Genomic DNA, 62106 nt, shown 5'->3' with positions numbered 1-62106 from the left:
AGGGCAAGGAGAACGATGGGGCAGGGTCCAGGATGCTCAGATTACTGCCACCAGACCTCCCCTTTCATGAGGTAACTGTGATATATGAGTGATGTAGTTTGGGGGGGGTGTAACATGGGGATTAACAGCTGATAAAAGTTTGGGGACTCTTTTGTTGGGGCTTCCATCTTGTTCCACCTTGTGGCAGGTGGGAGTTCTGTCGCGACAGTCTTCAATAAAGACCAAGCCTACTGGCTGCTGTTTTGCTCTGGTATTCCTGGTTTTTTTTTTTTTGTCCAAAGGAGCCCTCAGATTTCTCCGTTAACAAGAGCTGTGTTGAATATCTGTCAGGCAGGCAGGAACCCTACCAGGGCATAAAAACAAAGCAACACACCGAAAATGGCACAGGGGTTGCTTTTCCAGATTGTGAGAGGGCTTCTGTACCCATCCACCCCCAGAGGAGGGAAAATTCTACCAGATGCAACTTTTCTCATATGAAGGTTTGGAAACAATCCTTTTTCAATGCAAGTTGTTGTTGTTGAAACCTGTGTATGTGGTTGTATATGTATGCACAGGGCCAGTCCCACTATTAGGCAAGCAAGGCAGCTGCCTCATGTGTGCCACATTGCCTGCCCCATGCCCACTAAGTGAATGTTGCTGCCTGCCAGTGTAATAGGTGGCACTGCCGGTGCAGAAGCAAAATTCAACTGTAGGCCCATTTGGCTTCCATAGGTGGAATTGTGTGTGCTCCGTTCTGTTCTCCACAGGCAGCAAAATGTCTTTGGCCGTTCCCTTCTGCCTATGTATATTTCACACACCCAGATGGGTGAGCCAGTTTGTTGCAGTGGTTAGACAAGGATCCCAGGAGACCAGATTTAAAATCTTCGCTCGGTCACAAAGCCTTGGGCCAACTCTCAACAGTCTCTCAGCCAAACCTACCTCAGAGCATTGTTGTGTATGTTGTGGGGAAGTGTGAGTGGGTGTTGAGGGGAGCCACCTTGAACTCTCTGGAGGAAAGGTGGGGTACAAAGTAAATTAGCACAGCATCCGTGTACGCACCATACATTTAAAGCACACCACCCTCAAGGAATCACAGAACTGTAAGGTTGGAAGGGACAGCACATCATCTAGTCCAACCCCCTGCAATGCAGGAATCTTTTTGCCCAACGTGGGATTCGAACCCACATCCCGGAGATCAAGTCTCAAGCTCTACAGACTGAGCTATCCTGGAAGCTGCAGGTTGGTTTTTTTTTAAGGTGATGGGAATTGTAGCTTCTGTAGAGGGGGTAAACCATGGTTTTCATTACCGTATTTTTTTCTAGGGGCAGGATGTGTTTTAAATGGGCTTGAAATGTATGACTTGTATGCAGCCACACGCACACAACAGATAGCTCTGTTGGAGGGTATGAGAACAGAATTGCATCACAAACCATTCATCTGTCAGAGGAATGCAAATATATTTGCAAGGATTCCATTTTTAAAAGACGACCTTTTTTTAAAAGAGAACATCTCTTTCCTTTCTTCTAATTTAGATTGGTTAGTCCATGGGTAGGCAAACTAAGGCCCGGGAGCCAGATCCAGCCCAATCACCTTCTAAATCTGGCCCGCAGACGGTCTGGGAATCAGCGTTTTTACATGAGTAGAATGTGTCCTTTTATTTAAAATGCATCTCTGGGTTATTTGTGGGGCCTGCCTGGTGTTTTAACATGAGTAGACTGTGTGCTTTTATTTAAAATGCCTCTGAGTTATTTGTGGGGCATAGGAATTCGTTCTTTCCCCCCCCCAAAAAATTGAGTCCGGTCCCCCACAAGGTCTGAGGGACAGTGGACCGGCCCCCTCCTGTAAATGTTTGCTGGCCCCTGAAAATAGTCTCTTCCCCACCCCAAGTGGTGGAGCTTCAGATTCTACCTGTGTGACTCATTCTGTGTTACCCACCCAAAACTCTCCCCGCCTGGGGATAGGTTTCTCCAGGATCAACATTACCCTTGCTGCTTAAGCAAACCTGGACCTCCAGCTGCTTTTCGTACTCTGACTGTGAACACCACGGAGTGTTTAATGGAGAGAGAAGGGGTAACTAACTTGCAGTCCAATGCTATACATATGCCCACTGAGCAATAGGCCCAAGTTCAATAAGACTTCTTCTTAGCCGAGTATAGAATTGCAGCCTTAGGAAAGTAGTTTATTTAAGGAAGTTACTTACTAATTATAAGTGGGTAAAATATCTGAGCTTAAAATAACTGTTCTTATTCAGTTTGTGCATTTCTAAATGCTAACAAGTCATAGGCCCTAAACAACACACAGGCATTTATTATATGGCAATAGAGTGAAAGAAATTGCTGGTCGTTATGATGAAATCACAGGTTTTCCATCTCCTGGGAGCCTTCTTCCTGGTAAGTGAGGAAGATTGGCTTCTCCCACGTCCACAGTCCTGGATTCAAATTGTCAGCCCACATTATTCTCCAACCTGCTGCTGCTTATAAACTGCAACTATTTCCCCTGCAACTTGTATCATGCAAACTGGAGTTCTGAAACCACCTCTGGTATTGCGTTCTGCTAACTACCTAAAGCCAAGGGAAGGCTCCTTCCATCCGCTGGCTAGCACCTAGCCTTAGCTTTGCTGATGGCCTTCTTAATGGTCATCCCCCTTCCCTTTGCCCTCTTATAATGGCCCATCCCTTCAGTTTATTGAACACCGAAAAACTGGTTTGGCCTGTATTTTGATGCTGCTAAATTCTGCCTTCTGGCACCCAGGAATTACAATGAAAGGAAATCTCCCTGTCACACATAAACCTGCCATCTCCATTAGCAGAAGCAGGAAGTGGCTGTTAACTTTTGAAACAAAGGAGCTAATGAGAAATACCAATCTTTTGAGTGGCGTGAATTACAAGTTATTCCCTGTGGAAAGATGGAGTATGAAGAATAACTATACAAAGCCCTAGCCCCTTTTCCTTTGCCTTCCTTTTATCCTGAACATGTTTATTACAGTCAGTGGCCTCGTCCACATTTCCTATAAAGCCTGGGTCTGAGTGGTTTTCTGCTTGCCCCATGCTTTCTAGGCATGAGTCCATGTGCTTTTGTCCTCGCCCCACCATGTTCTCCTGGAAAACCCATGGTTTAGCGCTAAATCAGAACCAATGGCAATATGCAGAAAACCCAACTGCTGCTTGTTCCGATTCAGAGCTAAACTGTGGGTTTTCCCTAGGGGCAGAGGAAGTGTGGCTGTACCCTGTGTTAAGTAAACCAAGACCTTCAGCAGCTGATGGGTTAAAAATAACCACACAAAACACTCCTGCAAAATTCTCCGAACTTTTAATATGCCTTGAATGAAGCCATGGAGATTACAGGGTGAGATGTTAGTGAGAGATTTGTGGGTGAAGAAATATAAACGACTGTTGATAATAAGGGAAAGCTACAGATAGAAAGGAAGAGCACCTAAAAACGGCTAAAATTCCTGTTAATTGAAGTGTTTTGACTATCTAACAACATCCAGACAATTAGAAATGAAACAAAAACGGGTGTTCTCCTTAGTGCTGTCGCTCTGCTTGCCCCAATCCAGGGACAGAGGCACCAACATGCTGACTCCCAAAGAATGAAGGGAGATGATCTGGGCTTTCCAGATCTAGGCCAGAGATCGTGTGCAAACTGAAGAGGAGCTCTGCTAGATCCACCCAAAATCCCATCATAGTCCAGCATCCTGATCTCAGTGCCCAGCCAGATACCTATGAGAAACCGAGTGCAACAGACTTGAGATTTTCTGCAAGTGGTGCTCAGAGGCATAATACCTCCAACAGCGTCCCTTTAAAAGCTAAGGAGTGTTGGATCAAACCAAAGACCGATCTAGTCAGGAGTCCTCTTTCAAGCAGCGCTGGCCAGATGCTTCAGGAAAGGCCACATGCAGGGCTCAAAGGCAAGAGCATCTCCCCGCTGTCATCTCCCAAAGGCTGGGACTCATGAAGCACGCATGCTGTTTTGGAACATGGATGTTCAAGGCATCCACTGATAGGCTGTTCCTCCATGTATTTGTCCAGTCCCCCTTGAGAGCCCGTGGCAACTGGCATCATGCAACAATGAATTCTGTACGTTAAATGTGAAAGTTATTATTTAAGTCCTGTGTTTCTTCTGCTTTGCATCTTCTACCAATCAGTTTCACCGGATGACCTCAGGTCCTAATGCTGCCAAAAGAGAAATAAAAACCTATCTGCCCACTTTATTTACACCATGCATAATCTTGTAAATATCCACCAGGCCCGCTCTCTTAGTCTCCTGTAGCATCTTTCCTGTTCTGAAATCTCCCCCGTATGAGAGCAGCAACTTGCAAGTGATCTCAGAGCCCTCAAACTTCCTATTTCCTTCAGGACGTCCTTGGTGAATCACTGAGATCTCCTGGGGTTACTGGGCAAATTTCCTTCTCTCTTCCCTCCTCCTTCAATACTTCATCCTCCAAATAGCCTACTTTCCTGGCTCACCACCAAATTGTGATCCAGAGTTTCCTCGCTGTTCCTGCTGAACCTCCCACATGGAAGTGATACAGTGGTACCTCGGGTTAAGTACTTAATTCGTTCCGGAGGTCCATTCTTAACCTGAAACTGTTCTTAACCTGAAGCACCACTTTAGCTAATGGGGCCTCCCACTGCTGCTACGCCGCCGCTGCACGATTTCTGTTCTCATCCTGAAGCAAAGTTCTTAACCCGAAGTACTATTTCTGGGTTAGCGGAGTCTGTAACCTGAAGCGCATGTAACCCGAGGTACCACTGTACTTCCTTTTCTATCTACCTCTGGTCCTTCCACATTGATGCTGCTCCTGTGGCTGCTCCCCCAACCTTTGACCCTAGATGTTGCTGAACTGCATCTCCCATCAGCCCTAGCAACAATGACCAATAGCCAGGGATGATGGGAATTGTAGTATGGAGGGCTGAACGTTCCCTGCACCTACTTTATATAGTATGCCAAGGAGGAACAGCACATCCCACACAGCTGTGAGGCTCCGTGGAGACAAGGTTCAGTTGCAGCCAGCCTTCGACAGTCATCTTTCTTTCCTGTCAGAGCTACATGTGCGATTCCATTCTGTGTATCTGCTGAGGGCTCTCTCTGTCACTGTTCTCTCCCACTTTCTGCTGGAGTAAAAACAGCATTGCAGTTGCTGCATTGGCTGCAGAAGTTGAAAGAGACTCTGGCAAAGGGACCAAAGGAGTGATGGGATGGGAGGTGATAGTTCCGGCAGTGGTGCAGTCCGGTCATTTTAGCCTTTGGGCTTAATGGTCTCTTGGGAACTCCTCTCTTTAGATAGTATAAGGGTAACCAGATGTTCTTCAGATGTCCCTGGACTCCAACTCCCATCAGCCTCAGCCAGTACAGTCAATGGCCGGGGATGATGGGAGTTGCTGTCCAACATCTGGAGGCCACCACATGGGCTGCCCCTGGTGTATAACTTCATTGAGTCAAAACTGTGGGAGGAACATCAGAAGTGCCATGCTGGGTCAGACCAAAGGCCTTAATCCCCCACTGTTTTTTCACATAGGAAGCCCATAAGCAAGAAATGAGCACAGCAGCACTCTCCTCATTTGAGATTCCCAACAGCTGGTATGCAGAGGCAGACTGCAATCCTGGAGGTAGCACACAGCCATCATGGTCAAGAAACCACTGATTGCCCTCTCCTCCATTAATTTGTTTAATTCCCTTTTAAACCACCAAGCTGGCAGCCACCTATACATCTTCTAGCAAGCCAGCTCTTCTGCTCCATCTACTGAGTAAGGCCAAGGACTTCTACCTCCAAATCCTGCCACTAGCTTTAGGACTTTTAAAAGGACAGAGCAGGGCTCTGAACACAATGTATATTTAAAGCACCTGACTTAACCCCCAAAATTGTGGGAACTGTAGTTTAAAGGGTGCTGGGAATTGTAGTTCTGTGAGGGCTAAAGTACAGTTTCCAGGATTCTTTGGCGGAAGCCCTGTGCTTCAAACATATTATGTGTACACAGCCTGGATCTCTACGTTGCAACCAGGCAGCCTTGCTGTGCTGGGATATTTTGTTCTTATTCTCATTTCTGTCTTTTTAAAACACACAAACACACACAGGAAATGTGTGCTCTGGTTCTAGCTCTGGACCACAGGGAAGACACAACTTTCATCAGCATCCCATTTGTAACTGATTATGCTCTATGCCGCTCCCCAGCCAAAGCCCCCCAAGAAAGCTCACAATTGTACAACATATAAAACCACCACCAATCACTGTATATAAACCATTGAAAACAACAAGCTAGAAAGGAGCAACTAAGCAAAAGAAAACGTTTACAAAAATGGCAGAGCGTTGCTGTGGAGAAGAGAAGTCTACCCAACTCCCTTAACCTCCTCCTTTCCTTTTAAATTGTTACTGGAACATTTTCACACTTGAGGACCGCCTGGGGGGGGGGGGGGGACGACTGATCTAAGTTGGCATTGGCGATGTCACGGGAAATATCCGGTTAGTGTCTGTGACAGTTGCCACAAATTGCATTTCAGACAGCCCTCCAAACTGCTAGCTTGGGAAAGAAAGCCACGTTCCCCGTACGTAACACTGTGTTGTGGTTTGAAAGAAATATCACCCAAAGCGGAAGTGCTTTTTGGAAGGAACATGTTGGGATCTCATGAATGGCCCTAACTCGACTGTGGTGGGAGGGTGGCACCCCTGAAGTACCTTTCGCATTAACAGTGCCCCCCAGCCCCCCACAAGTCTCCAACGAAGCTCATAAAATGCGGGGTGCCAGCCAACTCTCCCCTCCTTCTATCTGTCTGCAGCCACAGTCTCTTCACTGAGCAAAGCGTCGGGCAAGAAAAGCTGGTGGTTTGCGACCCAAAGTTTGGTTCCCACTTCAAGGCGGGCACTTGTAAGGTCTCACAAGGACCACGTGGGTTTTCTGGTGTGTGCTGAGGCCAGACCTTTGCCGGAAACTCTTCCCACATTCCGTGCAGTGATAGGGCTTCTCCCCTGTGTGGATTCTCTGGTGGATGGTGAGGTGGGAGCTGACGCTGAAGGTCTTCCCGCACTCGTCGCATTTGTAAGGCCTCTCCCCGGTGTGGATCCGCTGGTGAAGGATGAGGGTGGAGCTCTGGCTGAACCTTTTCCCACACGCTTGGCATTCGTACGGCTTTTCCCCCGTGTGGACCCTCTGGTGCTTGGTCAGGTGAGAGCTCACTGAGAAGCACTTCCCGCAATCCACGCATTTGTAAGGCTTCTCTCCGGTGTGGATGCGGCGGTGGAGAACGAGGGTGGAGCTCTGGCTGAACCTCTTCCCGCATTCATTGCACTCGTAAGGCTTCTCACCCGTGTGGATCCTCCGGTGGATGGTGAGGTGGGAGCTCACGCCAAAGCTTTTCCCGCAATCGGAGCATGGGTAGAACTTATCGGCAGGATGGGGGGCTCTCTGGGGCTGGGCGACACTGTGCCGAGCTTGGGCAAGGCTCTCCCCACACTGGACACACAGGCTTGGGCCAGGCCCCATATAGACCCGGGGCGGGAGACTGGGGTTGCCTTTTGGCAATGGAGGAGGAAGAGGCGGCTTGGCCCATCCTTTCCCCGGATCCTCGCTTTGCTGCCCAGCCTGGTTCTGGCCTGGGTAAAGGGATCCTTCAGGGCGTCCTGGAACCTGCTTCTGTGTCGGCACAGCCTCTGCACCTCCAGGCTGGGGATTTGGGTTCATGGTTCCTCCATCTATCAAAGGAAAGAGAGTGAAGCAAGCATGGGAATATTTCCACCCCCTTTTTGCTTTGTTTCAACGTTTTATATCTGAATGGTTACCTTACCTTGTTGGTTTGATCATTTGCTGTTTTAAGTGGTGTTACCAACCTGAGATATTTGGATGGATGGATGGGGGGCAAGGGGCGGGTCAGGAGTCAAAATAACTAAATAAAACCCATTTGCTGGTGCCGCGGCTTAAAAGCATCGTTCCATACAATAGGTGAACTAGACCAACCCAGACCCAAGAGGTAGTGCTGGCTGACACTAATATTAGCTTCTAATTCCTGACATTCCATAGCTAACCAGCAGAATTCTATGGGAATTCCACCAGAGTTATTGGGTTTGGCCTCCACAACTATCAAACGCTCCAAATATTTCTGTGATGTAGGACTGCTGACTATACAGGGACAGGAAATTTTCTCATAACTTTCTATCTTCTCTCCATCTACCACAAGATGGAGTAATTCTAATCTTCTGAGGCTTTTCTGTGAGCTTACTAAAGAAGTGTCCTGACATATTTTCATTGGAGAGAGTTTTGCTGGCTTAGCAACGCGCAGCCTTCTAGATTTCAAAGAAACTCTCCTGGCCTGATCAAGAGTTCCCTGTAATTCAAAAGGCTGCATATTCTTAAACCAGCAGAAGTCAATGTCAATGTTGCCATACGTTTTGGGACCTCTGGGATCTCAGGTTTGCAATAGCCATCTTTACTACTTAAAGCTGATTTTATATGATTTTTTTTTAAATATAAAAAAGAAGTAAAAAAGAAATAAATAAAAAGAAAAGTCCTTACCTAGTGAGAGTAGAGTCCCATAATTGTCCTGCACAATGTCCCTGTAGACAGGTCTCTGGCATGGGTCCAGAAGGGCCCACTGAATCTCAGCAAAATACATCAGTCACTTCTGCAGAAGGCTGTGGCCTCTGAAAAAATAAGTTTCCCCTGCTCAGAATCCATCACCAACCCTGCGGCTTCGGGCCTGTAACGTGGCCTTTGCTGGACAGCATTAGCCCCCCTGATCTCAAAGCTACAGGATTCCTGCGGCCCTCCTCTCTCTCCCCTGCAATATCAATCCTGCTGCGCCTCCCGTCTCCCTGGCAAGGCTGGTGCACTTTTGACAACTTTGGGCGACGTGCAGAAATTCAACAGGTGAAGAAGACTTTCCTGGGCCGATTTCTGCACGGCGTGCACAGTTCTTAAGAGGCACACGAGTCCTGCCAGGAAGGCGACGGCGGCGGGTGGAGGAGGACGACGAGGAGGCAAGCTTTCCTACTTCCTCTACTAACCCAGCCCAAGGTCTACGTCATTCTCACGTCTTGAAAGCTCTCTTCTTGTTTATATACACGTAGGGAAGATCCGGGTGTGTGCCCCCCCACCTTGTTTGCGGGGGGGGGAGCGGTTCGTTCGGAGAGCAGAGGCGCTGATGGAACGGCGGTGCGTTGGCTCCCCGCTGTTTGTGATAGGCTCCCCCTCCCCTCCCCGCCCCCCCCCTTTTTAATGAGGAAGTTGCCTGGCTACGTTGCTGGACTTTTGGCTGGCTGCCCAAACCCCAGTCGGCGGGAGTTACCTGGAAGTCTCTGGCTTCAGGATCGGGTCTCTGAGAAGCTGCAGAGTTCGCGATCTCTCCTTTAAATGATAATATTAAAAAGGGTGGGAGGGGAGGAGAGAGAAAAGAAAGAAGTGGGGGCGGGGGAGAGAAAAGCAACCGAGGCTGATAAAGGTCTCTCTCTCCCTTGAGGATGCGGCTGGAGAACGAGGAGATTTCTTAAAACTGGAGGCTCCCGCAGCCCCGTCGGGGTGGCGCCGGGTCTGGGGTTGCTGCTGCCGCTGCTACGCAAGCAGGAGGAGGAGGAGAAGCAGCAACAACAAGGCTCTCCGGCGCTGACCTGGGAAGTTCAGCCCCCAAAATCGTCAGCGGGAGCAGCAGCAGCAGCGAGAGAGAAAATGAGAACAGTCGCCTCTTTCTCTGCCTCTCCTTTTTTTGACAATGGCCAGAGCCCTCTAGCGGCATCGCTTCTGTTTTGCAACGCGGAGCAGCCGCCCCAAACATGAGGCCGGCGCGGAGCCCCCCTTGCCAAGCGCCGCGGCGGGGGCCTATAGGACCGAAGCGGAGCCCGGCCGACGCGCAGCGCGGACCGGGGCGCTGGGCGAAGCCGAGGCGGCTTTCCAAGGGCTGAGGGGGATGCAGTGGGAAGGGAGGGCCGATTCCAGCGGGACCTTCCAGGTTCACGGAGGGGACATGTCACTGAGTACCAAATACCTGTGCCTGGACAACGACGAGCGAGCTTCCTGGCCCTCCGGATGCGCGTGCCTCTGGGGAGCAGGATGCTGCACTAGTTAGACGGGCCTCTGGTCTAACTGGCAGTGCATACATTTAATAAATAACATAAGTAATAAATAATCCAGCCTAAAACATCATTAGGCCAGAGGGGCATTGTGCACCCAAGACTGGCATGGCATCAGAAGAGAATCCCACTAGCATCTTCTTAAGGGCAGTACCCCCCTGACAGTAATAAAAATAAGGCATTCCATATTTAACTTCACTCCCTATATATCCCTGCCCTGCAGTTGCGCTACTCAGACAGGCACCCTGCAGGTGCATTTAATACTTTAAAATATATATATATAAAATTTATATACCACCCTTTATCCGAAGATCACAGAGCGATTCGGTTTTTTATTTTTTTAAAAAATGAGAACACAAAATATAGCAACAAACCAGAACCTCCGTCTAGTTTAAAAGACAAGGTGTTTTTAATTAGCCAAAGGCCTGGGGAAAGGGGGATGTTTTTGCCTAGTGCCTAAAGATATGTAATGAAGGCGCCAGGCAAGCCTCATGTTGCCGCCCTCCAGACCTTTCGTGGAGGAGGCCCACAAAGAAGGGCCTCAGAGGATGATCTCAGGGTCCGGGTAGGTTCATATGGAGAGAGGCAGTCCTTGGGGTATTGTGATCCTGGGCTGTTTAAGGCTTTATACGTAGGTCAAAACCAACACTTTGAACCTGGCCTGGAAATTGATTGGCAGTCAGTGCAGTTGGGCCAGGATTGGCGTCATATGCTCAAAGCATCTTGTCCCAGAGAACAACCTGGCCTCTAAACTCTGCACTAGCTCAAGTTTCTGAACCATCTTCAGAGGTAGCCCTGTGTATAAAGGCATTGCAGTAATCTTAACACTGAGGTCCAGGACACACTGCCACACCTGCAGGTGTAAAGGAGCAGAACATATTGAAGGCTCCACGGAGCCCAAGAGCACATGCCAAGTATCACCATCTGGAAATGATCATCCAAGTAGGACCTGAACCACCTAAAAGCAGTGCCTCTCATCCCTAACTTGGACATCTGCTCCACAAAGATATGATGCTTGATATCAGAAACTGTTGAGAGGTTGAGAAGAATTAAAAGGGACACATTTCCCCTGTCCCTCTGCCAAGAGAGGTCATCAATACAGGGTGACCAAGACAGTTTCTGTGTCCAAATCAAGCCTAAACTAGATTCAAATGGATCTAGAAAATCAGTTTCTTCAAAGAGTGGGTAGATCTGGTCTAGCACTTAATTTCAAAGTGTTGGTTTTGTCCTAGAAATGTGGCTCAGGGCCCATGTTTGCAGAACGCTCTCACCAAGGAACTTTGCCTGGCGCCCTCATTATATATTTTCACGTGCCAGGCCAAAACCTTCCTTTTTAATCAGGCCTCTGGCTTTTAACTAGGTGGGATGTTTTAATGGATACCCCCCTCACTTTAATGTATGCATGTATGTATTGTTTTTTGTAAGTCATTTTGAGCTTTGAACTGCCATGGCAACTAATAAATGTATTTTGTTATGTTATGCGTTTTCATTTTGTATTTTTATGCTGTAAACTGCCCTGTGGCCTATGAATGAAAGATGGTATATAAATTTAATAATAATAATAATAATAATAATAATAATAATAATAATAATAGACTAGGCTTTCAGTGATGCAGCTCCAGCCTTTGGGATGTTACCAGCTGAAATTAGACAAGTGTCTACTACCTTAGTATCTTGATGTTTAGGCAGCTTTTTGTTAAGTGAAATTAACTATGCAATTAAAATTATAAAATTAACTATACACTTGTAGACCTGGTTTGGTTGCTCTTAGTTTCTAGATTCTGTATTTTGTCTCATTCTACATCATTTCTGTAGCTTTGGTTGCAAAATGGTTTACACTGACAGCAGACAGACACCCAACGCTGTGTTCTTTCTGGCATCTGCTTAAAACATTTTTGTTTAGGCAAGTCTATCCAGACATGTAGATGTTGATGTGTTTTAATGGGTTTTTCTTTCTTTCTTTTTGCTGACCACTAGTTTTAATGCTTTCTAATCACTTGTTTAAAACTGTTCTTATTGATAATTTTAATATTTCTTGTAAGCTGCCTAGAGATTTTGTTACAATCAAGCCATATATAAAATTTGCTGAATCAATCAATCCGCAAGTAAACACAACAAATTGTTGCCCTTTCCTGACACCCCTGAGGGTCAATGACACACTGTGTTTAATGTGGTTCTTGAGTAGAGTCCGAAGACACAGGGGGGCACCACCTTGATGAAACTAAGCAGGTCTGTGCCTGATCAGTTGGGAGGAGTAGACTACCTGAGAACCACATATACACAGCCTTGGGTTCCATGGTAGAAGGCAGACAGGATTTCTTTATTTCTCTTTACTATTACATTTATAGTCCACCCTTCCTCCAAGGAGCTCCAACCAGTGTACACCATTCTCCCTCTTCCTATTTTATCCTGACAACAACACTGCGAGGTAGGTTAGGCTAAGAGTTGGTGACTGGCCCAAGGTTGCCCAGTGAGCTTCATGGCCAAGTGGGGATTAAACTCTGGTCTCCTGGGGTTCTAGACCAGACCTGTGGCCACTACGAAACCCTGACTCTTGTGTGGGAAGAATGCCAAGCACAAGTTGTTCTGTATGCTCCAAAGCTAAGCACTTAGGAACAGTGAAGGCAAAACGGCTGGGACTCATCTTCTGCAAACCACCCAAAGATCTACCAGCACATCCCAACCTACCGTCTGCCTACCCCCTGCTCTAGCATAGGAGTGTATTTTTGCACGTCGACACAGCAATAGACAGCTCGCTGCGTTTTGCACCCACTCAAATGCCCAGGTAAGTCTCCTAGCCGTGTCAGGTTATTATACCCGAAAATACTGTCCTAGCTACTTAGGACGTCAACAAGGCATCTTGGAATCAGGAAAAGTGTTTATTTCATACAGTGAAGAGACAGACACTGTTAGTACGACAGGGAAATAGATTAAGATACCATGGGCAATACCAGGGAAAGTGGGAAGTTGGTGGTGGGCATTTCATAGGGGCGGGAAACCCAGGCCTAAGTTTGGCTACGATACTGCTGCGATGGCATTTACAATTGTTTTGTTAAGGCATACCCATTGGCAGTAATAAAAATCATAGAAAGTACAGACCAAATAATCCAAAACATCCCTGCCCACAAACAATTCTAAAGCAAAGGAAACCTAAACCCCCCACCCCCAGTCCTCAAAAAGACTAAAACGCAGAGCTCACAAACACTGAACTGAGCCAGAGTAAAACAAATACCCCAGAACTGGCTCCATAGGTGGCACTAGAGTGGGAAGATGGGGAGAAAGCTATGCCCCCTCCCGCAAACTAATAGCTTGCTCTTTGCTGGAGCCTCCTGTGAAATGGAAAAGGCTTTCTGTTATTCACTAGTAAGGAGAAAAAAAACACCACATACACTTTTGCCAGACAACACCTAAACAATATAACTAAATCATAAACTAGGAATTAAAAGAAGGCCACAATTCTAATGCATGCTTACTTGAAAGTTAACTCTATCAAAACTAATAGGATTGCAATCGCGTGAGGGGGGCATGGGGCATTTACTCCAGGGAAAAACAGGACGGAAGCAGGAAAGTGAAATACGCCATTGTTTCTCTTTCACAAATCTTAACATGTGGAACCGTGTTCCCACCACCCAAAATGCACTTTGCCCCTTCTGTCACCCCACAGAAGTGGTGCTGATGCTCATAAACGTGTTCAGAAGACTCAGCTGCTCTCAGGAACACCCTTAAGAATGGAAGAACCTAAGAAGAGCCTTCTGGATCAGGCCAATGGCCCATCTAGTCCTGCTCTATTGTCACAGCGGCCAACAAGATGCCTGTGGGAAACCTGTAGGCAGGATTAAAGCATGAGAGCACTCTCCCCGGCTTTGGTGTCTGGCAACTGGTTTTCAGAATTATTGCTGCCTCCAACTGTGGAGACAAAGCACAGCCGTCATGGCTAGTAGTCATTGATTGCCCCCTCCTCCTGAATGAATTTGTCTAGTCCTCTTTTGAAGCAATCTAGGTTGGTGCCCATCACTGCCTCGTGGGGGTGAGTTCCATAGTTTAATGATGCACTGCGTGGAGAAGTACTTTCTTTTATCTCTCCCAAATCTTCCAACATTCAGCTTCACTAGATGTCCACAAGCGGGTGGACATCTGCTCTCTTGTGGGTAGGAGTTTTAACAAATGTGAAGCACACCAATCCAAGCCCAATGACTGAACCGGCCTTCGACAACCTGGTGCCTTTTAGATGTGTTGGACTATATAGCTCTCATCAGCTCAAGCCAGCAGAGCCGTAGTTGGAAACATCTGGAGGACAACAGGTTGGCAGAGGCTGTGAGCCAAGGAGTTCAAATGTACACTTTTAGTGGCCCCAGATCCTGGCATTTAGACACCGTTCTTGAAGCACCACAGGATCATTTTCAAAACGTCTGGTTGGAAAAGCCTGACGCAAAGAATGAGACTGGGGGGCGGGCAGCGGAAGGTTCCTGGACCACTGCTATTTTGCACATGGAACTCAATCACATGCTAGCAAGTTCAGGTTGAGCAATTAATAGTGGCTTTAGAGCTCTTGTTCAAGACACTTAAAAAAGGAGAGCCACTTTTTAGCAGTAAGGAAAGTGATGGGAAAATGCACTGGAAGGTGTGCAATAATAACTGCTTGATGTTACATCCAAAAAGAAAAAGAATTAAAATAAATAAAGAAGAAACACTTTCCAGGTTGGGAATGGGAGAGAGAATGGTAATCCATAACATCACATCTATGGCAGCAGAGCTGGTCTGGCCACTATGAGCCAATTTCTGCTTTTCTCCAAGTACTGCTACTACAGAAATGACTGATTTCACCAAAGTCCACAATTGTACGGGGGGGGGGGGGGTTTAAAAGTGTACCACCAGCAATGATAGTTCTACAATACTGCTGCACAACTTGAAAAATTATCTATATACAAGCTGTTGGGAGGTTTTTGTTTTTTTTTAAAGAAACTGCCATTAGCAAAGTCATAGGCCAGGCATAACACAACAACATGATGGGTGCAGCAGTGAACTTCAGGCTCTGAAGTCGTACTGAAATCAACAGGCCTTTGGCATCCTTCTATCTGGAGTGCACCCCTCACATGGGAAATGAGACCCTTTCCTGCTCCCCCAGAATCTACCAGTCATAGTTGTACATGAGTCCACAGCAGACATAGGGTATATGCATGCAAAATGTCTAATGAAAGTGACCAATCAAGTGCAAGATCAAAAATACTTTTTTCTCCAACATAAACCCAGCAGAATCAGCATATTCCTTCCTTCCAAGATCAGGCAGCTGAGGTCTGCAACAAGAAACACAAGCCAGTTCCCTACTACCTGACTCATGAGGAGTCCTCTTTCTTGGATGGCAGGATTAGAATCAGGCCCTGAGCAGATGGCTCTTCTTTAGAGACCTCTTTATGCCCTACAGGTCTTTCACTCTCCAAATAATGGCTGAATTCTGCCTTCAGAATTTTCCATGCATTTGCACTTATGATAGCAAACAGCACCAAAATTATTTCCCCTCTGTACTCCCTTATACAATGGATTGGCAACAAAATGACTTGTTCACTTTAGTGTTTGTGCGCTGACTTTACCGCTTAATCAAATTCCTGCTGTTTACGAGGATAGGTGCAAACACCCATAGGTTTGTGGGGTTTTATTGGCAGTGGAGAGTTGACCTCTCTGGCTGACAGCGGTTTAGCAGAATAATCAGTGGGCTGCATCCAGCTTAAATAACTTTACACTTTTAGTTTTGCTGGAATCGGTGGGACTTTAAATACAGTCATGACCAACTTGTCTTACTGATTTCAATGAGCCTACAGCATGACCAAGAGTCCTATCGAATGCTATTCCTCTGTGTTCAATGGGACTTTCTGCAAGATAAGAATATGGCAGATTGCAGCCCAAGAGTCTGGAGTCAACCAATATTATTCTTTTCTTTAACAGTTTGTTGTGTGGCAGAACCTCCACACTTGGGAATAGAGGCTGGCCCATTACGGTGAACAGGGCACTGCCCAACCCATCTCAAGTCTGCCCTCAGCCAGTCCTCCCCGCCTTCTTTCTATGGTGCTGGGGGGGAGGGGTACACCGTCTATGAGCAATCCTTAGTCTCTGTGTTGGCCTTGCCCAAGTCAGCAGGGAGAAAGATGGGAACTGGAATTACTTGGCTCTGCCTGTCACTGGCTGTGGCTCCACATTTTATTGATCTTACAGCCCCATGGGCAACAGCTATAACTACACACATCTAGAATGGGTGTGGGTGGGTCCAGATTTTTAAGCCATGGGTCAGAGGTGACATATTCTTAGAAAACTGTCTTCCCCCACTCCACACACCTGAAAGCTTATTGATAGTCAGGAGGAGGACGTGTTTAAGCCTAGGTGAGGGAAGCAAGCAGTTTCACTTCCAGGAAAAGCTGCCTTCTGGTTGTGATGTATGAGGGAGCAGACCTGAAAACTCTACTCTGGCCCAAAGCGAATTGACTTAGCTTGTGCTTCTCCCTTGAAGAATTAAGGCTCAAATCAGACTCGGGAGCCTTGACCCTAGTGGAAGGAAAGCCACACAAACTGACCACCCAAGAGGAAGGGAAAGCTATACCAGTCTCAAGTGTGTTGTTGGCAATTACCAGGGATATCCCCATTCAGAAAGGCAAAAGCCTGACTTTGGGGAGATAAACCCCTAAGGCAATTAAAAGGTTGCAACCATCATTTAGGACACGGCAGAACATTCCAAGTATTTTTCTAGCAATTGCAGGGTCTTGGGAATCCCAAACGGAAAAAGTCAACCATCACGTCTGTACTATGCAGAATACTGAACAAATATAGGTTCACCATTTCAGTATTTCCACTGTTTGAGCACTCAGAGAGAAACCAATGTCAGGCTTAGTGCAGTTTCAAATTCATAGGAAGCAGAATAAAATAAGAGTTGAAATAGAAGTATGAAACAGCTGCAGTTTTGACCCATCAACCTTAGTATTCTTTCCAATGACTCTTGTGGTTTTTGTTGCGCTACATCATGTTGGCCATTGAGATTCTGATGTACAGATGCTGTTTCTCCCATTTTATATTTAGAAAGAGTTCAGAAAAAGCAGAGGGAAAACAAAAGAGTCTGTGCCTGCATCTTGCTGGCAGTTCCCTTTGTTACGACCAACACGGGCTTCAAAGATTTAGACCTGTCATTAGGCAAACTAGTAAAGGTGTTATAAAGTATTTCTGCTCTTAGCCGAACAAATGGAGAGTTGGCAGGTTGCTGTCGCTCCTTGGCTCCTATTTCTTCCCTCCGCTGAGTTTCAATTTACTTCTTTTGTGTGTGTTCATAAACTCAAACCTTTCTCATGAGATGTTTTGCTCCGTACTTGCTGTACTTCTGCACTGCTTCATCACCCTGGATTCCAAAGAGGCCACATCAAAAATGACACATGCAGAGGCCAAAGGCCACATAACTCAAGGCTGTCACATGGGGGAATCCATGTCTTAGGGGGGCCCTGATACAAGACCATGGCTGTGCCCTTGTGCTATGCCTCTGAAGAGCCCGAGTGCCCAGGACCTTCAAAAAACCACACATCAGATTAGTTAAGAGCCACAGACAGCAAACTGGGAGACAAGCAAGACAGTATTTCCTAGGAGCGCAGGCTTAAGCAGAGAAAGTTTTGGGGACTCCAGCTAAGACGTTTGCTGCCTCCGCATCTCTTTCCATATGTTTCAGAGCAGCAAGATATCCGACTTCCTCAAGAATCACCAAATGTCCCCTTAAATGTCTTCTATAGAGGAAAATTAGCTAACTATATTGTGTGGAGACAGCTGACAGTATCATTTATAACTTCCTCCTCCATTTAAAAAAGCACAAGTAGCTACATTAAAAAACCCAACTAATTTAAGGTTAGTTTTTTACCCTATCTCTCAACTACAACAGAGTTACGCTGTGAAATGTATCAGCAGAACTATAGTCTTGTCCAAGGAGAAGAAAACCGTTCCAGATAGGAGATTCAGCCTTGCCAGGAGATGCCAAAGATTGGACCTGGGACACTATGCATACAAGACAGATGCTCTACCACTGAGCTACAGCCCTTCTGAAGGGCGGAGGAGAAACCAACCCAAACCAACCCCAATGAGAACAGAGCATGCTCAGTGGCCACAGAACACCGAGTATCTGTCAGGTGGGGCAATGGGACAGAAAACTGGGAGGTGGGGAACAGGATGGAGTACTCTGAAAAGAGGCGTGGCTGGCAGGCAAAAGCACTGTAACATTTTGTTGCAGATCCTGCTTGCAAGATAAAAATACTGCAAAACTAGATACACACACTGCCAAGTGCCATGGAAGAGAAATAGACAAGTTCTGAGAATTGGTTCAGAAGCAAACCAATAGCCTTTCCCCCCAGCTGAAGGATACTGAAATGCTCAAAGGTCAGGCCCAGTGTTCCTGGTGTCATTTCCTGGGTACTGTGGGCAGATGAGAGTATGATATAAACTGCTTTTTCTTGGCCACGATGGCTGAAATGAAAAGCTGAGGGAAAGGAGGGTGGAAGAGTTACTCTAACTTCATTCCAAGTGAATCACCAGAATGATGCTTTTTCTACTCCACAGATTGGCATAATGTTTACATGCTCCCACATCCGTTGAGATGCTGGAGGTGTGCAAGGGGGAGGTGTGCAAACACCTCAAGTCTAAGCTTTTGTTCAGAGTTTCTTACTTTTGACGCACAGCATATATCTTGATAGCCAAGTGGAAATTTTAAAAGGGTGGCTTTCATTTGCCATACTGAAGAGAAGGAAAAACACCCACCCCCACATACAGAGGGCGTCGGGAAGATTTGACACTGTCCTTCCCGCTCTGAAAGAAGTAGCAGAACAACTTGCAGTTCCAGCATTTAAAATTATCGTCATTAGGTCTGCAAATGAACTGAGTGTGAAGTCCACATTGCTTCGGTCTTTGTGCAGACCAGGGACCAACCACTGCTGAATTTGTTATGCTCAATTCTCTCTCAAATCACAGCAGCTAAACACTCAGGTTATTTTATAGAGTGGAGAAAAGACATGGGGAGGGGGGGGAGAGCCATCCTGACATAAAGACAAACATATGTCCAATACTGGCCATTTCTCACCCCCCGTTTGGATGGATATAGGACCAACCCAGCTGACTAAACTTTATGGGTTCTCTGGTGCCTTACAAGGTGGGAAGCCGCCCCAAACCCTTTCCCGCAGCTGGCACACTTGAAAGGTTTCTCCCCCGAATGTGTGGCACGGTGGCGCTCCAGGTGGGCGTTGCGGGTGAAGCCCTTCCCGCAGTCGCCGCAGGAGAAGGGCTTGTCCCCGCTGTGGATGCCTTGGTGGCGCTGGAGATGTGCGCTGCGAGTGAAGCGCTTGCCGCAGCGTGTACAGCGGAAAGGCCTCTCCCCGGTGTGCGTGCCCTGGTGTCGGGTGACGTGGGCGCTGCGTGTGAAAGCTTTGCCGCAAACGCCACACTCGTACGGGCGCTCCCCGGTGTGCGTGCTGTGGTGCCGGGTGAGGTGGGAGTTGCGCCCAAAGGCCTTCCCGCAGTAGGTGCACTTGTAGGGCCTCTCCCCCGAATGGGTCTCCTGGTGCCGAGCCAGGTGGGCGCTCTTGGCAAAGCTTTTCCCACAGTAGCTGCAGCTGAATGGCCGGTCCTCTTCCTGCACCTGCTGCCCGAGGCGCTTCCCGCCCAAGGGGCGCTGGAGCCCGGAATGGGTGGCCATGTGTCGGGTCAGGTGCGAATTGCGCCGGAAGCCTTTCCCACAGTAGGGGCACGTGTGAGATTTCTCCCCCATGCCAGCGGCTGGTGGTGGTGGTGGTGGTGGTAGTGGCGGTGGTCCGGGGAAGGTACCTCCGTAGGAAAAGGAAGCTCCTGCCTCAGCACACCTCACCTCGGCCTGGCCTGGCCAGCAGTGGTTGAACAGACCTCCTGCCAGCCCAGAGCAATAGGCCTGGCCTATCTCGGGGCTTCTCCCGCAGTAAGCCGTTTTGATAGTTAGGCTTTCTTCTTTCTTTATAAGCCTTCTTTCAACCACTTCTCACCTTCTCAGCCTTCTCTTGACTAATAGGTTTTGGACCTTTGCCCACACCACCTGCTCGAGAAACAGAGAAAAAGAAAAGAGGAGAGAGAGAGAGAGAGAGAGAGAGAGAGAAGGAACATATGAGAGTTGTGGCCAAAGCTGAGCAATAGGATGGGAAAGAGAGACAACGTGATGTAGGTCAACAAAGTTTATGAATACTTTTCACCTGCTGCACTCACCAACTTCACCCCCACATACATTTTTTTTAGTGGCTCATGTACTTTTGGGGAAATGTAGTAGATAAAAAGTAGCATTTTACATGTTTTATTACTGCACTATTGATGTGCATTGCGCACAGTGTACCTTTAGATCCAGGGCATTTTAGGCTTGTTGTTAATAACACACTTCCAAAGAAATTGGTTTTTTTTAAAAAAATGTCAATTATACTTTTCAGGTAAGATCGGCCCCAATCAGCTTACAAGGAGAATCTACCGATGTAGAATCAGAATTCCATCTTAAAACCATGGCCAGCTGAGACACAGTGGCTTTGACACCAGTCCACAGCCACCTTTTCCTTCCCCACTCATTGTTTCGCTTACCATCAGGCCTGGTGAAGAGTCCCGGAAAACTTGCACACTATGTTGTGATGTTTAATAGTGAATGTGTATTTAGCTCCCTGCCCCACGTAACTTACGCTCTACGTTAAATCTTAAATGCTACTCAGAAAAACAAAACAATGGTTCTTGAACCTGTGTGGGTGTGTATGTGCAGGGCTTTTTTAAACCTGAGCTCACAGGACCTCAGCTCTGGCACCTCTCAGGTGGGCGCCATTGCCATTCTAAGAGAATAAGGGAGAAGCTCATGCACCTTTCCCCCCCTAGAAAAATAGCACTGTGTATGTGTGTGAATATATATGTATGTATGTATGTATGTATGGGGTCCCTTTACCTTTATGTATTTATATACAAAGAGAACAAGCCAAGCATTCCTATAACACCTCAGATACATCATTAGAAAGCCGCACCCACACAGCCTTTTTCTTTTTTTCCATTACAAGCTAAATCGCACAAATCCGATGGGTCTCAATGGGGCTTCCCCCCTCCCCCCGGTAAGTAGTTACAGGATGACCGCCTTCAATCTGCAGGAAAATAAAATAAAATAAGAATAACCCACAACGAAAATCCCACCCGAGGTTGGGCCGCGCTTAGTCGCGGAAATGGGGCGAGTGGGAGAAAGACAATTAAAGGTAGAAAGCGAGGCGGGAGGAGAGAAGCTCCCTGCTGCAAAAAAGGGGGGAATAAGGAAAGAGAGAAAAACGGGGGGAATGTGGGGCACGGAACTGGGAGGCGGGAAGCGCCCTCCGGCGCTGGGGGCGCGCGCCGCCCTCCCCGGCTCCGCATCGTGGGCTCCGCCCTCCTCTCCGTCCAAGGCGCTCTCACCGATGCAGCCCCGCGCAGGGATCCCGGAGGGGGTGGTTCTGGCGCCCTTCAGCAGGCGCGTCCGGAGCTCGGGCCCTGGGAGGGAACCAGCCACCCTCGCAGCGTGTGTGGGTGGGTGGGCAGCGGCGGGTCCGGGCACAGGAAAGGACCCCTCGCTGCATCCTGTCCCCCACCCTTCGCTTCGCGCGGCGGCGGCGGCGGCAGCTCCGGCTCGATGGTTTTAACCCTGCTCCAGCCGACGAGGGAGGGAGTTCGCCCGGCTGGGTTGGGAAACAGCAGCAAGCGCAAAGGGAGCGGAGGCACTAAGGATGCGTCAGCATCATTATTAAGAAAAGGCACGACGGCAAGCTCTCGCCGCTCGTTTCCACAGACCCGAGAGGCAGATTTATTTCTTTCCGTTAAAAAAAAGAAAACCCGTTCCGAATGCAGAGGTCGCATTCAGCACCGATTTGCAAGATTTGCTGCCGTGCGAGGCAGCAAGGGCCTCCCTTGAAGGGCTGTGGTGTTGGTGGTGCGCGCACACACCGTATATTTAAAGTTCATTGCCCTCCCTCCCCCGCAAATAATCCTGGGAAAACGTAGGTCGTTCAGGGTGCTGGAAGTTATAGCTCTGTGCGGGATAAACTGCGGTTCCCGGGACTCGTGCGTGTGCTTTAAATGCACGGCGTGGTCGCAGCAGCCTTATGCTTTATTCTTATCCTTATGCACTTTGAGCGCAGTAAGGTGCATAGTCTTATTAAATCGTTTGATGCGCACAGTTCGGCTTTAGCAACAGTTCTAAATATTGGCTCGGCTCCGATTTGGAAAACGGGACAGGCGCTTGATAGCTTCCAATTTTACATTATAATACATTTACGAAAGCCTAAGCTTATCCTTTTGGTAGCCTCCTTTGTGCCTCTTCTGCCTCCAGGCAAAACACTGCTCCTTTCCTTGATCCACCCTGCAGACTGCTCCCCCACCAAGAGATTTATGCTTGTCCTTCTCCTCCAATACTCCCTTTGTTCTAGTTTATGCCAGGGTTGATAAGACTGTGAGAAGGGAGGACGAGTCCACTGACCAATGCACTTCAGGAGTGATCTAAAACTGCTTTGAAGCTTCACTCCTAAAGCTCAGGGAGTGAGCAGCAGGGCCCCAGAGATATTATCTGTAACATTGATTTAGTGCCCTTTCAGCTTCAGCAACAAACCAGACTGGAGTAAGGGCATGGTTGGCTGCCTTTCTGGAATTTCAGAGTTATAAGTATTTATGGCCTATAAATTAAAATTTCTCCTCTGTCAGAAACCCACACAGATGGAATTTGTCCTGTCCCTGAAATTGTCCTATATGTCCAGTTTTCCATTTCTCATATGACCTATGCAACTCCCTCCCCCTTCAGCTAGGAGCCAGGCCATTGTCTGCTTATGTTTTTTTTTTTTAATCTGTTATTTCTAGTCATTTTGTGTACGATTACTTTTCAGATAACTCTGTATCTCATGGTCTGAAGGTACATGATGCAGTTTGAAACTTAAATATGGGAGAAGGGCAGACAACAGTGAGGTGCTTTTGAAGACTCACGGTGAGGCTCCTAACTAGCTCTCACATTCCCTCCTAGTTCTCCTCACAAATAAACATATATTACTAATAGGAAGTGTACACAAAACCTTTAGTGGTTGCACTATACTTTCATAGCATATTTTCAATATATTTTCATAGCACTCAAATGAGAAAACTACTGCACCAGCATTTTATGAAGATTCAGCCCTCCTCCCCACCTTTGGAGACTATGTACAGTGGTGCCTCGCAAGACGAAATTAATTCGTTCCGCAAGTTTTTTCTTCTTGCGAGTTTTTCGTCTTGCGATGCACGGTTTCCCATAGGAATGCATTGAAAATCAATTAATGCGTTCCTATGGAAACCGCCTTCAGACCAGGTCCGGGGACAGTCTGTCCCCCGACCTCTTCTGAAGGCTGGGGGGGGGGGGACAAGGGCTTTTCTTCCCACCCCCAGCATTTTAAAAAACCCCGGGACAGCGGAGGACTTCTCCGCTATCCGGGGCGATGTAAAAGCCCCTGGGAAGGCAGACAGGGGGGACAAAGACTTTTGCCCCCCGCCCGCCTTCAGAAGAGGTCCGGGGACAGCGGGGAAGAAGCGCTGCGCTTCCCACTGTCCCCGACCTCTTTTGAAGCAAGGGGCGGCGGGGAGAAGCGATCTCCCCGCAGCCCCTTGCTTCAAAAGAGGTCTGGGGGCAGCGGGAAGTGCTTCCCGCTGTCCCCGGACCTGGGGCTGCGGGGAGAAGATCGCTTCTCCCCGCTGCCCCTTGCTTCAAAAGAGGTCCGGGGACAGCGGGGAAGACCCGCTGTCCCCGGAGCTTGCGGGGCAAGCTTCGTTTTGCGAAGCAAGCCCATAGGGAAATTCGTCTTGCGAGGCAACTCGAAAACGAAAAAACCTTTCGTTTTGCGAGTTTTTCGTCTCGCGAGGCGTTCGTCTTGCGGGGTACCACTGTATTCCCTTGTCTCCTATGCTGGAGTATATACCAGTGCATATGTAAAAGAAAATAGCCAAACGACACACATTCCCAATCTAGCAATAAAATTCTCTCACTTGCTCTCTTATTGAATACTAGATGGAAGAGCCCAGCATTGCTTGGGAATTCTAACAAGCTAATAAATACTGGGATTTATAAATGAATACTATATTTTCTTAGTTTCTAGGGCTATGCATGTCCACCCTCCCCCAACTAGGGAACACCTGACCAGCCCCAAATCAATTTGGGGGCAGGCCTCATGTTTAATTAGGATTTTAAAAACATGATATGATGAGGAGGGGGGCAAAGGAAGGGGATGCCGCACCTCCTCCCCACCCTCCCGCCTCCCCACCACTCTGCAGAGAGCAGAAGGGTTCAATCTGCTGGGTGTTGTTCTGTTAACATGTTCCTTGTAGTGAGCACTATGTCAAAGCAGACTCCTGCAGCCAAAAGGACTGCAGCATTGGTGGGAGGCTCCTGTACTGCTGATGCACATGCTCATACCTGCTTGCTTTCCCCTCTGTGCCCTCCTGCCCTCCACATTGTTGCCCATGTGTCCTGACTTGTGGTTCAGGCCTCAGGCACACCCACTCCGATCACTACCACTGCCAGCATCACCTTCTCCAACTCCCAGGCCACTGCTTATCTGGCTGCCATCATCGCTGCTGCTACCACCACATTGTGGGAAGCATCCGTCTGACCTGGACCCAGCTCATTTTCCCTCCCCATCTTCTGACTTGTGCATTAGTCATTGCCACGCTAACTGACCTGCAGTGGTGGTCCAGTGACTAGGTGGTTCAGTCCTGTTCAGTTTGACTGTGTGTGTGTTCCTTTGATGGGAATAGACACACACAGCCAAACTGCTGTGTGGGGCTGTTTGAAAGCCCTCTTGAAAACAGCCCCATGCTATTATTGGTAGAAGCTCCCTGTCTCACCACCTTTCCCATGACAGACCTGGCTTATTCCAGGCAACCTGACTCAGGGTGATTTGTAGCTGTCTCAACCCAACTTGGTTGAAGCTCAGATCCAAATCTGGTGCACAGCCATTTTAGTCAACTGTCAAATTTGATTAAAATCACTGCAATTTTGAAAGGTTCAGCCCACCATCTTTATTCAAAATAGCATCCCATGATATCCAAATATAGACCAAAATGGTACCCTCTATCTCAGGAACCATTATGCCAACTTGGGGGTGATATCTTCAGAGGTGCAGTTTGGAATAGTTTTGTCTGCCATCTTGATTCAAAAGGGGCATGGCAATTTCCAAACACAGACCAAAACCCATCTCCATCTCCATCTCCATCTCCATCTCCATCTCCATCTCCATCCTGGGAACCATCACAACAAATTGAGCAATGATATCTTCAAAAGTGTCCAAATCAATGGTGCTTGTAACTGTTTGGTCTTTCATAAACCAAATCCCACTCCTCAATCTTGGGAACTGTCACAGCAAATTGGGTGACAGTATCTTCAGAAGTGCCCAAATTGATGCAGTTTGGAATGATTTGGTCCATTATTCTGGTTCAGAATGGCACCTAGTTTCTAAAAGTAGGCAGAAACTAACTCCTCCATCTTGAGAACCATTGTGCCAAGTTGGGTGGGTGATATATCAATAGGTGTATGAATGCATAGAGAACAGACAGACAGACGAACTAATTTGGCAAAATACTTGGTAGAGGGGAAAGAAGGAAGAAAAGGAGATAAAAAGCCCTGCTGAATTAGACCAAAGCTCTATCAAAGCCAGCATCCTGTTCTCACAGCTGGTATTCAGAGACATACTGCCTTCAACAGTGGACATGGTACACAGCCATCCTGACTAATAGCAATTGATAGCATTATATGAATTTTAAAGCCATTAAAGTTCTCTACCATTACTACCTCTTGCAGGAGCAAATTCTACAGCTTAACTATGTACTGTGCAAAGAATTACTTCCTTTTACCTGTCCTGAATCATCAAACATTCATTGTATGACACAGGTTCTAATCTAGTATTAGAAGACAGAAAAACCTTTCTCCAATTTCCCCACACCATGCAAGTTACCAGGAAGATGTAGAAATGTATTTTCAAAGAGTTTTAACAATCAAGTGAAAAGGCAGGGTGACAGTGTTTCTATGGAAAAGAGAAAAGCACAAGCTAATAATCAGTTGTTCCTGATTGCTCTGTTTCAGTGTATTAGCATCTAAATGACCTATTATGTCTTGCCTGGAAAGTCAATGCAGGATTCTTCTAAAGGCTATCCAAAAAAATGTAAAGTTAAGTAGGATAGTTCAGGGAATAAATGTAATAAATAAAACTTGGGAAATCCTTCATTGTTATTCACTGATGAGAGATCAATGGAGCCACTAAAGCACTGGGCTGTGAATGAATGTGTAAGAAAGTATGTACTTGAGAGTCATTGGGGGGGGGGGGTTCCACTTCAGACTCCATTGTATGTTTTCAAAATTTTGGCAGCAGAATCCAAGGCATGTCTACTCAGGAGTAAGTCCCCTTTAGTTCATTGAGGCTAATTCCTATGTAATTGGGCATAGGGTTGCAGCCTTACTGAGTAATTACTTGGGAAGAGTGACTGGGAAATGAAATGCAGCGGTAGTTGTATTTTATGATGTCTGAATCAGTTAAACACAAATGCTGTGATCCTCTTCAGGTTTATACATGCCCCTCAAAACAGATAGCTGCTAAATTATTTCAGAGAGAGGCTCAAGCTTGGATTTTGACAAATCTGTGTGGGAAAAAGATGAATAACTGTAGGAAAATTGCTGGGACTCTCATGGTGTGTGTCTGATACTGGAACCTGGAATAGGGTCATCATGTGAGGATGGTATTGTATTTGAAGGAATATTGGAGTCACCAGACTAGTTACAAAGTAGCAACGAGAGACTCAGATTCAAAGCCCCCCATTATTGGGGTTACTTGGGGCTAGTCATTATCTGTTAGTTTTGCATACTTTACAATAATAATAATAATTTCATTATTTGTACCCCGCCCATGTGACTGGTTTGCCCTAGCCACAACAGAGTGGCTGTGATCATAAAACAGACGCATGGAAAACCATGTACTCTTCCTGGAGGAAAAGCAGGATATACTGTAAATGTATTAAACAGGTTAGGTACTCTTAACAAAAACAAATAAAAGATAAAAAGATAGAATAATATATTGGAATGTGTCCTTTATTTGAATGGCTATCTGGTCCAAACCTAGTTTAAAGATTAAAAAACCCTTTAAGGACAGTAAAGAGCTTGAAGTTGCCCATCAGAATTTAGCACCTGGGCAGCCAACAAAGCAGGCACACAGGTTACTTGATCCGAGTCTGCCACTATGGTCTCTCCCCCCCCTTTCCCCCCATCTATGCATATAAATCAGCATAAGCAAATTTTAGCCAAATCTATTTTTTTCTGCCAGTGCATTTGCATGTTTTTGGTGTTAGATAAGTGGCCACCTTAACGTGGAAGCTAGGTGGCTCAAATTAATGTTGGCCTAGCCTTCATAAGCAATAGCTGAGATGGAAAACTACAAAAAAAATTTAAAAAAATATTGTGACCAAGCTTCCAGTCACCAGAGTCCCCATCATGAGACACACAAAGTGTTATCTTCATTTCATATATCTAATAAAGTGAGTTCTAGTCTTGAAGGCTTATGCCATTACCTACAATATATTTACTGAACTAGGCTTCATGGGAAGGAGGGAAGGGAGGGGTAGCTGCCCCCATAAGCAATAAAAATACAGAGCTGAAGTTCTCTCCCCCCCCCCATCCTGGCCACGCCCATGCTAGGTTTTAAGGTGCTGGAAGATTTTTTTTTTAAAAGAAAAACATGTTACTGGCTTCAACCGTACAGTATTAGGGCGAGATGTGTGTAGCAATACTTGCCAGCCGTTAGTGGTGGCAGGGACTGGCTAGTGCTTTAGGAGACATTTGTGAATCCGGAGTTACTCCCCATTATCTTTGAAAAATAAATTATCCAGCTCATTGGGCTGCGAAGGGGTTGGGGGTGTGTGATATCGGTGTCACTTCAGTGTCACTCCGAAGCAGCTACTCCAGAATTACCCTGACCTGCTTGCTTCGCTTCAGCCATTTAATGCTTTAAAGGGGAGCCTCTGTTCGGGCTTCAACATGGAGGATGAAAGGGATTCGGCTAAGCAAAGGGGCGGGGAGGCGGAACAAAAAGGATTGGCTGCTCCCAGACTTTGCTTCTTCGCAACTGGCTCTTCCCATGTCAATCCAAAGCCCATCCCCGCCTCTCCCGACCAGCTCCAGAGACTTCACGGTTGCCATGGTTTCAGCCTCTTAAATCTCCCTTCGCCCGCCCCGCTCAGGGAGAGGGCGGGGCCTGAGCCGACAGCATTCCAAGCCTTGATTTATTCGCTCCAATAAAACAGATCGGTGAAGCTGAGGTGCGCGGGGTGGACGGGGGGGGTGTACAATTGTGAAGCGTACCGGATTTTGATTGGACGGCTATTTATTCCCTCCTTGTTTCTTGGAGGAGGAGGAGGAGGCGGAAAGAGGGCGGGCAGTTTACCAGTTGGCCGGTTTTAAGCATCGATCAAAGATTCCGATTGGCCTTGGAAGATTGTCTAGCTCCGCCCCCTGAAAAAAAAGAAGCCTGGAAGGCGCGCGTAACGGGGCTTGTATCCCTGGCCTTCCCTGCCACCCCCCCAACTCCTGAAAACTACCCGTCGTTCACTCGGCCGAGTGGGCGGAGCTTCAGGAGGAGGAGGAAGGAGGGAGAGAGAGCGAAGGCAAGAGCGAGCTGTAACGGAGCCAGGCCTCTTGTCTGTCTCTCTGTGCTTGCTGCGCGCGCCGCTCCCCTTGTCTTTCTCTCTCTCTCGCAGCGCGTGCGGGGAACAGGCAGGGCCCCAGCGGGTGGCGGAGCGTCTCCCTCTCGAGGCCGCCAGCGCCGCGCCCCCCCCCCGCCAGCTTCCCACGAGGCCCAGCTTCTTCGCGCGCGGGCGCGTGTGTGCGGCTGTTGCTGCTTCTTCTGCTCCTGCTGCTGCTCCTCTCGGTGCAATGTCTGCTCCTGCGACGGCCCCTGCCCCTGCGGAAGCTGCTGGCGGAGGCGGCGCTGGGGACAAGCAGCGCTCTTCCACCGCCGCCGCCCCGCTCAACGTGGAAGGCATCGACCTGCTGGAGAAATGCGGCGTGTGCCGGGAGAGGCTGCGCTCCGAGCGGGACCCGCGCCTCCTGCCTTGCCTCCACACCGTCTGCAAGGAGTGCATGAAGGTCGAGCCCGCCGCCGCCGCCGCCGCAGCAGCCGGCGGCAACAACAAGGATGGCCAAGGTGAGGCTGGCGGGGAAGAAGCGGGCGGCGGGGGAGAAGGAGCCCCTCCTGGCAGGGGTCGAGGCTGAGGAAGCTTGCGACGGAATGGGAGGCGGGGGCAAAAGACGTTGGCTTCTTATCCCATCCCCTTTCTCCCTTTATGGGGGGGGGGCGCTTTGGTGTGGGAGGGAACGTCCTTGTTTAATCCTCGTGCTCGCTAGCTCGATTTATATATATATATATTGCAAGAAGTGGCCTTGGGAGAGTGCGCGCGGGGGGGGGGGTCAGGCGTGCTGGTATAAATGGGAGTAAAAAATGGAGGAGGAGACGTGAGAGAAAAAGGTGCATGAGAGGAATGCCTTGTTTTGTACACGTTCCTCGCTCAAGAGCATATTTTGGGGTGGGGGTCGTGAGCAGGAGGAAGCGAGGGGGAGTGGAGGAAGGGACGTTGTGGAGAAGGAGGAGGATGCGTGTATGGCGGCGGCGGAGGTGCAGCGAGGGAGGCGTGGCCACGTGCATTCCGACGAGGGGGGCAGCGACGCGTATCGCGAGAAGTGCAGCTGCTGGTCTGCCTTTTTTTATGAGGTGGGGGAAGCGACGGGTCCTTATCTCCCCTCCTCGCCATTCCCGCCTTTTCCAGGCCCGCCCTGGTTGCGTTGAGCATTCCCACAAGGAATTTCTGCCTCCTTGTCAAGGATTTGTGGGAGGGAGAGGAAGGGAATTGTAACAGATGTTGGAAGTGTAACTTTTTGTTTTATGCATACAGTACTTAAGGTGCCTCCTTACAAGAGGGAACGTTCTGTGGAGCGGAATTTAATTCCCTGAGTTGAATAGGGTACGCCCACCAAAAAAAAGAAAGCATATGAGACTTCAGTCAAAGTTGGTGAGAGAACATATGGGAAAGCATGCATAGGAGGAGTACACTGCAATGGGTTCAGAAACATCTCTAAATGGGTTAATCAAAAAGGCAGCATGTTTGCTGTTGATGTCCCCAATAAGAGTTTTTGCACTCCAAAAGCTTGCTGCTCAACACTGTTGAGCCAGTACTGTATGGTCATTGTTCTAGAACGTAATTCATGTGATAATTGTTTCTTCCACATTAGTGAAAGTAAACCGAAGTTACATGCCAAGCTAAGATGTGCTTTTTCTTGACCCATGCTTATATTCCCAGTTCTTGATAGAATCTTCATACCCCAAGTATATTTAGGTCATTTCACTCTAGCACTATCTGTCCTAGACGTTTCAAGGTGTCCAGGTATTGGTCATGGCTTCTCAGTTACAAGCAGTCTTAAATGAAGTTGATTATTTTGATCCTTTCAGGTTCAGGCCCGGATATTGGATTGGAAACAGCCTCAGTCACCTGGGAGGAGAAGGGGTGCCTGCTGTTAGTTTTCCTGGACCTATTCATACAACTGACTGGGGTATCCTTCCTGGTCATTTGCCTGAATTAGGCTGGGAGGGGCACTGTTTTACAATAGTGCTATGGTTGTTGGTTTTTTTTTAATGTTATAAGCTGCTTTAGGCCTCCTAGTTCCAGAAAAGTGGCATATTTTTTTTTTTAAAAATAATTTTTTTCTCTGCCATTGGACTTAGAGAACCTTTAAATCTGCTTTGGCCAATCTAGTCCCCTCCAGATGTTTTGGACTACATCTTGGGCTAGTGGAGCAAAGGCTTCTTTAAAGGCTTGTCTCTGGCCTTGAACTTCTTGGGATGGGGAATGTTTTGTTTCCCTTCATCCAACCTCATTCTGTAACATCAACATAGTCAAGTGTTTATGGTTAGCTGCTTGGTTTATTATTTTTTGTTTCCTGTAAATTCTTTTAAAAATACTTTTATTAGTTTCCAAGTACAATTCAACAATAGCCTCATTATAACAATACCAATTTATAAATACAATTATTAATACCAATTGTTCAAATATGTTTTTCTCCCCCCCAGTTGTTGCTGTTATCCATCATGCCTTGGGAGAAGCTGATACCCCATTGTTCCAGAAATTTCTCCTTTGCTCGTCATTTTGCCACTTTTAACAGCTGCAAAAATCACTGTGTCCCAATAAATAACCTGTTTTCACCATTTCCCCTCTCAGCCTGGGAAGAAGAGTGGTCTGTCGAACTGCAGATGACTCAGTAATGAATCTTATCAGTTCCTTGGCAAGTTCGTGGATTTCTTTCATTTTTCATCCTTCCTTTCAACTGAAGATAAATGAGCATTTATGCTTCCAATTAAATTCCAAGTCCTCTTAGCGTTATTTAGTTCACTCACTAAATAATAAAGGGGAAGGGCCAGCTCTAATTTTCCATCAGAAACCTTTTGCAAAATAGAGCTTTACCCCCTTTTATTAACTCACAAAGTTCAGTTTAATGTTATATTCCATATCTTCAGTCCTCACTTGTACAAATATAATTTGAACTAAACATTCAGAGGAAGGTTGCCAAATCATAAATGTAGAGAAGAAAACTTTAAATAAAGAAACCATAGGCTCCCCTCCCCCCACACCGTCTTTTGCACCAAATGAAGTTTTATATCAAATTCAAATCTTAAAGTCCTTGCAGTTGTTTCCGTTCCAGAGTTTGTGATCTCACTTCTTGTAGCACGTGTCTGTACTTTAGTCCAATTAAACACTAATTAACAGGAGAACCTCTGCTTCATAATGGCGGTTTTGGAGGGCTTTTTTGCAGGCGAAGTGCTTTTGCACTCAGCTGCTTGGTCTATCAGGCAGCCTATGCATTCTACTCCTACCTACTCCCACTTCTTCTGGCATGAAGAGGGGGACTTCTGGAAGAGATCAGGGTTTCTTTGAATTGCCTTGTGATGTGGACAAGATGATGTAGGAATTTGTGGTGAAATAAGCCTAAAATGTGCCCCAGTACCTTTCTTCAGGGATCTTACTGCTTGTGAAGATGTGTGTTTCTTGATTCCACAGGAGTTCCACCTGCCAGCTGAACAAGCAAATTAAGATAATGTTAAAGTTTATTAAGTTATGATTACTACATACAAAAGAATAAGCAATATATGCAAAGTTACTGGTTTTTATATGTAATGAACTTTTAGGACAGGTGATTTCCGATAGTGTCTTGGCCCAAATCCAGGTTCACATATGGGTTCAGTTCTTTGTCTTTTCTTCATTTGCCGAAAGCTCTGCCCGATAAATCTGTTCAGATATGAGAGTGCCTTTTCTGAAAGTTTTCTTAAATCAAGTCTTCCTGTGGTGGTAACTTCTGCCCTATTCATTTCTTTGAAAAGAAAACAATGTCTCTCCCTCTCCTTGGTTCTTCTTTTTTCTTAGACATTTGTCAGACTGTGATGCTAAAAACCTCTTATTTTTTGCGTCGGCTCTTTATTTGATGGTCTGGCCTAAGCATACTTTTAAGTACTGTATTTTTTGCTCTATAATACGCACCAGACCACAAGACGCACCTAGTTTTTGGAGGAGGAAAACAAGAAAAAAAATATTCTGAGTCTCAGAAGCCAGAACAGCAAGAGGGATCACTGCTCAGTGAAAGCAGCGATACCTCTTGCTGTTCTGGCTTCTGGGATAGCTGCGCAGCCTGCATTCGCTCCATAAGACGCGTACACATTTCCCCTTACTTTTTAGGAGGGAAAAAGTGAGTCTTATAGAGCAAAAAATACGGTATGTGCCAAGTGGCGTTTAAGCTATTTATTTGATTTCAAACTGCTTTTAGCTATGATTATGCCTAGCCCTTAGAGTAACCCTCTGTTTATCCAAAGTTTACCCAAAGTTTGATCGGCCTTATGTGAGTATGTACATCTTATTCTGGTGCTGGAATAAGACAAATAATGGAAGCTATCTGCTTTGTTTTTTCATCTTCTCCAAAATAGAGCAGGAGTGAGAGGATTCCTTTGCCCAGATGTCCTCTGGTGAGAATGCAGGAGTGGGCTGGAGCCTTGTCTGCTTACGCAAGGGAAGCATACCCCCCCTTAAGTAAACAAACCTCCCTCTGAGAAATCTCAGCCTTTCTTCCAAGTCCTCTGATAGTTCTGGAGGAAAAATGCAAAGACTTCTCTTACTCACAGAACACTTCGGATAGCTTGCTTTGCTTCTTTCTTAGATCCCTCTGGCAAACAAGAGAAACCAGAGTGAGAGGTGAGATCTTTCAGGATGCTTTGGTCAAGTAAAAGAAACATCTAGAGGTTTCTGTCCTCAGAAACTCTCAGCAAACAAAGATTTATTATTCTGGTGCATTTTTATTCTGCCATCCTATCACTGGTGCACAGTGGCAGCCAGACAAGCTTTCTTAGTGGTGGCCCTCCCTGTTGTGCATGCAAATACACATAAGCAACTTTAGGATTGCATTCCTTGAGGGCACATCTTGGAGTAGAAAAGGAAGAATTCAAATCCCCCTAAACCATAAACAGTGGTGCAGTAATTTTGATGCTGGGCTTAATGGTCTTAAGGGGTCCTTTGCTCATTAGTCAAGTGTATTACTTCATTCACTCTAAAATGTGGTAAGCTAGCTCAGATGCATTTGGGAGTGGGACCCATCTTCCGCCCCAGAGTCCTTTCCTGACAGCTTTAATACCTCATATACGTTTTTGGGAGGGGCAGACCTTCAAAGCAGCAGCTGGATACTCCTAGGAAACTAGGCAATTGAAAATTATTTTACCTTGAGTGCTCTTCTTTTTCTTGACTTGAAATGCAGCTGATCTAAATGAAGAGTGGGGGGAGTTAATTGATTTCTGTCTTTTACTGATTCACAAAAGGAAGGGTTTGATCTGCCTTTGATATGATCCTTCTGCCAGCAGTGCAGCTTCAGTGGAGATGGAACTGAATTTAATTCTTGAGTAGAATGTTTGCCAAGTTGGCCTTGAATTGTGAAAGCAGAAACCACCAGTTACTCCCTCTGATAAGATTCTGCAGCAGTCTGGGAGCTAGACCTCTTTTCTTCTCTCCCACATAGTTCCCCCCCCAAAAAAGAAACCAGCGATTGAATTGCAATTGGTGGGAAATGGTGGGGAAACGTTAGCAAAAGTTAGCATTTTAACTGGTTTAGCTCTGGTCTTTATACATTTGTGATCTCTATGCTAATGTTTTCTCTCTCCACATTTGTTTACAAACCTGGCAAACTGGGAAAGCATTGCATACATCTAGTCCCTGAAAGCTTTTGACATAATAAATTTGATAGTCTTTCAAGTACTACAAGTCCTTAGTTTTCTTTTTGCTACAAGAGACTAAAACAGTTACTCCAAAAGCTAGAATGTTATCAGTTTCCTGCTGCTTATCCAAAAGAAGACGAACAGCAATTTTCGGCTTTGTTTATAAGAGTAAAGAACAGTGCTTTCTCTAAATAGGGGCCTGTTTATGTTGTGTGTTATTAAAACTTGTATGTGGCACTGTTTTCTGATTAAGGAAGCGAGAGTATATTAGTACTGCTCTGTTTACTATAGAATTGGTAGTTCTTTTAAAGATGGAGAATTCTTAATTTTGTATCTATCCAGGATTCAAATAGTTCAGATGTATGGGAGCATAATGTTACTGTTTGCTCCTAAATACCATGCTCATGTTAACAGCTGTGTGCTTCATTACCTAAATGCTTTTTGGCTTGTATTTGAATCAGCTGTGACTGAAACCCTTTCAGCTTGCTTTGGGAGCTATTGAAAAATTGGTTATTTGTGGAAATGGAGCCAGAGAACTTCCAAATCCGATCTTCCCCATTGGGAAATGATGTTTCTGAGTGTAGTTGGGAGCATCATTCCCACACTAGCAAGATTTTTACCCTTCTGGTTAACACTCTTCCTGTAGGTTTATCATTCCTCTGGAACAGGTTTGTGGGGAAATTGGCTGGGAAGGCCAGGCAGCTATTGGAGAAACAGCTACATTTTGAATTGACCTGAATTCAGAGGTGTCTAGTTCAAAATAGGCTTTTCAAACTGGGGGGGACTCAATTTGTGCCTCCCCCTGGCCCCAGTTTGAAGCTAAAGCTGCAACAAATGAGTCTATACAGTGGTGCCTCGGGTTACAGATGCTTCAGGTTACAGACTCCGCTAACACAGAAATAGTACCTCGGGTTAAGAACTTTGCTTCAGGATGAGAACAGAAATCGTGTGGCGACGGAAGGCCCCATTAGCTAAAGTGGTGCTTCAGGTTAAGAACAGTTTTAGGTTAAGAACAGACCTCCAGAACGAATTAAGTTCTTAACCCGTGGTACCAGTGTATATGAAAACCAAGGTTAGAGTGGTCTTTAAAATGTCATCACAGAATCCCTTTTTTGCCATCCTTTGGCCCAGATGCTGGGTGCTTGCGTCTTCATCCTCCAGGCCAGGAACGGGGAACCTGTAACCCTCCATATCTTGTTTGACTCATCTCTCATTGGTCCTACTGTTTGGGGCTGAAGGGAATTGAGATCCTACAAAATTTGGAGGGGCATAAGTTTCCCATCCTAGCTCTAGGAGGTAAGAGTTTCTTAAGAAAAGTCTGGACTAGGAGGTACCTCCCACTTCCACTCTCCCGGTCTCTCTCCTGCCTCCACAGTTTATTGTTATAGGGTCCAGGCTTAGTTGAAGGAGAAAACCTAATTTTCCTTGCCTTGAATCCATTTTGTAGCTTAGCGTATGTGCATGAATGTTAGCTAACTACTTTCAGGAGAAGTATGCTTATAGATAGTAACTATGTAGTAATCAGAATTCTGATGAACTAGTAGATTTTCTGAACTAGTCCCTAGATGTTGTTGGACTACAGCTCCCACCATTCCTAGCCAGCAGGACCAGTGGTCAAGGATGATGGGGAGTTGTAGTTAAGTTGGGGACCCAAGGTCAAGAAAAGTTGGGGACCCAAGGTCAAGAAAGGTGAGCTGGAGGAATGCAAGTAATCAGCAGGGTCGAATGACTGCTAATCTCAGAAGAATGGAATCTGTTGCAGAGGAGTTAAGTTAATGAATGAGACATTAATTAAAAGTTAATTAATAAGAATGGATGTGAAGGACTTTGAAAATTCCTGATTGGCCTCAGTGTGTTGTGATTGCTGTAATCTTGTTGTAGTCATATGATTGGCTAATAGTAGTACATACAGAAATGCTTAAGAATGCTGTCTCCTCATACAATGAGCAGTCGGAGACTGTCATCATGTGCACTCATCACAATAAGGTCTAGCTTCATTTAAAGCCTGCACCTGGCTTTCCTTTGGTGACCCCAGGCAAACGGATTCCTAACCCCCCCCCCCCATAATACTATGATTTTAGTTCTAAACGGTTTTGCCTTCCCAGCTAATTATTATTTCTGCATTTCTGCCAATGTGGTAGGATGGTTACAGCACTGGAGTGGGAAGACTTGGGCTCAAATCTCTCTACCTGCCCATGAAGATGATTGAGGGACCTTGAGATGGATATTCTCTCTTCCTAACCTGCCTCTCAGGGTGGTTGTGAGGATAAAATGAGGGGTTGGCACACACGTACAATAGCACGAGCTTCTTGGAGTAAGATGGGATAAAAATGTAATTTAAGTGAAGCTTTTAAAAAGGTACCTTAAAACGTCTAGGACAGATAGTTTGCAAGCTTGGCTTTCATTTCTCAGAAATGGGGAGCAGCCATTGCCTCTTCATCCCAGAATCCTTGGTGGGTAACCCGATACCCTTAACACCTGGGAGGGATTTGCTTATCCTGCAATCTTCATCTTGGAAATGAGCCTACAAGCTGACCCCATGGCTACAACAGGCTGTTTAATTTTTCTACCTTACACCCTTGTGCAAATTAATTGAAACAAAGCATGTTTTCTATCTTACTCGTAATCCTGTACTCAAAACAAACACAGAAAGTCAGTTTTAATAATGCAATCGTTACGTCAGCAGCTACTGTATTGCATTCTGTCCGACCACTGTAGTGTATGATGCAATCATTACGTCAGCAGCTACAGTATTTCAGCTTTTAGAAACCTGACCAGATGTGATTCAACCGCTGTTTGAGATGGATGTGACACCTAGGAAACGTATGAAGATCATAACTCTGCACGAACACACAGCTAAGACGTATCGAGAGATTGCTTCAGTAGTTGGTGTGAGTTTAGCAACTGTCAGCCGTGTCATCAAGTTGAAGCAGGAAACCGGATCGGTTTCTCTTAAACGTAAAGGAAAGTGTGGTCGTAAGAAGAAAACAACTCCTAGAGATGATGCTTACTTGCTTAGACAAAGCAAAAAGGATCCCCACAAGACAAGTGATGCATTGAATATGGATTTGAAGGAGAAAGGAATTAAAATCAGTTCCTCTACAATTCGCAGACGCCTTATTGTGGTCAAACAAAAAGCCGGAAGACCAGTCAATAAACAGCTTTTAACCCAAAAAATGAAAGAAAAGTGGTATAAACGGGCAAAAAAGTACAAGGAATGGATGAAAGACCAGTGGAGAAAAGTCCTCTTCACCGGCGAAAGCCATTTCTTTGTACAGGGTCAGCGAAGTCCGCATGTTCGAAGCTCACAGGGAGAGAAGCTTCATGGTTGCCACATTGGACCTAGCCTCCTGTCACACATTGAAAGTGGTGAAGAAATTCACGGCAGAGTAGCAAATACAGGTGCTTGATTGACCATGGAATTCCCCGGATGTAAATCCTACTAAATTCGTTGTTTGTTTCAATTAATTTGCACAAGGTATATATTTCACTTGTTTCTTCCCAGCTCCTGCTTTGTGTAATATCTTGCCGAATGAAGAGTTCCAGACAACTCTAGCATTCTGTAGTTTTGTGACATTTTGTAAAGTACTGGTCAGCTGCAGTTTGTAAACATTTCTGAATGTTCCCTAGTGTGATAGTTCCATGAAAACAGGAAACAAGTGCATGAGGGGGAAGGCTGGGCTAGAAATTGAAGTCTAATTTTTATATTTGCAGGCTTTTGTTGTTTTGTTTTGTTTTGTTTGCACGAGGCAACATTCAAAAGCAGTATCCCTCACCTACAACCTGAAATGATACAGTTTCTCTTCTGCCTCATTCTCCATATTTCAGGCGCAGTAGAACATGCTTTTGGGGTTTGTAGTAAAAATACCCTAAATGTTCAGGACTGCACAAGATCACCAAGTCAACATTTAACTTTCTATTTACGCTTCATACTGGAGAAATGGAAATATTTGTAAAATATTTTAATATCTTAAGTGCTTTAAGATCAACAAAGTTCTTGTGACACTTTATGCCTTAAGAATAGTTTATTATAACATTAAGTTTTCATGGATATCAGTAGACTTCATCAGACACATGGAGCGTTATCCATAGTTTCTGGTATATACATATGGTTTGGAGTGGAATTGTAACTGGTGAGTTTAGAGGGCATTAAATGCAGAAACTCAGAAAACACTCTTTCAAATTGTTTGTATAAAGCAGGATGTTTCGGGCACATGGTGAAATGGACTGTAATCCATGAATGCTTGTGCCACTATTAGTTCATTAATCTTTAAGCTGCCAAAAGGTGGTTCTTTCATTTTTCTGCAACAGTATGGCACAGCTATCCCCCAAGGAAAATGCTTTCAGGAAAGGAGTGCGGAACTTTGGGCCTTCCAGATGTTATATGACTACAACTCCATCCCTATTTGCCGAGGTTTACTGTGAGTTGCAGTTGTCCATTGGCTCCAGTTAGCATTAGGAGAATGTTTAGTGGTGGTGGTCCAGAGATGATGTTGTAGTTCTGTAACATCTTGTTGGGTAACAAGTTATGCAGAACTCTCTTCAAAAATGAAACAAGACTCTTGTGAAATGTGCCTTTGTTCCCTGAGCTTTCTCTGTTCCTAAAGGAAATGCCAAGGTTTTCATGTAGGGGGGTTTCCTTATCACCCAGCCATTCTTTCTCCCTGTAGCTTAAGGGCAAGTTTGTGTTCCTTTAAGTGTGTGAAGATTGATGACTCCCACCTCAACCCCATGAGTTTCCTGAGAAGTGGAGAGAAAGGAGATAAGGGCTTTCCATCAAGAATTGCTGACGCCTTGCTTTGTAAAGCAAATGAAGACAAGATGGGGGATTTAGCTGAAGATGAGGATATCTTTAGCCAGGGCTCCCATTCAGCTGGAGTAAATGATGTGGACAAAAGACTTTGGAATGGTCTTCACTATCAAAACACAGAACCAGTTAAATTGAAAAGCAGCCTACAAGAGTTGCTTCCTTCTAGCAAAAGTCAAAACCAAACCAAACCCCTTCTACTCAGTTAGAGGGGGCAATTTGACAAAACCCTGTGTCTTTATAAATGTGTGAACAACTTGTGCTTTAGAGAATTTATTTGGTTCTTTTTCAGTTTGTGGTATATGGATGGTTATAACCAGCCATAGCAAAACAGAAGTACCAACCTTCTTATTTGGCAGGGCTTTGAGTACAAGACAGGGAAAAGGGGGTAATCTACCATTGGTGGGCTAAAATTTTATTTTAGCACATGCCTTCTTAAATAGCTTATTTTTTGTGGGGTGGTTGTGGTGGTGATGCACATACCATTTGAACAAAATATATTTTTTTTTGTCCTGCACTAGCTAATTGACTTACGTGCTATTTGAACACATGGTAGCACCACACAGAATTATAGTCCTGCTGTTGTCCCTTTGTGCATTTTCTGCTCTTTTCTCTCTTTTTTGGGCTTGCCCTCAAGCTAAAATAGAGGGCTGCTTTGTCTACATTTCAGTAAATTAGTCCTTATTGCTTAAGAGCCTGAACTAACTTTCCTATTGCTGACTTCTAAGAATATAAAATAAATGTGTAAGATTCGCTCAGCTCAGGAATACTTCCTGTGTTCCACATATTCAGAAAGCAGAATTGAAGCTCAATGTAAATACATCCTTCTTGTTATCTCAGTAGAAGAATGATGTCATGCTTGGCCCGGGGCCATTGTTTCAAAGCGCTGTTTTTTGGTCTTGTAGTCTAGCCTTTAGAAATAATGGTGAAACAAAATTCATTGAGAGTACAGACTTGCATTTTTTAAAAAATAATTGAAATGGAAAGATCCATCTCTGCTTACTATATCCATCAGCTGCCATGTACCATCATTTGTCCCCTTGAGGCTTTTGAACCCAACTACCCTGTTAGGAAGACCAGGAGGACAGTCTGCCCTGGTGGGCAATGGCATCTTCTGGGGCTTTGTGGCCCTGGCTGCTGTGATGGGAAGTGACCAGCCAGCAGATTCCAGCTAGGCCCCAGATGGCCCACTGTATCCAGTATAAGTCATGCTCTGAGGAAGCTTATTGAAATGAATAGAAATAGCAAGCTTAGGTCTGGGCTGAGTGGGTTTTAGATACAATCCTGTAAGTTCGTCTCAAGGCTGTGTTACAGCTACTTTTAGAAAGGTTAGATTTAAAGCCTGTTTTTAAAGCTTTGAACAGCATGTTTTCATCAAAGCTGGTTGTTAAAAGGACAAAAGGACCTTGTAAACATTTAAGAATTTGTAGCCTGGCCTTGCTTGTCCTCTTCCCTTCCCAATACAGTTGTACCTTGGTTTTTGAACAACTTAGTTCTCGAACGTTTTGGCTCCCGAACGTTGCAAACCTGGAAGTGAGTGTTCAGTTTGCGAGCAATTTTTGGAAGCTGAACGTCCAATGGGGCATCCACACCTTCTGAAGCTCCTGCAACCAATCAGAAGCCGTGCTTTGGTTTTGGAAGTCGAACAGACTTTTGGAACGGATTCAGTTCAACTTCCAAGATACAACTGTAATACCCCCCCCCCCGTGCTTTGTGTTCTTTTTCTGAGATTGTAAGCCTGAGGGCAGGGACTGTTGCCTTGTTGTTTTGTTTGTCAATCACTCTGGAAACCCACTCTGGCTGAAGAGTGGGTTATAAAATGCTATAAATTATGTATTTAACCCTGAAGATTCAGGATGGGTTGGAGCACTAAATTAAAACAGACGTTTAACAGTGGTAGTCGGTAGGCCTTGTGATGGTAGTGAAGGAGCCTGACCTTTTCCACTTTAGGCTGTAGTCCTGGGAGCATCTTGGTGTGGATCACAAAACAGGCCAGTGCAGAGAGGCCTACTTTTGAGTAGGCATAGGCAGGATTGTGCTGTGAGATTTACTACCCAAGGGCACTCCTGGATTATACCTTCATTTCGAGTTTTGTGTTGCCATGGTGGCTAGGATCATTTTCAACATAGCACATTTAGGGCTGCTTTTGGTCCATCTCTACTAGGGATTGGTGCCCTTCTCCATCTCAGAAGCTTTGCCTTTAGTTTTTCTCCCCCTTTCCCCTCCACGTTTCCTCAGCTCAGCTCTGTAGCCTCATGGATGGTTCCTCCCCTGTTCATATGGTGATTGCACAAATGCTCCTGCTGCTGATCTTTTGGTTTGCAGCAATAAAATTGATAAATGAGGCTTCCTTTTGCTTCCTCTTGGTGGGTGGCACTCAAGTGTTAGAAACTCTGGTATATAAGCTCATCACAAAATGGCACTTTAAACCTAGGGTGCAGTTGTCACCACAGAATGCCTAGGCACATTTTTTTTTGGTGAAATCTATTATGTATTATTGGGATGTGGGTGGCACTGTGGTCTAAACCACAGAGCCTAGGGCTTGCTGATCAGAAGGTCGGGTTCGAATCCCTGCGACGGGGTGAGCTCCCGTTGCTTGTTCCCAGCTCCTGCCAATCAGTTCGAAATCACGTCAAAGTGCAAGTAGATATATAGGTACCGCTCTGGCGGGAAGGTAAACGGCATTTCTGTGCACTTATTCTGGTTCGCCAGAAGCAGCTTAGTCATGCTGGCCACATGACCTGGAAGCTGTCTGCGGACAAATGCCGGCTCCCTCGGCCAGTAAAGCGAGATGAGCGCCGCAACCCCAGAGCTGTCCACGACTGGACTTAATGGGCAGGGGTCCCTTTACCTTTACCTTTTATTATATATTATTATTCATTTCATTTCAATACCACTTTATATTTTAAATGAAATAAAATCTCAAAGCTGTTTATAACACATTAAAACATCAAATGAAACAATCTAGAATGAAATGAATTCAAGCTTCAAAGAAAATATTGCTTTCCCCATATTTATTTACCGTCTTAATGTATATAGCTGCCCCATAGCAGAATTACTCCAGGAAGCCAGTGTAGTGTAGTGGTTAGAGTGTCGGACTCAGACCTAGGAGATCAGGGTTCAAATCTCCACTCAGTCATATAGCTCACTGGGTGACCCTGGACAGGTCACAATCTCTTAACGTACTTCACTGGGTCGTTGTAGGGATTAACTGAGAAGGGTGGGTGGGTGAACCATATACTCAGTGAGGAAAAAGGTGGGATATAAATGCAGTGAATAAGCTCTTCTGCATACTTGCTTAAGAAAGCTGGAGAGGCCAGCCAGCTGGAGAGGCCAGCCGCCAACCTGGCATCGAGAGATCGCCACATGTTGCAGGAGAAAGCTATATATTTATCCTCAAAAGTATATAGGGCTCCTTGAGGGAGTGCTCCCCTTCATTATTGCCATACTTTTGCTTGGCGCCTCTGCCCCCTCCAAGCAACCTGAGTTGCCCACTGTTTGCATCGGCCAGATAACTCTGGGAAGTTGGCCTATTGTATGTTTCTAGAATCTTTTTGGAGGTCTCATTTAAACTGGTGGCTATGGCCCATAGTTGTATCTCATGTTAATGCTAAGCGTTGCAGAACAAAGGTTTGTACAGTAGCTTTCCCTTAAAAGAGAATTGTTTTCTAGTAATACCTGCTAGTATAAAACAAAGGCCGTGCTTACTGACGCTCTTGTCTGTGATTGTGCTTGGAGACTACTGAGGTGTATGGTCAGAACTAGCCAAACCATTTTTTCCTTAATATACTTGCTTGCATATTAGTTGCTAGACTTTCTTGTTCCAACAGGCTTTCAGGAATTGACAGCTTTTAATCAAAGGGCTGGTGCTGTGCTGTTTTTATTGTAATTATTTGTATGCTTTAAGCAGATTTTATAGAGTGTTTGTAGTTTAAATTCTATCAATATTTTATTTTTTTTTAATTACTGTCTTCCAATGTTTTTAGTGGTTCTTTTTATCTGTAAACTGCTTTCAGTCTGTCAGGGAGGAAAAAGGCAGGGAATAATAATAATAATAATAATAATAATAATAATAGTGTATCTCAGTATGAAATAGTGTGGCTTAGCTGCCAATTGTTGTCATTCTGGCTGTTACTTGGTTTTGTAAAGATGACAACATTGTGAATACTTTGATGGTGAAATAAGATGTGGTAAATATACAAGTATTGATTCTAAAATTTTTGCTTTAATGTTGGAATTGTGGTGTGAACTGCTCTGGAAATAACAAAAATCTACGCAAATATGTTTCACATTTTTAAAAAATAAGTGCAAACTGGTGTATAGTGGTACCTTGGGTTACAAACTTAATTCATTCTGGAGGTCTGTTCTTAACACCGAAACCGTTCTTAACCTGAGGGCCGCTATCGCTAATGGGGCCTCCTGCTACCGCCACGCTGCCAGTGCGCGATTTCCGTTCTCATCCTGGGGCAAAGTTTGTAACCCGAGGTACTACTTCCAGATTAGCAGAGTTTGTAACCCGAGGAACGACTGTAGTTGGTTATAGGTTGTGGGGGAAACGTGGATTGTGAAATGGGCAGCTTTGGAATCTTGGGTTAGATGGATCCTTGCACACACGCATGTGTGAAATACACGCACAGGGGAAATGAATGAAAGACTTGACTTGCTTGTTGTACTAATAACTGGTTGCTTATAATTTGTATATTGTGGTCAGTGCTGTACACAAAACATGACAGTCCCTGCCTACGATGTTAGTCTAAAAGCATGAGATGAAAAGGAAAGTAGGATAGAGGGGCACCAGTTTTTAAAGTTTCTGAGTCGTTAATATGACCAGCCGAAATGAAAGCCGTTGACCTAATCTTTACATGTGAGCTGCTGGTGTGGCTCTTCCATTTCATCCTCTGTAACCATTTGTAAAACAGGTATATTTGGTTATAGCTTTCTGATATAGAGGGAAATCAAGGCAGCAGGGGATTTGGGGAGGGGTGTGTGAGTGAGAGAGAGCACGTGCGCAAGCGAGCACCCCTCCCCCACTTTTCAGGTTGCAGCGATGGCTGCTGACCTGGCAAGGCAGATGAGTAATGGGAGAACAGTTCAGAAGCATTGACGTGCGTCTTATCATTGCTTCTCTCTTATCTGCAAACCCACCTTATCCTGAAATGGCTGCACAAATATGGCTAACAGGCTAGACAACGTAGAGGAGACTGGTTCTGCTAGGTGCTTTTGTGGGTCTTCCATTTTTATTTCTACAAGGCAGTTTATAAGCATATATCCTTTTGTTTAAAAAAATGTAAAAATCATGATAAGCAGTACAACCCCCCCCCCCCGCAGGTAGGCTTATAAGCAATACAAAATGTAGAATCTCCAAGGCAGAGACTTTTTTATCTAGCTGGAAAAGGCTGTTGAAATGAAACAAAAAATGTCTTACATTGTTTCCAGAAAATACAGATGAGTGTGTTCCTGTGGGTCGTGCCTGATGTTTGCGTTGTGCTTCTCTTTGCAGTGGTTGACTGCCCAGTGTGCAAGCACCAGTGTTACCTAAAAGACATAGTGGAGAACTACTTCCTGCGGGATGGTGCAACAGAGTCTTTTGGGGATGCCAGAGAAGCTAACCAGGTAATAGGGTCACCCCCCAAAAAAGTATCTCATTCCAATGTTTCTTTGCTCGGTCTTTGGATGTTCCTTGGCTGTTTCTGCCTCTCCGATTGGGGTGGTTGGAGGAAAAAGACTCTGTTGTTCTTAATGGATAATTAACCATGTGCCTTTTCCCATCAGTGCTGCACCAGCTGTGAAGACAATGCCCCGGCCACCAGCTACTGTGTGGAGTGCCAAGAGCCCCTGTGTGAGACTTGCGTGGAGGCTCACCAGAGAGTGAAGTACACTAAGGAACACACTGTCCGGTCCACAGGTAAGTTGGCAGCATAGGGAGAAGGTCTTCTGGGCTGCAAAGGTTCACTGTCATGGGTGTTTGGTGGAAACGTCTGTCAGGCTTCAGGGAATCGGCTTCCTCCCTTCCTTGGCAGCAGAGAAGCAGAAAAAAGGAAAAGGAGTCTTCTTACCAGTTAGAAACTTTTAATGATCACAGAGAGAGAACAAAGAATCCATTTCCTATGAATGGGGTGCTTCCATTTAAGAGTTCCACCCCATGACTTCCTAGTCACCCATGTCACTACTGCATCTTGTAACCTGAGCTCATACCCTCTGTGCTTTCTGTTCTGCCACCTTCTGAGCTCTTATTGTTCTTGGCCTGAGCAGAGGAATGCTTTCCAGAGAAAGTTAATCTGTTAACCCTCTCTCTCCCAGTTTTTCTTCTCCTAGCTGTTCCCCATCCAGTATTTCCCAGCTTCTCCCTTCTGAACTATGTTCCTCTGCAAACCACTGTTCCAAATCTATACTGTCTTACTGTTCCTGGGAAGATTCAGGATCCTGATCAGGAGCAGGGGGAGGCTCCCACTATTCCTCCTCCATGCGGCCCTCCTCAGCACGGTCCCCGACAATGTCCAGGGGAGTTGAGAGAAACATTGCTTGTCTGAAACTAGTGCTGCTGGCCCTGGCATGGTGGGCGCAAATGCCATGGTTTTCTCTCTCCCACCCACATCATGCTGCATCTGTTGAGGTGTGTGCCTTGCAAGCGTAAACAGGCTGTCCTCTGCTTCTTGCTAGGCTCTTCCAAATCCCAGGAGAGAGAGAAGACAGTGTACTGCTCCGTCCACAAGCATGAGCCCCTGGTGCTGTTCTGCGACACTTGCGACACCCTCACCTGCCGGGACTGCCAGCTGAATGTGCACAAGGATCACCAGTAAGCATTCCTGCTGGCTATGTAGAAACATACCTGTCAATCTAGAATGATGCCTTATGCTGCTGCTGCCTGAGATGAACTGTGGAGTTCATCAGCCGACGCCACCCTTCTCCAACCCAGTGTCCTGCAGATGTTTTGGACTGCCACTCAAATAAGCCATGTCTGTTTGGTGCACTGCCTGGGGCTGATGGGGAGTTGGTAGCCCAGAAACATCTGAAGGGCACCAGGTTAGGGAAGGCTGTCTTGGCTGTAAGAATGCCATCCATGCCCACATGTGGAAGTTCCATCAAGAAAAATCGGCTGCTCCTATCTTGAGTTAGGCTTATTTCTTCACCCCTTTCCTCCCCCCTGCTTCTGCTAAATTGGTCTTGACAATAAGTGGGGAAAGCCAGTGCCATATAGGTGTTGACCCCCTTCCAGCCTGAGATTTTAAGATGCAATAGGTGTTGATGGTTAATCAGAATATAGAAACGTATAATTGTAGAGGGTCATCCAGTCCAACCCTGTGCTATGCAAGAATCTCAGTATGTTGTTTCACCACTACTATACCCTGCCTTTCCTCCCGTAGGGAGCACAGAAGGATTACTGTAGAAACAAACAACAGTTCTAAAGCAGTAACAAAACAGCTGAATGTTTGTCTTTTCTATAAATCCTTTTAAATAATAATTTAAAAAATTGCTAGAGAAAATGCGAGCACACCTTTTATAATAGCTTTTAGAATCCCAGTACTGTCACCAAATGAAGGCTGTACCTTTCCCCGCAGGTACCAGTTCTTGGAGGATGCAGTCAAGAACCAACGCAAGATGCTGGCCTCGTTGGTGAAGCGCCTGGGAGATAAGCATGCCAACCTCCAGAAGTCAACCAAGGAAGTGCGAACCTCGTAAGTGCCTCGTTTGCAGAAGACCTAATTCTTGGATGACCACAGTTGGCATCCATTAAGCTTTCAGGGTCGTCATGTGGTTTTGGGTCACAGGCTTTTCAAAGGATTATGGGAGAAAAAGCACTAGTAGCAGAATTGTACAGAACATATTGGCTCTCTGGGGACCACAGCCTTATGCTACCACCTGCTTTAAATCCACAGGATCCGGCAGGTGGCAGATGTGCAGAAGCGAGTGCAGGTGGATGTGAAGATGGCCATCCTGCAAATCATGAAGGAGCTCAATAAGCGGGGCAAGGTGCTGGTTAATGATGCGCAGGTGAGAGACTGAAATGACCGCTTCTGGTTGCGAATGGGCAGGGCATGGCACGGTGGTTTGGGGGGAAAACGGGAGAGTTTGGGATAGGGAAGAAAATTGCATAAAGAAAACTTGAATGCCACCAATCAAAGTAATCTTCACTTATTAGCGTTCAGTCATTCTTTATCTAATCAAGGAGGACCAACCATGCTTTTAAAAAAGCAGAACAAAATCTGACTCTGGGAAGAACTGCTCTTGAGGGGGTGGCCTTATTGCACAGGTCACCATCACTGCAAATATGCACAGTAAAGGCCTTGGCCACAGTTTCCTCACATGTGGCAGCCAAAGCTTAACTTTGACTATGTCACTGCCAGTATTGGGTATAGTAAGACTAGGTAAAGCTAGTAGTTGTTATGATGATACTGAATCAAGTGTTCCCTTTTTTCCTTCCCCTTTACAGAAAGTCACCGAAGGGCAGCAGGAGAAACTGGAGAGACAACATTGGGCCATGACAAAGCTCCAGCGCCACCAGGAGCATATCCTACGCTTTGCCAATTGGGCCCTGGAAAGTGACAACAACACTGCCTTGCTGCTTTCGAAGAAGCTGGTGAGAGCTCTGGTGCTCTTTTCCCACATGCCCATGCAGGACATGTTGAGAGCTTTCAAGCTGTTACTTGGCACTTCTCAAATGTTTGATATTTGCTTCATGTTTGAGGTTAATCTACCTATCGATTTTTGCATTTTAGTTAAAGGAAAAGATGTATTACAAAAACAAAATTCTCTGGGTGCCTAGATCCAGGTTTGGGACAAGTACTCTTTGGTGAGAGAACCCCAGCAGAGATTTAAAATCTCAAAAGATGCAGCAAAGCAAAGTGTGGAATACGGCCTGTTAGAGCTTTAAAATAGCCCCTTCTAAGTTACCGTATTTTTCGCCCCATAGGGCGCACCGGCCCATAGGGCGCACCTAGTTTTTTTGGGGGGGGAAATATTCCCCCCCAGGTGCGGGGCTGGGGTGGGGGAAGCCAGAGCTTCCCCCGACCCCAGCCCCCAGAACAGGCTGCTATCCGCAAGCCTTGGGAGCCCCGGGCTTGCGGATATCTGCCTGAAGCCCGGGGTGCGCTCCACTGCGCTCCCCAGGTTTCGGGCTGCAGGCTACTGTCCGCAAGCCTTGGGAGCCCGGCGGGAACTCCCGCGGGCTCCCAAGGCTTGCGGATAGCTTCCTGAAGCCTGGAGAGCGAGAGGGGTTGTTGTGCACTGACCCTTCTCGCTCTCCAGGCTTCAGCGAAAGCCTGCATTTGCCCCATAGGATGCACACACATTTCCCCTTCATTTTTGGAGGGGGAAAAGTGCGTCCTATGGGGCGAAAAATACGGTATTTCCAAAGTTCCCCATTTCCCCTAGCATAGTAAAAGACGATACATTTTGTAGTTAAAAATGGTATACAGTGGAACCTTGGAAGCCGAACGCCTTTGAACTCGAATATTTTGGCTCCCGAATTTCGAAAACCGGAACAATCACTTCCGATTTTTGAATGGTTTTCAAAAGCCGAACATCCGGTGCGGCTTCCAATTGGCCGCAGAACCATACCATTACTGCATTACTGTATTCCATTACTGCAGCCATCAAAACTTGTTTACCCTGTTGAATTTATCTTAATGCTGCCAGCGGTTTTAGCTGTACACAGTTATTTTCCATATAGTCAATAAATGTTTTCCAGTCTTCTTTAAACTTATGTTTTCCTTATTCTTTATGTTAAGTCTGCAAGCTGTGCACAACACAACCCATGCTGTAATTTGAGTCCTTTTATACATAACGTTAGGTACCTAAGCTGCTCAGTAACACTGATAAGGAAGTCTTATCACAAGGAGCTCTTTCCTCACTAATGGAATTGACCCATTAACTGTATTCCTTAATAAACCTGCCATGGTTCTCTGCTGTTTGCATTAAAACCTCTGCCCTCCTTGCCACTCCATATGTGGCATATTCTGCGTATCCAAAGGCAGTGCAGAAGGATGGTGACTGACCAGCTAGACTGCACTATATTGATAGTAGTGAATGAGCTTTTAATGGTTTCCCTTTGGTACAATTAAGCTTTCTTCTCTCTCTCTCTCACCCACTTCTGCTTCAGATTTACTTCCAGCTGCACAGGGCTCTCAAAATGATTGTCGATCCTGTGGAGCCCCATGGAGACATGAAATTCCAGTGGGACTTAAATGCTTGGACCAAGAGCGCAGAGACATTTGGTGAGAACCGGACTACTGGAATTATTTCATTTATTAATAAGATTGTAGCCTACCTTTTCGGACATATACCTCTCCATGAATTCAATAAAATACAGCAGAGCAGAGCAACATGGTGACCCCCCAGGTGTTGCACCCAGCAGTTGTAGCTCAGAACACCTGGAGTGAGCTATGTTTATTACCCTGCAGTATAACGTTCCAAAACCTTCGCCTGTAAAAGCAATTAAGAACATGAAAAACGGGCTTTATTTGTTACCATTTTTAAAGAACAGTGCTTTCCATTCAAGTAATTCATGCTTTTAAGAGAAGGGATGGAGGCATTAGCATGGGATCCTGCTGTCCTATTCGCACAGTGGAATCTATGATAATAACTTCGGTTTGAAATAATTTTAGATCTCTATTTTACATTTTAAAACAGAGTCTTGGATTTTATTTATGGTAAGCAGTATACCATCAAGTAACTAAAATAAATACTAAACTTCTTTCCCATTTCAAGGGAGTGACTTGATTGGAACAGAAAGTAACACACTGGTTAATTCCCCCCCCTGCTTCCAGGGAACCAGATTTCTGAGACCCCAAACTCTTAGGTGTAGTCAGTCAGCGCCCTTTTTGTGCATGGCTTCTCTGAACTGGGACTTAGAAGAACTTGCTTCTGTTGTCCTTCTCTTTAGCTACTCCATAGACTTCCTTCACACTGATGGTACAATAGTAATGCTGGGTGATGTGCAAGAAGGCCACAAAGGAAGGTGGGGAAACTATACAAAGCACAGTGCTGTCTCAAACGTCTTGCAGATATCTGTGTTTTCAAGATAAAAATCTACTAATGAAATGTGTCTCTGTCTGTCAGACAGACAGAGAACAGAAAATTCTTAAGTGCCTCTTTGGCATTCAATAGGTGGTAAGGTTTATGTGATCTAATGTACAGTGTTGCCTACCAACCTGCCCAGGGGTAACAGCATCTGGATGTGGCTCTCTTGAGCTGTTCTGTGCCAGCTGCCCGGCCTCTGTGCCTGGATGCTTTGCTTGCCTGCATCACCGTTCCGGCCCTACGTCATTGTGACAATTTTTACATTCTTGCATTGAGACAAGTGTAACAAATGCCAGCCCTTGAGAGACATAACCTACCTTTTCTACCCCACCATCCCTCCCTTAGGTCAGATAGTCTCGGAGCGGAGTGGCTTGCTGGCGACCCCTAATGCCCAGACTCCCCAACAGCGGGCCAATGCTACCTCTGCTACATCTGGAGGAGTGGCAGTCAGGCAGGGCTCTGTTCCTCCTTCTCAGGTACCGGCTCTCCTTTGTACCAGTTCTTTCACCCCGTGATTGCCTGTCTCTGTAGATCCAGCAACCCTTGGCTGGTTGGTCCACCTGCATCCTGGGAGTGCCTGTCTCAGTGGTGGGGAGGTGCATTTTATGCATGAAGCTGTCACAGTAACAACACACCATGCGTCATCAGTCGTGTGCCTTCTACAAGTAGATAGTACGTTGCTGCATGCCTTGGGCTAGCCTGCCGGGGCCCCCATAGTGGTCGATGGTCCATGAAATGCTCCATATCCATTGGCTTAACGTGCAGTAACAGGCTTCCTGGTCCACCTTTCCGTGTAGGGTGTCCAGCAGATGTCTCTGCAGACAAGCATATTGAATAAGGGAGCTCTGCTTCAGCCTGTGCTGCCTTCCAACAGCCAGCGGCAGGCAATCCCCGACTGCTATATCAATGATGCTAGTGCCTCTTCTGCTGGACAGGTGAGCAGGGAAGGATGAGGAAGAAAGGGTCTCTAGAATGGAGGAGGGCACCTTTCCTGGCACTGCTTACAGGAGATGGAATGTGTCTTTGTGGGTGCTGATTTCCCCCAAGGTGTGCCTTTCAGTTGTAAGCCTGCAGTCGAGGGCCACTGTCTTGCACAGGATCTGTAACAAGTAATGTATCTTGACGGAAAGTGGTGAGGAAGCAGCTTAAGCCTTGTGTTGGGTGTCTCCCTTGACTTTTTGCTCTGTTCTTTTGCAGCCAATGGACATGGGTGACGGCTTTGGCGTAGGTAAGCAGCGTGAAAGGAGCTGAGTGGGAGGGCAGGTAAAAGCTTTAAGGGCAGGCTGAGGAGCCTGTGGCCATCCAGATTTTGCAACCTCCATGAGCTTTGTTCTGTTGTCTGGGATAATCGAGGTTGTGGTTTTAATAGCTTCTGGAGAGCCACAGGTTTCTGATCTCTGCGTTAAGGGGTCCTTCCACTTCTAAGATTTAGAAGAAGCATCAGGGTGGGGGGTGAGGGCATGGGGCAGTCCCATGGATTATGACAGATTTGTTCTGCATTTGGGCCAAGGAGGGCTGATGGAATCCAATTTGGGGTGACTGTCTTCTGACACTTGTTTCCCCTCACTACAACAGAAGGATCATACTCTGGTGAAGCCAATGTTTCTGGAATGAAGAGGTAAGTGCATTCTTTTTTTATATGCTGCCATGTCTTCCTGGGGCGCTTGGGCCCCATTCTGCAGTAGTTGACTTCCAAACCACACTCCGTCTTCTCTTTTCCCACACACATGTGCCATTGCAGAATCTGGTGCATTGTTGAGTGCTAAGAATCTGCCTGCTCCGAAGGAAAAAGATCTTGGCCATGGATTTGTAGATTTGTAGGCTACTGTGAAAAAGTGGAGTGGTAACTTACCTAAAATATAGAGATACTCTATTTACTGCCTCTTGACAGTAAATGTATGAGATGGTTATTGAAGGGCAGCATCATGTAGTTGCTGGGTAACTCTTTCCACCCCCCCCCCAGTCGCAAAATGCCTGGAACAAGAATTATTCCTGCATGAAAATATAACCTTAGGAGTTCTTCAGAATAAGACCTGAATAACCTTTTGTTGTGGATCTAAAACTGAGCCAGCAAGCATCCTTGACTGCAAGAGGTAATAGGTATTAAAACTGGTTGTGTTGCTGGACTGGAATTCTTGGTGCAAACGAGAATTTTATTTTGCCCATCCATGTGACACATTCCAATCAAATTTCCATGCAGATGGAAAGCTTGAGAGTTGCCATGTTCTGGGATCTCAGGTCTAATCATTAGGAAGTGTATTTTGCCTTGAGCTGGACTAGATAGAAGGCTGCTGTCTACTCATTAAGCATATAAAACCAGTTCCATCCTAGATAACACTACAACAGCTGAATGGGGTTGTACTCTTGCAGGAGTGTCATTGAATAGGTGTGTTTAAAGGGTGGTATCAGTGGGAGACTTTCTTTTCCCACCAGGTACTGCAGACTTCAGCTAGACCTTTGTAATTTTTGAGGTTTAACATACACGATTTTCAACTTTAAATCTAAGGCAAGAGAGCCTAGGACCTTAAATTTCCTAGACTTTACTGTGTATACATGAAGGCCAGGCCTGCAGTTCCTAACATGGGTTTCCTACTATGCTTCAGGTCCCGTGGCCAAGATGGAGAGGGTGGCACCGTGCGCAAGGTGCCCCGTGTCAGTCTGGAGCGGCTGGATGTGGACCTGACATCGGACAACCATCCACCTGTCTTCAAGGTGTTTCCTGGTTCTTCCACTGAAGACTTCAATCTCATTGTGATCGAACGTGGGGTTCAGCAAGCTGCAGCTGCGGCAGCTGCCGCCGCCCATTTAGCAGGGCTGCCGGCAGCAGTGAAGGTCAGCGTTGCCCCTTTGGAGTTAGCATAGATCTGGGTGGGGTGGTGAGTATTGCTATCCTGCTCATGTAGCGATCCTGCTCACCTGTGAATACCACCCACTTTAAAAACCACCACCATCGCCTCCTGTTCAGTCCATAAGGAGTTCCAAGTTTTGTACACAGTCAAGCAAAGTAAGTCCGTCCCGCCCACCACTGCTGAAAGTGTGGGCCAGAGCATGCTGCTGCAGTGCCCAAGGGGTTGAAGTGTGCCTGGATGAATTTGACCAGTGAAGCAGGGATGCCTGCTTCAGAAAGACCGATCTGTATTCAACCTCTCCCTCCAGCTAGTATGACAAGGAAATCTACTTGGGCATCTTCAGTCTGCGTTAAAGCTGAAAGACGTAAGGAGCTCCTAGAATATCATCAGTGTCCAGAAAATAGCACAGTCTTCTGACCCTTTGTCATCTAGGCAGTGGGGAGGCTGGATAATAGGGGGACAGGTTTAACTGGCCTGTCCCGGGCAGCTGCAAGGTGGATACCTGTCCATCGTTCTAGGAGCTGTTCAAGGAAAAACCAGTGTGCTTTTTGAGTTGAAGAATACTTGTGTGCTCCCCCCAATTTTAATGAAGGGAGTAAATTCCTGTGCGGTGTTGGTCTAGCCCAGGCATAGGCATACTCTGCCCTCCAGATGTTTTGAGACTACAATTCCCATCATCCCTGACCACCGGCCCTGTTAGCTAGGGATGATGGGAGTTGTAGTCCCAAAACATCTGGAGGGCCGAGTTTGCCTATGCCTGGTCTAGCCCAATATTGACAATGTGGACATGACCTCTGGGATGTCTCCTGCATCTAATAAAATTTAGCTTTTAAATATATATATATATATAAAATCAGTTTTCATTTTTTCCATTATGTCAGTTAAACATTTTTAGATGTATGTTCAGAAATATTTCTAAAACATGAGACTATTGCATAATCTGCATCACTAAATTCATCCCAGCTGGTTTGTACAAGCAGATTTATTTCACCCTGTTCCCTAATAATGAGGGGGTGTTCTTTATTCTTTGCACTGCTTTCCCTGTGCATTTTCTCATTGTGCTTCTGTCCTGACTCCCTCTTTGTCCTCCTTCCTCCAGGAGGAGCAGATGGAGGCAGCTATTGACCACCCAGCTTCTCTTGACGCTAAAGACACTAAGCCAGTGGTGCTGCCCCAGGATGCTTTGCTTCCAGAAGGCTCCTTAGCGCCCCGGCTCATCTCCCCCAGTGGCAGCACCAGCTCTGCTATGGAAATGCAGTCTGTTCACAGCCATGATGGCACTGCCAACGGGGACGAAGCTGCTTCCTGCAGAGTCTGCATGAAAGCTGGTGCTGTGGTCATGTGTGATGGCTGCAAGAAGTGCTACCACCTGGATTGTCACCTGCCTGCTCTCCTGGAAATCCCCAGGTATGGACTTCCCTATTCCTGAATGTCATCTTGTGCATCTTGGTGTTCCTCCCGCTGGTTCTGGAGGAGAAGACAGGGGTTGTAAGTCAGGAATGGTGGTAGTGGCACAAGCAGCAAGCCTTATGAAGATAACTGTGCTCAAGATCTCTATTCTTGTAGCGCTGCAGAAGGGAAGTCCTTCAGCAAAACACTTGAGTGCTCAGAAGACATGGAAATAGATGCTCCCCCCTTTGGAAATCATCAAAATGAATTTTCCTCTCTGTGTTATATGATCTGAAGTTAATGCAGACTTAGTGTATCTGGGAACATTCCTTTGCTGGAGGGCCACAGGTTCCCCACCACAATTCTAGAAGGTGTTTGAATAGTAGACTTCTTCCTAAGCCACCCACAGCTAGTCTTCGCAAACATGTGGTGGGGAGTGCATGAGGACTATCTAGATGATGGAATGGAACCTTAAATCTCTGCACAGAGATGCTTGTAGAAACTAAAGGGTGAAGCCTGTAGGCAGCTCTGATCTCTTAACTTCTCCACTTCAAAGGTAATGGGTCTGCAGTGACCAGCCAAATGGAAATAAATACCTAGCACCCTTTCAGGATTAAAAAATAATAATAATGGGGTGGGGAATGGAACCTTCTATGCCATATTAAAAGTAGCAAGAATGGAAACGAAATCACAAAATAAAAATTCCCAACGCAAGTTGTCAGGATTTCTCCCTAGCTGTACTGTAGCGGTGGCCAGCCTTGGAACAATACCTCTCTCCCACTTTGCCCCTGCAGCCAGGAATGGAAGTGTCTGTTGTGTGAGCAGCCAGTGAGATCCATTGAAGAGGATGGGACCGACTTGACTCCAGTCTCCATAGATGGGGAGGTGAAGATACTGTCAGCTGCTGACCAGCAGGTACTAGTCTGCCCTGTCTTGAGAAGAAAAACAGCTTGCTCTGGCTGAAGGTGTGGGCAGAGCTGACATGGGGCTTTGGAGAGCTGAATGCTTCGCTCGGGGTTGACCTGACCTTTAAAGCAGACAAGGTCTGGAGCATATATAATTATAACAGCATCCAATCCCAGGAATGGGTTAGGATGTCCAAGTCCCATTTTCCCTGACCATTGGTTTTGCTGGCTGAGACTGGAGTTCAACATCATCTGCAGGGCGTCGCCTTGGCTAACCCCGAGTTAAACCCCTCCTTACCTGGGAGTAAGGCCCACTGAACTCGGCTTTCTTCTGAGTAGACAGTTATTTACTAGATGCAAGTCAGCAGCACCAGGCGACCCTGCTCGGCTAGGCGCTGGGGTCGATTGCACCCTGCAGTGTCAGGCCCAGGCTGCCACCAGGCCCAGAACTGGCAGCAGCAACAAGCAGCTGTGGCTCGCTCCCAGTCCTACCCGTTGCCATCCCACCACTGTACTTGCCTGACCTGGGGGTTCTGGATTGCAGGCTCTACTGGTTAAAGGGACCCGCCCTCTTACCCAGTTGTGATTGGCCAAGCGGATAGCCAGCCAATCAGGATTTTTTTTTAAAAAAAATCCCCCTACGCTTCTCATTTTCCTCTGTGGCCCCCTAAGCTCATGGTTTCACCCAGGAGCCCCAAGGGGGCCATATGGACCATCCTTCCCCAGTATGGCACCTTTTGGCAGCAGCTCCTGTCAGCCTGCATGACCCAATGTTCAGGGGTGATTGTTGAAATACGATCTGAAACATCAGGTTGAGGTCAGCTAGTCCTGGACCCTGCCAGGGCTAGGGCTACAGTGAGCTGCATAGAGGTATGATTCCACCAGCTGTGTAAGCTTAAAAACCTTAGGAGAAAGGGCGGGCAAAGCAGCACTAGTCTTCCAATATGGAACTGATTTAGCCAGCTGATTCCTGGATGTCACAAAGCACTGAAATGATAATGGAGAGGACTTGACAATAAACCTACACATCCATGTATCTTGCAGGCTTCTGATTGGCAGCTTAGTCACCTTAACTCCATTTGCCACTATCCACCTTCTCCGTTTTGTCTCCCACAGAGATGTGAGCAGGTTCTCCTTGAGTTACTGTGTTATGAGCCATGCAGGCCTCTCCACCGACTCTCCAATACCATAGTGAGTATGTTGTATGTGATGTAAGGGGAATGTTGAATATCTAATCACCGCAACAGTGCTTCATTTAGTTGTAAAATGTTAACACGTTTATGGCAAGTATTATCCCTTCTCCTCCCCCCCCCCCCATTTCCAAAGTATTGGACTGGTTTTATGGATTTAAATGCAATTTGTTTCCTGTTCTTTTTCAGCTCTGATCCTCCCCACACCCACCCCTTTCCTTCCATGGAGAAGGGTATTTTGCAATACAGGAGGAGCTAATGTAGCCTCTGGAAGCTGTGGACTTCAATTCCCATCATCCCCAGCCAGCATGGCTAATGATAAGGGAAGATGGGAGTTATAGTTCAGAACAACTGGAGGCCACCATGTTGGCAACCCCTTCTCTTAATGGACTTGCTCCTCCCATTTGCTCTAATAGGCAGACCTGCAAATCACCCTGGTAACTCCCCCCCCTGTTTCACCCCTGCTTAGCTCCAAGGACACATTGGTGGAGTTCGGCCAACTTTTCAATTTGCCTATTTCCACCCTCTTCACAGGCTGGAAGAGAGAACCAGTTAAAAAAACCAAACCCAAAAGGGGTTACTTGCATGGTTTTAAATGCCTACAAATGCTGTGGCTGTATTGCTTCCCAATTCGGCAGGGAAAACACAGTATTGCATTATATTGGGAGTGTTTTGGGGATCCCTTTGAAAGAGGATGGGGCAGAGGAATTCCCACCTGCTCTTAGGTAGCCATTCACATAACAGCAGGAGCACTCTTCCCAAAATGCCACTATTTGCATTGCAAGCTTGCCGGATGTCTTGTGGACTTCTAAAACCATGTACCTGTGATAGCTTGAGAGGCGCTGGAAGCACCTCATCAAGACAGCTTGGTTTTTATTCCTGTCTCCTTCTGTACTGCAGGAGGGGCAGAACACCATTGACTTGACCTTGATCAGAGCCAAGCTGCAGCGGAAGCTCTCGCCACCCTATGGCTCTCCTGATGAGTTTGCAGATGATGTCTGGAAGATGTTCAGGCAGTTTAATAAGCTGACAGAGGTAAGGCTTCCTCTTGCTCAAAAGGGCAGAAGGACGACAGGTTTAAGGGGGCTAGAATGGTGGCCGGGGGGGGGGGGGTGGAAACAGCTGCAACATTTCCAGCCAACCACCCTGCTACAGGACTAGCCCTAGATATGTAGAATGTCTAGATGTGCTGTGTTTGAATCTGGGGTGGTTGTTTTTTTGCTTACCAATGATATTGATTACTGTTTGAATGTTTCTAAATAACTTTGTAATGGCAATTTCATTGTTTCACTATTTTGGTAAACTGCTGTAAAGTTTTTTTAACAGTCAAGCAGTATATAAATATTGTGAAATATATAAACTTTGTAAATACTTGACTCTTCTCCCCCACCCCCCTTTCCCTTTTAACAGTTTATATATTTCCTTTGGAAATATATCCCTGGGTCCCCAAATTTAGGGTTCCCCAAGCCAAATACAGATGGCCTGTGGTTTATCTGGATTTGTGGTTGAAGATGGGAGTTGGCACATCCACCACATCCAAATATTTCTACCGCTACTCAGTTATATTTTTATTGCTTTTTTATTTGTTATATTGCTGTAAAAGCTCCATATAATTACAATTGTAATAACAGGCAGGGAAGAAAACAATTAAGGGGTCTGCCAAGGCCATCAGCAATTTTCAGGTGGTTGGGGTGGGGTGTTGAATGGTTGGGAATCATTGATATTTACTGAGTATAACAAAGACAAGGGAACCTTTGTAGTTCTCTACTTAGTGTTAACACTTCCTGCAAATGTTTTGGTTACTATAAAAAACCTGTTTTACAGGTTCATTAGTGCCCCTTATTTAACATAGATAGATAGATATTTATTAGGTTTCTTACCTGCTCTTCACTATGAGGTATCTGGTTACAGGTGACACAAATTTAATAACGCGTTATTTAACACCAGTTAAAACTAACTGCAGTCATTAGAATAGGATGAGTTCTAAATGGGCTAGCTCCTTTCTGCCATTAACGTAAGTTGAACACTATTTCTTCTGCACACAAACAGGGCTGTGCCTGGTTGTGTTCACAGGTTGAATTGAGCCTGTTGGCTGACAACATTGGGCATCTAAATCTGTCAGCAGCCTAACACCGAATAGTTCAGGCAACAGTACGGCTGTATGTAATCCTGGGTGGATTCCCTCATGTGGCTTGTACTTGGAGGATAATGAACACTCTTGCATGCTGCATTCCCCAGCTAGTGTGTCAAGTGGGCAATAAATATCCCTTATGTCTCACTTTTGAGTGCTCGCTTGCTTTTCCCACACTCTGGTGTGTTTTTTTGTCTCATCAGGACAAGGAGGATGTCCAGTCCATCATTGGGCTGCAGCGCTTCTTTGAGGCCAAGCTGAGCGCTGCCTTTGGCGACCGGAAGTTCTCTGCACTCCGCGACCCCATCAATGTGGATGAACCGCAGGAAAGCGGCCTTCCAGCCACCGACCTCGGTGAGGCCACCTCTTCTAAGCCTGATGGGAGTGGTGAGGACGAGGGAATGGCCACCTAAAAAGAAGTGAAGAAGCTGCTCCTATCAGACGGACCAGCATTCCACGGCGGAGGGGAAATGTGGGGGGGGGGCACCCTCTTGAAGCTGCCTTCATTTTGTCTCTGCCCTCCACTCTTCTGGTCTTTCTTGGGCGGTCCTTCTTTGTTCCCTTCTGCACCTCTCTGCCTTTTTTTTTTGAGAGTTATTGTAGACCTCGACTGCTTAGATAATGGTTATAAATCGTCTGACCTGTTCTCTCTTTTTTTTTCGCTTGGAAAATTTTATGCCCTTGTTCTGACAGATACACTTTGTGTTTTGTTTTGTTTTTGTATTGGAATGGAAATTGATTCGGGGCAACCCAGGACCCTATAACTTGCTCTCCTCTTGTATTCCTTTCTTGCTCCAAGTGGGAACAAAGTTGTAGTTCCCTTTTTATTATTTTTAAAAATTCTCCCACTCCCACCCCCCAGTCCTCACCTCCGCACACCAAGGAGGGAGGTTGTTGTGGCCCAGAAACAAGTTGGATCTCGTAACAGAAAATCTCTGCCCCTTATAAGATACTTGACTGCTCTTGTGGGGTGCCCAGTAGGCCCCCAACTGCAGTGAGAGTTGAGGGCACAGACTCTCCTCTTCCTTGTCTGTTTTTTAAGTCTATGAATTTTTGAACATAGTGTTTTTTCTCAATTTATATGCGGTCCTAGTGAAAATCAACCTGGACATCTAATAGATGCAACTGTTGTTGGGCCTTCATGACAGCTGTTTTCTGAGGTGGTGGTGGTTTGATTATATATTTTTTTATTCCTGTGTCCAAATAGGACTCCTTGCTTTTTCTGTTGAGTTTGTTGAAGAGGAGAGATGTCTGTTTTCATAAGTCAAGGTAGTTGTAGGTTTTTAAATCCAGTTGTCCCCTCCGTGTAGCCGTACTTTTTGGCTGTACGTATCTTCAAAAGCTTTCTGTCCCAGTAGTTTATCCTCACTATCCCAAGAGCCATTCTCATGAAAATGTGCTTCTTCTTTTTTTTTGCTTATGTATATTTTAGACTTTGCTTCTTTCCATGTTCGAGAAAAATAAAAGATGTTTGCAACTGGTGTGTCTTGTCAATTTGGTGGTGGTGGTGGTGGTGGGAAAGAGTTTTATTTTCGATTTTCTGCATCACAGTGGGGTTATAATACAGTGAATTTGATAATCTCTGCCCAGTTGGCAGAATTCACAAAGGCATACTCTGGTGTTGTTTAATGCCTACTCTACTGTTGTCCCCATCCTTCATTTTCAGTTCTACAGGGGTAACACTTAGGCTGAGATGGGATCTGAAGGTGGTTCAATCCCCTGGACTGGTGGTGGTGGTGGTGGTGGCAGCCTGAATTTGGTGAGGCAGTGCCTCACTAGCCCTAAAGAGTTGGCCTCCACTGGGCATAATGCAGTCTGAAGCTGTACTGACTGGCTCAAAAATTGCTCCCTTCCTGCTGTCCCAAGACAAAGTTTTCTAAAAGTGCGGAGTACACAAAACAAACAAAACTGGCAATTCACTTGCATGCACTAAAAGCTCTAATCGTAACTGTAGCAAAAAAATAAGCCACAGTTTATTCCTGATGGAAAAAAAAATGGATGGCTGCTTCTGTGATTAGTGAAAGCCCCCAGTTCCAATTGTGGAGTACCAAACAAATGAGCAGAAACCTGGGATACAACATTCTTTTGGAATGTTCTGCGATCCAGATTTGGTCCTACAGGAGATGACATTGATCCTGTGGAGTCTTGACTTTATATCCAGTTTCTTGGGAAAGTGTGGCTTAAGTGCCAAAATGATATTTCCTGGCAGTTAATGGGTGGTCATAAATATGACCTGAACAACTTGCATTAAATTTAATGAACGTGGGGAGGGGTTAAGGTTAGGAGGGAGCAGAATTTAGTGGGTTTCTAAATAGATCGGTGTGTGCCAGGTTGAAGGTACTCAAGAGAAGAGTTAATGGTCCTGGTAAAAAAATAATGGGTCCCTAAATGCACCTTTGAAGTAAAAATGAGTTCTGGGTTTGAAAATAACCTGCTCTGGAACACATCACTAGCGGATGATTGGTTCCCTAACTGCTTGGATTAATTTTTTGCTTGTTGAAAACACAGCTGTTAATGCATACAAGATCTTGTACAAACTTAATTTCTGTGCTAAGAAACCGATGGCGATGGTAATACATGTACAGTTATGTTTCAGAGTTTTGCTTCTGCTAGTCAGGATGGGATCAAAGAGCTTTTTTCATACTTTTTACATATTTTAATTGTTAATATCCTCGCTCTTTTAAGAAGCAGCAGGAAGCTATTTTAAAAGGAGCGGGTCAGGTCTCCACCCCGCATTAGAAGTATTCCAAACTGCGCAAGAGGCATTTCTCTAACCTTTTAATTGCATCAATTAAAACCAATACATGTGAACACGGAGCGACTTTCCTCAACGATGCAACTGATGGAAATAAGATCTCGGTTAGTAAAAGGGGGCAGAGAGGCAGCTGCGCGCTCTTAATAGAAAAAACCACCACACTAATGTACCGATAGTGCAAAGCTGATCCAAGCCTGAGTACGCGAAAATAAAGCCTATGGGTTTCTACGAGGTTTCTTCCCATGGAAGCGTGCACAGAATTACACCCGTGGGGATGGAACTCCTCCCCCGTTTATGCACAAAGGAGGCGGCGCAGCTTGCAGAGAACCGCCGCTTTCGCACATGCGGCTCAAAGGGACAAGAACAAGGGAGTTCCACGCTATTCCCTTACTGCCGGTTCTCGTGCGGGTGCCTCATTTTGCGGGGCAGGGTGCATAGCGCAGAACGGAAGGTGGGAATGCTCGTTGCTTTGCCCTCGCATTCTTCTCCGGTAAGGTTTTAAAGAACGGAACGGAAGCTTGGACAGTGTTTCGGGGCAGCGCCGTTTCTTCTCACAAGTCAGCCAGCAATAGCCCCGCGTTCAACTGGGAGCCAGACGTGCCCATCGAGCTACCCTTTCGATCCTATTGCTCGGAGCCCGAACGCCGGCCGGAAAGCGCCGACGCCGTTTCGTCACACACACCCCGGCTCGTTGAGATAGGGGCGGGGCCTCCCCCC

General features: G+C 46.0%; 3 protein-coding genes and 1 long non-coding RNA gene across 9 annotated transcripts in view; 2 read left to right on the top strand and 2 right to left on the bottom strand.

Moving 5' to 3' along the window:
* Positions 1 to 3271: 3271 nt before the first annotated feature.
* LOC310691060 (uncharacterized protein) lies at positions 3272 to 9725 on the bottom strand. 3 transcript variants are annotated; one of them, XM_083470658.1, is made up of 3 exons: positions 9256 to 9725; positions 8484 to 8611; positions 3272 to 7666 (listed from the first exon to the last, which is right to left on the bottom strand). In XM_083470658.1, exons 2-3 carry the CDS (start codon positions 8581 to 8583, stop codon positions 6828 to 6830), a joined length of 939 nt encoding a protein of 312 aa, XP_083326784.1. In that variant the 5' UTR covers positions 8584 to 8611; positions 9256 to 9725; the 3' UTR covers positions 3272 to 6827. The 3 variants fall into 3 exon arrangements, with proteins under 3 accessions (XP_083326784.1, XP_083326786.1, XP_083326785.1); XM_083470660.1 differs by lacking the exon at positions 9256 to 9725 and adding an exon at positions 9002 to 9164; XM_083470659.1 differs by lacking the exon at positions 9256 to 9725 and having other exon boundaries at positions 8484 to 8966.
* A 3168-nt stretch (positions 9726 to 12893) lies between these two features.
* LOC310691119 lies at positions 12894 to 22794 on the bottom strand. The gene is made up of 2 exons (XR_014518333.1): positions 21473 to 22794; positions 12894 to 20105 (listed from the first exon to the last, which is right to left on the bottom strand). It is a non-coding gene; the product is annotated as an uncharacterized lncRNA (long non-coding RNA).
* Positions 22795 to 28292: 5498 nt separating this feature from the next.
* On the top strand, positions 28293 to 60111 carry TRIM28 (tripartite motif containing 28). Of its 4 annotated transcripts, none has more exons than XM_083470561.1 (18): positions 28413 to 29250; positions 44652 to 44764; positions 44924 to 45056; positions 45812 to 45947; positions 46711 to 46827; positions 47029 to 47143; positions 47583 to 47729; positions 49251 to 49365; positions 50516 to 50646; positions 50968 to 51105; positions 51368 to 51398; positions 51746 to 51788; positions 52774 to 53002; positions 54119 to 54426; positions 55203 to 55323; positions 56430 to 56504; positions 57404 to 57538; positions 58838 to 60111. In XM_083470561.1, exons 1-18 carry the CDS (start codon positions 28980 to 28982, stop codon positions 59045 to 59047), a joined length of 2568 nt encoding a protein of 855 aa, XP_083326687.1. In that variant the 5' UTR covers positions 28413 to 28979; the 3' UTR covers positions 59048 to 60111. The 4 variants fall into 4 exon arrangements, with proteins under 4 accessions (XP_083326689.1, XP_083326687.1, XP_083326688.1 ...); XM_083470562.1 differs by having other exon boundaries at positions 28486 to 29250; positions 52774 to 52882; XM_083470563.1 differs by lacking the exon at positions 50968 to 51105 and having other exon boundaries at positions 28293 to 29250.
* Positions 60112 to 62033: 1922 nt separating this feature from the next.
* The window catches only part of UBE2M (ubiquitin conjugating enzyme E2 M), a 13874-nt gene continuing 13801 nt past the window's right edge, over positions 62034 to 62106 (top strand). Inside the window, exon 1 of the mRNA XM_083470712.1 lies at positions 62034 to 62106. This exon is cut by the window's right edge and continues 735 nt beyond it. The gene's annotated coding sequence lies outside the window, so the exon portion shown is untranslated.

Source organism: Podarcis liolepis (genome assembly GCF_965112155.1).
Source record: "Podarcis liolepis genome assembly, chromosome: 13".
NCBI lineage: Eukaryota > Metazoa > Chordata > Lepidosauria > Squamata > Lacertidae > Podarcis > Podarcis liolepis.
The sequence above is the reverse complement of the archived record's forward strand: the minus strand, read 5'-3'. Positions and strand labels throughout refer to the sequence as shown.

Bases quoted from the DNA above. Each gene is read 5' to 3' on its own strand.
- LOC310691060 (XM_083470658.1), bottom strand. From the start codon at position 8,583: ATGTATTTTGCTGAGATTCAGTGGGCCCTTCTGGACCCATGCCAGAGA. The intron at 7,667-8,483 runs GTAAGGACTTTT...TTCCTTTGATAG, and splicing joins TGGGACTCTACTCTCACTAG to ATGGAGGAACCATGAACCCA.
- TRIM28 (XM_083470561.1), top strand. From the start codon at position 28,980: ATGTCTGCTCCTGCGACGGCCCCTGCCCCTGCGGAAGCTGCTGGCGGA. The intron at 46,828-47,028 runs GTAAGTGCCTCG...TTAAATCCACAG, and splicing joins ACCAAGGAAGTGCGAACCTC to GATCCGGCAGGTGGCAGATG. The intron at 53,003-54,118 runs GTCAGCGTTGCC...TCCTTCCTCCAG, and splicing joins GGCTGCCGGCAGCAGTGAAG to GAGGAGCAGATGGAGGCAGC.